This window comes from Oppia nitens, unplaced genomic scaffold (genome assembly GCF_028296485.1).
Source record: "Oppia nitens isolate AA-2021 unplaced genomic scaffold, nextdenovo-longstitch-racon4-pilon3 scaffold39_pilon_pilon_pilon, whole genome shotgun sequence".
NCBI classification, from domain to species: Eukaryota; Metazoa; Arthropoda; class Arachnida; order Sarcoptiformes; family Oppiidae; genus Oppia; species Oppia nitens.
Window position 1 is genome coordinate 365001 of NW_026533220.1, and position 57500 is coordinate 422500.

General features: G+C 26.2%; 13 protein-coding genes across 13 annotated transcripts; 12 read left to right on the forward strand and 1 right to left on the reverse strand.

The window, feature by feature from the left end:
- The first annotated feature begins 5552 nt into the window (after window positions 1–5552).
- LOC128957270 (facilitated trehalose transporter Tret1-2 homolog) lies at window positions 5553–8343 on the forward strand. The gene is made up of 6 exons (XM_054303004.1): window positions 5553–5770; window positions 5837–5971; window positions 6099–6180; window positions 6591–6661; window positions 7162–7232; window positions 7327–8343. The coding sequence occupies exons 1-6, from the start codon at window positions 5665–5667 to the stop codon at window positions 8314–8316; spliced, it is 1455 nt and encodes a 484-aa protein (XP_054158979.1). The 5' UTR covers window positions 5553–5664; the 3' UTR covers window positions 8317–8343.
- Window positions 8344–24086: 15743 nt separating this feature from the next.
- Window positions 24087–26438, forward strand: LOC128957241 (mucin-5AC-like). Its single transcript, XM_054302976.1, has 4 exons — window positions 24087–24542; window positions 25044–25500; window positions 25648–25791; window positions 26152–26438. The coding sequence occupies exons 1-4, from the start codon at window positions 24198–24200 to the stop codon at window positions 26436–26438; spliced, it is 1233 nt and encodes a 410-aa protein (XP_054158951.1). The 5' UTR covers window positions 24087–24197.
- Window positions 26439–27154: 716 nt separating this feature from the next.
- On the forward strand, window positions 27155–27907 carry LOC128957242 (uncharacterized). The gene is made up of 3 exons (XM_054302977.1): window positions 27155–27508; window positions 27612–27860; window positions 27902–27907. Exons 1-3 carry the CDS (start codon window positions 27170–27172, stop codon window positions 27905–27907), a joined length of 594 nt encoding a protein of 197 aa, XP_054158952.1. The 5' UTR covers window positions 27155–27169.
- Window positions 27908–28525: 618 nt separating this feature from the next.
- LOC128957243 (uncharacterized) lies at window positions 28526–29669 on the forward strand. Its single transcript, XM_054302978.1, has 3 exons — window positions 28526–28817; window positions 28974–29102; window positions 29458–29669. The coding sequence occupies exons 1-3, from the start codon at window positions 28526–28528 to the stop codon at window positions 29667–29669; spliced, it is 633 nt and encodes a 210-aa protein (XP_054158953.1).
- Window positions 29670–30489: 820 nt separating this feature from the next.
- On the forward strand, window positions 30490–32012 carry LOC128957272 (uncharacterized). The gene is made up of 2 exons (XM_054303008.1): window positions 30490–30774; window positions 31367–32012. The coding sequence occupies exons 1-2, from the start codon at window positions 30574–30576 to the stop codon at window positions 31985–31987; spliced, it is 822 nt and encodes a 273-aa protein (XP_054158983.1). The 5' UTR covers window positions 30490–30573; the 3' UTR covers window positions 31988–32012.
- Window positions 32013–32747: 735 nt separating this feature from the next.
- Window positions 32748–34070, forward strand: LOC128957244 (uncharacterized). The gene is made up of 2 exons (XM_054302979.1): window positions 32748–33079; window positions 33306–34070. Exons 1-2 carry the CDS (start codon window positions 32768–32770, stop codon window positions 34068–34070), a joined length of 1077 nt encoding a protein of 358 aa, XP_054158954.1. The 5' UTR covers window positions 32748–32767.
- A 1421-nt stretch (window positions 34071–35491) lies between these two features.
- LOC128957245 (uncharacterized) lies at window positions 35492–37256 on the forward strand. Its single transcript, XM_054302980.1, has 3 exons — window positions 35492–35791; window positions 36620–37067; window positions 37171–37256. Exons 1-3 carry the CDS (start codon window positions 35492–35494, stop codon window positions 37254–37256), a joined length of 834 nt encoding a protein of 277 aa, XP_054158955.1.
- Window positions 37257–37717: 461 nt separating this feature from the next.
- On the forward strand, window positions 37718–39530 carry LOC128957246 (integumentary mucin C.1-like). The gene is made up of 2 exons (XM_054302981.1): window positions 37718–38180; window positions 38823–39530. The coding sequence occupies exons 1-2, from the start codon at window positions 37878–37880 to the stop codon at window positions 39528–39530; spliced, it is 1011 nt and encodes a 336-aa protein (XP_054158956.1). The 5' UTR covers window positions 37718–37877.
- Window positions 39531–40753: 1223 nt separating this feature from the next.
- On the forward strand, window positions 40754–42389 carry LOC128957262 (uncharacterized). The gene is made up of 2 exons (XM_054302997.1): window positions 40754–41333; window positions 41969–42389. The coding sequence occupies exons 1-2, from the start codon at window positions 41028–41030 to the stop codon at window positions 42374–42376; spliced, it is 714 nt and encodes a 237-aa protein (XP_054158972.1). The 5' UTR covers window positions 40754–41027; the 3' UTR covers window positions 42377–42389.
- An 847-nt stretch (window positions 42390–43236) lies between these two features.
- LOC128957269 (uncharacterized) lies at window positions 43237–44779 on the forward strand. Its single transcript, XM_054303003.1, has 4 exons — window positions 43237–43540; window positions 43630–44122; window positions 44266–44388; window positions 44530–44779. Exons 1-4 carry the CDS (start codon window positions 43256–43258, stop codon window positions 44763–44765), a joined length of 1137 nt encoding a protein of 378 aa, XP_054158978.1. The 5' UTR covers window positions 43237–43255; the 3' UTR covers window positions 44766–44779.
- An 889-nt stretch (window positions 44780–45668) lies between these two features.
- LOC128957247 (uncharacterized) lies at window positions 45669–47240 on the forward strand. The gene is made up of 2 exons (XM_054302982.1): window positions 45669–46197; window positions 46650–47240. Exons 1-2 carry the CDS (start codon window positions 45832–45834, stop codon window positions 47238–47240), a joined length of 957 nt encoding a protein of 318 aa, XP_054158957.1. The 5' UTR covers window positions 45669–45831.
- Window positions 47241–49109: 1869 nt separating this feature from the next.
- On the reverse strand, window positions 49110–50997 carry LOC128957249 (uncharacterized). Its single transcript, XM_054302983.1, has 3 exons — window positions 50738–50997; window positions 49968–50557; window positions 49110–49601 (listed from the first exon to the last, which is right to left on the reverse strand). The coding sequence occupies exons 1-3, from the start codon at window positions 50985–50987 to the stop codon at window positions 49110–49112; spliced, it is 1332 nt and encodes a 443-aa protein (XP_054158958.1). The 5' UTR covers window positions 50988–50997.
- An 852-nt stretch (window positions 50998–51849) lies between these two features.
- Window positions 51850–54240, forward strand: LOC128957226 (mucin-5AC-like). The gene is made up of 2 exons (XM_054302960.1): window positions 51850–53343; window positions 53445–54240. The coding sequence occupies exons 1-2, from the start codon at window positions 52020–52022 to the stop codon at window positions 54101–54103; spliced, it is 1983 nt and encodes a 660-aa protein (XP_054158935.1). The 5' UTR covers window positions 51850–52019; the 3' UTR covers window positions 54104–54240.
- Window positions 54241–57500: the final 3260 nt, after the last annotated feature.

Below are 57500 nucleotides of genomic sequence, written 5' to 3' on the forward strand. Positions count from 1 at the left end.
AGTATTTATAATAATTAATTCATAAAATTGTATAATTTATTTATCTATAAATTATTTGTAATTTTTACATTTTTTTATATTAACTCACATATTATATATATATATAAAGTTTTTTTTCTATTAAATTATTTTCAAAAAAATTTGTAATACATTTTATATAACAATAATTATAAATTTATACTAAAGTTTTGTACTTTTTTTTATATTTTATTTGACAAATAAAACATTTAATAAAAAAATCTATTATTGTAAACACATTTATTAATTAGTTATTATTATTATTATTATATAGTTATTATGTATTAGTTTTAAAATTATAATTTTTTATTAGTTTAAATTTTAGTAAAAACTAATTAAATTATGTTGTTGTTGTTGTAGTACAAGTAAAAAATTTTAGTTGGAAATTTTAACTTGATAATTATTTTTATATTTAAAATTTTTTTTAACTAATATGATAAAAATTATATATATATATATATATATTTACTGTACCGTATATATCTGTATAATCTATACATACAGTAAGTTTAATTGGAAAAATTGTCTTAATAGGTGCACCAAAACTATAAATTGTTTAAGTGTAAATTATCACTTTCATTGTTCAAATTAATAATTAATTGCATAGTTTTTTTTTCAATAAAAACAATTCATATGGATTATCAGTTAGTAATAGATAATTATTTGTGTGTGTCTGTGTGTCTGTGTGTATGTGTATGTGTATGTTTATGTGTGTGTATGTATGTATAAGTGTATATATATATATATATATATATATATATATATGTATAAGTGTGTGTGTGTGTGTGTGTGTGTGTGTGTGTGTGTGTCTATGTATGTATAATTGTGTGTGTATGTATGTATAAGTGTGTGTGTGTGTGTGTATATATATATATATGTATGTATGTATAAGTGTGTGTGTATATGTATGTATAATTGTGTGTGTGTGTGTGTATGTATAAGTGTGTATATATATATATATGTGTACATTATTTATAAGTGTGTGTGTGTTCAAAAAAACCACTTAACTTTTGAGACATTATTAAAAAAAAAATTTATTTAATTTGTTTTATTATTTTTTTGCTGTTTTGTTAGTTTGCCGTCACAGATGATAAAATTGACAACTAATTATGATTATACTGTATATTATTATATAAAAAACTTAAATAAAATTTTGTGACTAATTTTTTTTAACAGATTTTGATGAAGTTTTATCTAAACTATTTGCACGCATTTCACGTGCAATCAAAAAATGTCGAAATTTTTTTTTTTGATGATGTATTACATCATCATACTTATTATACCCATTATATTTATACACACTTGTTGTATGCATTTATCACTACTAATTTTATTAATAAAAATAATTAACTAAAATTGTATTTATAAATAGTAAATTTATAAATCATAAAAGTTAAATAATAAAATTAATAGTTTATTTTTTAAAAAATATAAATATTTATCAATAAATAAATTTATATATTTATTGTATAAAAAAAACAATTAAAATATAATTAGTTAATAACATAATATTTTTTTAAAAAACATAATAAAGATAATAAGTATTTTATCAAATTTAACAAACATATTTTTAAAAAAAATAATAATATTGTATTATATTAACAATAATTTTTTGTTTTTTTTTTAAAAAATAGATTTTATTTTTATTAATAAACTTGTTTTTTATTTATTAAATTGAAAGTTACTTATAAAATATTAGATATAATTTACCAACAATTATTTTACCAATATTTACTTGATGGTATTGAACTAATAAAATTGTACTTAATAAAAAAATTTAAAAAAAAAAATTATCAATGTCAATTTTATAACTAATTGTTAAATAATTATTAGCTACCTTAGAGTACCGCTAATATATAATATATTATTGATTATTAGTTATCTAATTATTATTATTATTTTATTTGATTAATTAATTGATTCAATTTATACAACAAAATAGGCGTAAAGTGCTTAAAAAACTTATCAATATATAAAACAAACTATTAATTGATAAAAAAACATTATATATAAATGTATCAAAACTTTTTTTTGAACAAATAATTATATTTTAGTTTTTTTTAAAAAGTCAATAAAATTAAATTAATTTTTAAATAAAATCAGTGCTAAAAAAATCGACTATAAAATTACAAAAATAAATAAATATTATATTATTTCTTTTTATTGAAAATTTGTTATTTACTAATCATGTAAAGTATTGTAACAATTATTTAAACAGCTTTTTAATAATAATTAAAAAAAACATTTACTATAAAAACTAAAGTATTTTAACCAAAAAAATTATTATATTATTTGATATTTATATATCACAACTGATTAAAATTAAAGGTGAGTTAAAAAATAATTTTAAAAATAATTTTTACACAAAATTTGCTTTATTTATCAATTTATATGTATAAATAGCAAAAATAAAATTATTTGTAATAATCATAATTATATATATATATATTATTAGGTCATAAATTTTAATTTAAAATAATAATAATAATAAAATTGATGATTATTTATTTTATTTTTTCAACACAAAAAATACATATAAATTAAGATATAATTTTTAAATATATATATATATATATAAAGTTGAATGTCAGAGATATCCCAGATTTTACAAATAATAATTTTATTAAATTAGTTTATAAAATACATAATAGTTTTAATATATCTAACTTTGATATGATAGACGTGATAAATAATAAATAATTAATATATCAAAAAAAAATAAAAATATTTTTGAACACAAAATAGATAACACATATATATATATATATATAAAACACTTAAATATCTATCAGTTTTGTATAGATTTATAAATATATATATATATATATATTAATAATTTTTTTTATTGAAAACCAATGTTAAATTATTAACTACTTGTACAGTATATATATATATATATATATATATATATATATATATATATATATATATATATATATATATATATATATATATATATTGTATTTTTTATTATCATTGTTTTTTTAGTGTTAATTTGATAGATACAGTACAACACATAAAAAATTTGTTTAATCAAATATCACATAATAAATAAATTATTTATTTAATAAATAATCATAATTATTATTATATTTGAAGTTGACAATGATTTTATATAGTTGTATACATTATCTAACATAAGTATATTTATTGTAAATTGATTTATGTTTTTTTAAAAAAAAACATTTAGTTATTAAATATTTAATTTTAGTTTATATATATATATTTACAAAACATATTACAATATAATTAGTGAGAATTTTATATTATAATATCAATGAAAGCAATAATTAAAAAAAAATTTAAATTTTTTTTATTTAGTTAAATTAAACCACTTATTTAAAAATCTATAAATTTAATTTATTTGATAATTACATACTTATTAAAATTGTTTGTAATTTATTATTATTATTAATATTGTTGTTTTTTTTGATAGTATATTAAAATTGTCACAAAAACTTTTAAAAAATAATAATAATAAGTAAATTAATAATAAATTTCATTTACAAGGTTTACTATTGAAAAAAAGTTATTAAAACTTTTTAAAAAATTATTTTTAAATACCAGTGCTGTTTAATAAATCAATAATAACTTTCAGTTTTTATACAGAAAAAAACAAAAACAAAATTTAAATACATATATATATATATAATACTTGTTTTACATGTTATTTAAAATTTGTTTTTATTTAATAAATTTAATATATTTAACCAAAAATAAAACAATATTATAAAGGCTACTCTAATTTTTCAATTAACCAGTTTTTATTATTTTTATTATTATTATTATTATTAAAGTATACACAAATTTAATAATGTTTTCTTAATAATAATAATAATGTTATTTTACATATAAGTTAATCTAGTTATTGAATTTAGACATTTTGTTAATAATAATAATAATAATAAATTTAAAATTATTTAATACATTTTGTAAATATTTGAATAATATTTGTGTAATATTATTATTATTATTATTATCATTTTGTTACTCTATATTTTTTGTTAACTAATAATATTATGTTATTTTAATAATAATAATAATAATAATAATAATTTACATTATATTTATTATAATGTGTTTATGTTTCATATAATTTATTAATATATGTTTCATTATTTTTTTTGTTGATAATCAATGAAATAATGTGTTAATATTTTGTTAGATTTTAATAATAATAAATTAATTACAGTTATTATAAGTAAGTTTTAATATTTTTTATAATTAATTTAATATATTGATTGATGTATATATATATAGACTGAGTTTATTTAAATAATAACATTATTTTTTTTTTAAATATAAAATTTAATATTTATTTATAATTAGATTAATACAGTGTAGATAATCATAGTATATTAGTTTTAAAACTTTTAATATTAATATATGATATTATTTTAAATATTATTTAATTAAAATAATTATCACTAATTTATTATTTTGAAATAAATTAATTTTAATTAACTATTAGTTATTACAAACTGTAAATAGTTTATGTATTTTGAATTTTTTAGCTAAACTTATATATTTAGTTAATTTAATTATTAAGTTATTTTTTTCTAAAAAAAAATTAAATTAAATTTTATATTAATCAAAATTTATTTGATATTTTTAATTCACCATTTTATTTTTAATAAATCATAAATCTATATATATATATAAATTAAATTGATTTTTGTTAAAAAACTATTTTTAGCAAAAATGTTCAATGTTATTTTTGTTTTGTTATTTATATTTTATAAAAACAAGTATTTACTACATATAAAACTAAATAAATAATAATTGTATTTAAAATTTTCGTAAAATATTTTTAGTATTTTTTGTTTTGTTTATTTGTTTGGAATTTTATTTTTATTCTATAATAATAATAATATTATTATTATTTTTGGAAAAATAATTTTTATTTTATAAATTAAAAACAATTATATCAAAAGTATTATTTGAATAACAAAATATTTATATATTATATATATATAGATATATATATCATTTAACAATATAACAGTAGTAAAATAATAATTATTTTATTTTTTTTTAAATAAAGGTTATAACAAAAATATTTATAATATCAAAAAAATATTTTTAATATACTTTATAGTAGAGTTAAATGTTTAACATTTTTTTCATATCTCATATATATAAATATATATATATATAATCGTTATAATATTATTTTTAATAATAAGTTTTTTGTGTCTACTATAATTACATAATAATAATAATAATAACTAAATTAATCAATTCAATTAACTAAAAAATATTATCTAAAAAAAATTTTTAAGTACATATATATATATATGTTATTTGTTAAGTAAAAAATTATCAATTTCATTTTTTATTATTATGTAATATAGTTTACATAATTTTTTTTTTTTTAAAAACAGTTTATTTTTGAACAATTAATAATAAAAGTTAATAATTAATAATAACTAACACTTATGTTGTATTGAATCTATGATTAATAATTATTTATCACATATTTTTCATTTTACACACTTATAGTAAACTTATATTAGACTTCAATTTACCATAAATTATAGTACAGTAAGTATTTAGTGCAACAAAAAATACCTACAAAATAAAAGTCTACCTGTGCTGCTGAAACCAACAACACTAGTAGTTAAATAATAATAATAACTTTAAAGTATGTCCACTAACGACAATAATAATCAACGCCGGGCACCGTCACTATGGGTATGGTTGGCCGCTATTACGGCACTTATGTCGGCAATGTCTATGGGCGCTACGTTAGGTATGTCCTCTTTTAGTAGTAGTAGTAGTAATAGTTGTAATAATTTGGACAATTATCTCTAATTAGGTTGGAGTGCACCGGGACTACCATCACTGTCCAAGTCGGGCAGTGAACCGCAATTAACCGATGAAAATCTTGATACTAAAACATGGATCGGCTCATCCATGACATTGGGCGCACTGGTAGGCGGACTACTGGGAGGTAAACTGGATTTTTGTTTACTGATGAAAAAAAGTTTTAAAACTTTTTATATATACATTGTTTTATTGACTGTTTATTTTAATTATGTGCCCATTTTTTTGCTTGTTTGATTTATATCGTTATCTAGGTCCATTATTACAATGGTTGGGCGTTAAAAAAGTAATAATAGGACTGGGTGCACCATTTATTGTTGGCTGGGTGCTTATATGGTAATTGTGCTAGTTTAATTATTTTTTTTATAAGTTTAATAAGTGTTTATTATGCAAAACAATGTGTGTGTGTGTGTGTGTATGTGTGTGTATGTATGTATGTATGTATATGTATGTATGTATGTATGTATGTTTGTGTGTGTGTGTATATGTGTATGTGTGTGTATGTATGTATGTATGTGTGTGTGTATCTCATAGTAATCATATACTCATAGAAAATATTTAAATAAAAATCATAATAAATATTGTTTTTTATTATATTTATTTAAAATAATAATTTTCTTAATAAACAATTTGTTGTTTATATAACTACAATAACAACAACAAAATATATATATTATTTATTTATAAATGTATTAATAAATTGATATTTTATTTTATTTTTTTAATTTTTATTATAATTTATTCAGCGCTGCAAAAGGTTTTGCTCTAATAATAATCGGCAGAGTATTGACTGGTTTTGCTGCGGGAATATCTTGCGGTAATTATATACATATTTTTATTATTTATTTTTAATTATAATTTATTATTTAATTAAAAAAATTATATAATTATTTTTACTTATTATTAATGTATGTTTATATCAGTTTTTTGTTGTTTTATTATTATTATTGTTTATTATTCAGTAATTTTAATTATTATATTAAAAAACACGCGTATAAATCATATTTTTTATTTATTTTTTTAGTTTATTTATTTATTTTAGTAAACATTTTTTGAGGAATATATACAGAAATATATTTTAAATAATAATATAAATAATAAATATAAATAAAATATTAACAATTAAAAAAAACATATATTACATATACTATTAAATAATATTAATGTAATAATAATAATAATATTTATGATCATTTAAATATATATATATATATATATTATAAGCAATTAATTTGTTACTCTATTATTATTATTATATAATTTTTGTTAAAATTAACATAAATAAATATATATATATGTATGTATATTAATTACTAGGTGTGGCACCTACCTACTGTGTACACATATCGACACCAAAAATACGTGGCCTATTGGGCACCGGGTTTCAGGTTAGACAACAACACCAACAAAAAATTCAATCAATAATTAATTTTTTATATATATATATATATATAAAATATTATTATTTTTTTTTTAATTCAGGCATTCGTTAACATCGGTATACTGTATATGAGTTTACTTGGACTGGCAGTCAGCTGGCGATGGCTGGCCATTATCGGTCTAATACCGTCGGTATTGATGTCTATCGGTATGATATTTATGCCCGATTCGCCTAACTGGCTAATGGTCAAACATGGCCGCCACGGTTCGCAAGTAGCCGACGCCTTGAGGCGACTACGATCGGCGGACAGCGATATCGATACCGAACTAAAAGAACTGGAAGATATGGCCGATAAGGCCGGACAGTCGGGTAGCTTTTCAATTGGCCAACTAAAACGCCCGGATATTTATATGCCATTTATTATATGTAATTTTCTAATGTTTTTCCAACAATTTTCGGGTATCAATGCCGTCCTATTCTACCTGAACGACATTTTCAAAGATGCCGGTTCGGCAATGGATCCGATGGTCAGCACCTGTATTGTCAATGCATCGATGGTCGCAGCCGTCATAGGCGGCGCTTTGATTATCGATCGCCTGGGCCGTCGGGTACTACTACTGGCATCGGGTGCCGGCCATACGGTTACGTTGGCCATAATGGGCTACTATTACTATAGCGATAATAAATCGCTGAGTTGGCTACCGATAGTATGTCTGATATTTTTTGTCGTATCCTTTAATATCGGTTACGGACCGATACCGTGGATGATTGTTGCCGAGATTACCCCGAGTTATGCTATGGGACCGGTCAGTGCATGCGGTACGGCATTCAACTGGTTGTGCGCATTCATTGTGACCAAACAGTTTGACGCCATACAGGAGGCGATGCAACGATACGGTGCTTTCTGGCTGTTTGCCGGCATATCGGCGGCCAGTATAGTGTTTGTTGTCATGTTTGTACCCGAAACTAAAGGCAAAAGTGTGGATGAAATGCAACGTATATTTTTGAAGACCAAATCACCGGCCGATCACCAATCGGACAGTCCTAACAAATATAGTGTCAATAATAATAAAGATGTCATCAATATTTAGTCGGGTGTGTGTGTGTSGGGATGGGTGGGTGTGTCGGGTATATATATATAGTAAGCATATATATATATATATATACCTGTATATTGTACAATATATGTATAATGTATTGGATAATACAGTATTTAATTATTTTTTCATAAAATTGTTTTTTTTAAATATTTTTGAGTGGACAGGTAGTTAGTGGACTGTAAAAAAACATTCATAATAAAAAAATATTAATAATATTATTATTATTATTATGACTGTCCTGTATGACTTTTACATTAAAAACATGACATACATAAGCTTATCTATAATTTATATATATATATATATAAATATAATATTAAAAATTATTAAAAATTAAATATATATACAGTATATATTGATATTTATTTTTTTTTTTAAAATAGAAATAAATATCTAATATGAAAATTTTAAAAACTTAAGTAATTTTTAAGTATTAAGACATAGAGTATATATCAATATACAGTATAATATAACAATAAAATCAATATATCATGACATTAGTTTAAATATAATATTAAAAATTTTTTATATATAGTATATCATTATAATTATTACACAAACACAAAACTTATCAATAATAATAATTAATTATAATAATTATTAGTATTATTRTTTATTTTTAGCAAATTTATTAAATACTAAATTATTGTATATTTACTATATATCTGTAAAAAAAATCATAATATTTTATTTTTAAATATAATTTATAATAATTTAATTATTTTTTAAGTAAATTATATCATATATTACAATATCAATATATATATTTTTTTTAAAAAAAACAATATTGTTTGTTTTTTTAGTAATTAATTTTAATATATTTTATTTGGTTAAAATTATTTGTATAATTAAATCATATTATATATTATAAATAAATGTTATTAAAAATCACCAAAAAAAAAAAAACAAATTAAGCTCTAATTGTATTTCAAACAAAATAAAAAAAAATTAAATAATAATTATTACAATATATTTTATATTTAATAAAATAAAATTATTTTTAAAAAAAAACTTTTTTAGTTTTAAGTATTTAATAATATTATTAAACATTTTTTTTAGATAATATTTAATATATTTATATATATTTTTTGTTTGATTATTATTAATAAACTTTAGATTTTTTATTATTCAAAATCTTTGCTTAAACTTTTTAATCGACGGATCGTCCGATGATACTAACAACTGGTCGTCCGTTTTGATGGTAAYACCAGTCTTGTAGACCAAACACTTTTGAAACGCCAGTTCCTGTTGTTCTCGGCGTTCAATCTCCTGTTTGATCAGTTGTTTCAGATACTCATAGGACATGTTGTTGTTGTTGTTGTTGTTATCGGTGGTGGTGTTGGTGTTGTTTCCACCTACCAGTCCCTGATGTTGTTGATGATGGTACTGATGATGATGATGATGATGGCCACCAATCATATTATTAATGGTAATATTATTATTATTATTATTATTATTAATGATTAATAGTTGTTCACAATAATTATTATTATTATTATCCATTTATTTGAAAAAAATATTATAATTATTATTATTTAAAAAAAATTGAAATATTATATCTAAAATCATGTGATATATAAACTAAAAAAAAATTCAAAGTTATTTTGTTTGTGTTTTAATTTGAATTGTTTTTTTTGTTGTTGAACTTTGATTATAAAAAATATAATATACTGTATATATATATATATACTATTTCTATTAGGTAATCATGACGTATTTATAACAAAAATTTAATTTCATTTTATAAAAAAGTTAATTTTATTTAATTAATTATATAATCGCCATCCAAGTCAATCACTTCTCTCCATTTGTTTGGCAATTTATTAATGCCTTCGGCATACCACTCTTTTGATTGGGAGGCGAAAAACTCTTCGACTGCCATTTTGACCTCTTCCCGATTTTTGAATTTTTTGCCATCAAGGAAGTGTTGCATTGATCGGAACAAATGGTAATCCGAAGGGGCAATATCTGGAGAATATGGTGGGTGATCAATGATATTCCAGCCAAACTCTTTCAGCAAATCTTTGGTCACTTTTGCGGTGTGTGATGGGGCGTTGTCCTGGTGGAACTTTACACCCCAATGTCCAACCATAGATTTGCGTTTTTCTTTGAGTTTTTCCCGAAGTCTTGTCAATTGTTGACAATAAACTTCCGCTGAAATAGTGGCACCAACCTCTAACAATTCCCAGTGAATAATTCCGTCTTTATCCCACCAAACTGATAACATGACTTTTTGTTGCCGAAAATCTGGCCGTGGCGTTCCAACCGGTCGTTGACCAGTACTTCTCCATTCATAACTTTTATTAGCATTGACATAGTAAATCAACTTTTCATCCCCGGTTACCATCCATCTAATGAATCCTTCAGAATTTTGACGTAAAAGCAACTCTTGACATGTCTTTAAGCGGTTAGCTTTTTGCTGTTCAGTGAGATTATGAGGTACCCATTTTGATGCGACATATCTTTTGCCCATAGCGATCAAATGATTTCTTATTGTTGAGTAACTAACGCCCAACATTTCTGCCATGTTATGACACGAAAACTTTGGGTTCATCTCAACTAATTCCTTCAATTCATCGTCGTTTACTTTTGTCGGCTGTCCAGATCTTTCTTTGTCCTCCACATCCACGCCTTCTTCCGACCATCTTTTATCTGGCAATCACACTTATGGCTTCAGGATAAACCTCATTAATATTTTTGGCCGCCATCGTTGCGTTTGTTCCACGACGATATTCGTATTCCATGGCATATCTGACTCGGAGGTCGTGTGATGTTAAGCCGTGTAACAGATCCATAAGAAGAATTATCACAAATGTTTTATAACACAAATAAAGACTAGTAATGGATGTATCAAAATGTCAACAAAACGATTTGTAAATAACACGTTGGGTCATACAAAAACATAGTTACTTTTTAGTATTATAAAATGCGTCATGATTACATAATATTAGTAGTATATATATATATATATATATATATTTAATATATAAACAGATAATGAAAATATTATTATTATTAAAACATATATAAAACAATTTTTTTCGTCTCTCTTTCTCTCTCTCTCTCTCTCTAAATGTTTGTTAAAATATATTCAATATTATTATTATTATTATTATTATTATTAATGTTTTAAATTATCACTATGTATAGTACAGTAGATCCAATTATAGTATTAAATTTCATATACCCAACATTTTTACAATAAAATATAATTTATTACATTTATATCATATATATCCAAATGTGTATATACTATGACAATCACATATACGGCACATATACTGTACATACCAGTGCTCTATACAAGTCTAATGTAAAAATAAAAGTTTTTAATTTTAATAATAATAATAATAATAATAATACATTAGATTAGTACTGTACTATTTTACTGTATATATATATATACTGTATTTTAATCAGGGGGGGATTAAACTATACTTAATAGTCTACTGTACCCAATAGTGTATTATTATTATTATTATTATTATTATTATTATTATTATTATTATTATTATTATTATTATTATTATTATTATTATTATTATTATTATTATTATTATTATTATTATTATTATTATTATTATTATTATTATTATTATTATTATTATTATTATTATTATTATTATTATTATTATTATTATTATTATTATTATTATTATTATTATTATTATTATTATTATTATTATTATTATTATTATTATTATTATTATTATTATTATTATTATTATTATTATTATTATTATTATTATTATTATTATTATTATTATTATTATTATTATTATTATTATTATTATTATTATTATTATTATTATTATTATTATTATTATTATTATTATTATTATTATTATTATTATTATTATTATTATTATTATTATTATTGAAAATAATTGACCAAGTTAAACAGGAATTTCCTCAAGCAACATTTTTATTTTTGTTGAGGAAATTGGATATTTTAGTTTCAATATATATACTGTATATGTATATAATAAATTTTTGTTTCATTATTAATATATAGTTATTAATTTTTATACATTACAGTAGTAGTAGTAGTAATATATATATATATATATATATATATATATAGTGTTTATATTAATTTGTTGTTAAATATGTTTTATTAGATGAAAGTTCATTAAACACATACACACATTGAAAGTTTGAAATTATAAATAATTATAATAATTATTTTACACTATTTTCTATAATATTTTTTTTAAACATTTAAATCACTAGTTTATGATTAACACAAAATCAACTGTGAATTTCAAAATTAATTAATTAAATTTATTTTTAAGTATTTATTTATTTTTAAAATTAATTAGCATTTAACATTTTTAAAAAAAACTTTATCAGTTTATTGATAAAAACTAATATATTTTTTTTGATAATATATATATTATAATTTTCCTGTATTTGAAAAAAAATATTTATAACTTTAATATCAATTTGATATATATATTTATATTTTGAATTAAAACATGTGATTCAATATATTTATTATTATGAAAAAAATATCATATGTCATAATTATTTTTTATATATATATATATATACTGTATAATTTTTATGTTATGTATATATATATATGATAGTATAACAAGTTATTGATTACAAATAGTGATAAGTTATTATGGTGTTATTATTTTTGTTTGTTTTTTGATTTATTATTAAATTAAAATAGTATAAATGTTTTTTTTCAAAATTTTTATTTAATGTTTTATTTAAATTAAATTTTATTAATTAATTAATTAATTAAAAATCACATTTGATTAGCAAGCATATTTACTGATTATATATATATATATATACTATTTAATTAATATCTAATCGATATTTTAATTAATCATTTTTTAAAAAATAAATAAGTAGCTTAGTAAAGCATTTTAAATTATTATAAATATTTATATTGGTAACTATTAATTATAAATTAAATAAATAACATTTATTTTTTTACAATATATATTAATCATATATATATATATATATATATTAGTCTAACAATATTGGCTAATATATTGATAAATAAACTTTTTTTTTTAAAAAAAAGTTTAATATTTTAATAAACAAAAATTACATTTTTTTGTGATTTTAAATTATTATTATTTTTTTAAAATATTAATAATATATATATTTTTTGTTACTTATTTTATATGAACACTCTGTATAAATAATATAGTGTATGAAATTGAAACTCCGATAACCTTTAAAAAAATTAATAAAATAGGAAATTAATTAATTATAAATACATAAAAAATAACTATATATATATGTAATCATTATGTAATAATAATAATAATATGAAAACAATTAACAGGAAATTAAATTTATATATTTGTTTACTAATAATAATAATAATTATTATTATTTATAATGATATCTTACCGATAAAAATAGCGATTTATTGATATTGAAAAAATTTGATGCATTAAATGTTTGCTGATTGTGCTGTATGTTCATTATAAATAGTATCTAGATAARTTTTTAATTTTAACAAAAAAAAATTATTTACATAAATCATTAATTAATTTTTTTTAATAAAAACTAGTAATTAATTTTAATTTTTTATTTATTTTACAACAAAAAATAATTCATACTTTTAGACGATCCTCAATATTAGTTGTATTGATTGAACTGATATTTTCAAATACTTCAATATTCTATAATAATTAAAAATAAAAAAGTTAAAAATTAATTAAATATTTTTAATTATTTACGATTAAAATAAAATGATAATTGTACATGTACAATTTTCAGCAAACAGTTTTTATCATGTCAATTTTTTTTAATTAAGATATTAATAAATTAAGATATGTTATTTTTTGTGTGTTTAGAAATAAAYAATGATAACTATTTTTTTCAAACATTAAATACATAAACTAAAAGATAAAACTAATTTTTTTTTAATTAAAAAAAACTAAAGTTTATGTTGATAATTTAAWWAAAAAATATTTTTTAAATATCGATATTTTKTTTATAGAAAATATAATAATTTSGAAACAAAAAATATATTATTTAATTATATAATTAATAAGTTGATGGAAAAGTTTGAGAGGGAATTATAAAAACTAATTTTTTTAAAAATTATTAATCATAATAATGTTATTCATAATTAAATTTATATACAGTTTATTATATATATACAAACAAATAGTATTTAACTATTTTTATTAAAAAATACGGATTCTTATATATAYATGTACTGTATATATATATATATATGTAATAAAATAAATTAATTTTATTAATAACATTTATATATATATATAAGACTTATATATATTTTAATTTAAAAAATAAGTAATTATTAATTAAAATAAATATTAACTAAAAATAATTATATATTGTATATTTATATGATATTCATATATTAATATATCAAATTTAAATTGTAATCAAATAAAATTAATTATATTAATAATAACATACTGTACATGTACATGTATATAAATTAATTATTAAAAAACAAATTWTTAAAATTTAATTAAAAACAAATAATTAAATTAATTTACCATTTGATTCATTTGGTCGACAAAGTAGGACCAGATAAACATACGTACAATACATATGACAAGCCATGGCCAGACTTTTTGGGTGGAAAACTGTGATTCAAAACTAACGAGATTTTGGGCCACAAATGCAAATATAATCAATAAAAACATATTCAATGAGAAAACCATTAGCAGACAAGGGCTGAGCAATTGGTTAGCCRTTTTGATTARGGACTGTATTTTCAATATCTTGTCGGTAATGTCGTCCAAATTGATTGGACCGATATTTGTCGGTTGGGATGGTCGGCGTCGGCGACTGTTTGCCGATGAGAAGGAGGACTGGGAGGTTGCCGACTGTTTCGCTGTTACGATAATCGATGGTAACTAGTATTGGTTGGGAAAAAAAGAGAGAAATTTATTTATTTTAACAAAAAAATAATATAAGAAAGTTTCTTAAACAAAAAAATTTTTATTCTATGGGATCACCATGGTTAATTTTAAAATTAATAATAAATAAAATAAAAATTAAATTAAATTAATTTTATTCTATATATATATATATATATATATTTGTTGTTATCATTGATTTAACTAATACATTGATTTTATAAATTATAATAATTATAATTTAGAAAATTATTATTTTTTAATCAAGTATTTTAATTATTAATATTATTAATTAATATAATAAATAATTAATTAATTAATTAAAATTATAATAAACTATTTATTATATATATATATAATAAAAAGATGAATCAAATTTTATAAAAAAAACTGATTATTTTAATTTTAATTATTTTATAAATATATTTTATATAGGTATCCTATTTATGATAGTAGTCTACTATATATATATATATATATATATATATATATATATATATATATATATATAGTATAATATTATATATGGGGTGGGGAGGCTGGAGGGGTGGGTGGGTGGGTCCCATAATATCGACAGTAAAAAGTTAATAAATTTCTATAAATATTACTTTCTAACCATTGTTTGTTTACTTTGTAGTATATGTTTGTTCAACTCCTGGAGTATCAGCGAGATATAGATGGACAGGTAGACCATCAGAAACCCGGTACTATCCGAATAGACTTCCGATACGGAATCTTCAAAAATTTTGATAACATGATAGACACTAAACTCCGGACCTTTCAATCCAAACGTAAAGTTAAACGATGTTATCTTACGTACAATCAAACCTACAGTCAATACTATATACAAATAGACGGTTAGCCTGAGTTTGAATAGCGATCGGTTAGCTACAGGTAGTTCCTGTAGACTGTGGATTAGCCTATGAAATCCTCGTCCCCGGAGACTGTAGGTAACAGCGGTAAACAGATTGCATAGATTGAACACAATCAATAGGGCATTGAATGTATAGAAACCGTATACATTGGTAAACTCGGATTTGGTTAGAAAACAATTGAATATACAGGGAGTGTTGGTCAGGCCTACAATCGACCATACGATTAGGCCGTAGAGGAATAGTAGGCCACGGCGTATAGGGGTTTCGGTTTTCCAATAGGTCAGATACAATATGCCGGCCATACGATGAAATACTAGTAGAATCGGGAAACCGTTACCCGATTTTAGTTGTGAAAATCTGGTCATTTTTTTGTTGTTGGATGTATTAATATATATATATATATATATTCAATATATTGTATTATTATTATATATTTTATTACTATTAATTAATTAATTAATTAATTAATATTATTAATTATTATATTAATTATTATTAKTATTACTATATTAGTTTTATTATTATTAGTTAATAATTATTATAGTTTGTTGTCACACACATAATATATATATATATATATATATAATATTTTTTTAAAATTATTTATTTAATAGATTTAATTATAATTAAAAATTTCAACTATTAAATTATTATTATTTATTTTAATTAAATATTTGAAATTTTTCTTTAAAATTATTTTTTGGCAAATATTATTATATTAAAATATAACATTTAACTATTTATATTAAATAATATCTGATTTTCTATTTTATTCAATTATTTATATAATATTTTTTCAATGCATAGGTTTTTTTTTATTGTCGCACATAATAAAATAGTAACAAAAAATTTAAGTAAAAATACTATTATATAATAGACTGAAGTTTATATATATATATATATAAATTATTTATAAATGCATTAAATAATGAAAATATAAAATATTATATATATATATATATATATTTATATAAATATATAGTAAAAGTCAAATAATAATATAAAAATAAAATAATAAATATCAATAATAATAAATATTATGTAAAAAAAAATTTTTTTTACTGAGAATAACAATAATTATTTTCTTATTAATATATATTTTTCTATTGTATATGTATTGATAAACACTGTTTTGTGTGTTACACAAATGTTACAAAACTGTCTAGCTAACTTTACTGTATTTTATTTTTTACATTATTATTATTATTTTCATATGAATTTTATGAAATATTACTGTAACTGTGTGTGTGTGTGTGTGTGTGTGTGTATGTGTGTATGTGTGTGTGTTTATGTATGTATGTATGTGTGTGTATTTATGTAAGTAAGTATGTTTGTGTATGTGTGTGTGTTTATGTATGTATATATGTGTGTGTATTTATGTAAGTAAGTATGTTTGTGTATTTGTGTGTGTTTATGTATGTGTGTATGTGTGTTTATGTATGTATGTRTGTGTGTGTATTTATGTAAGTAAGTATGTTTGTGTATGTGTGTGTGTGTTTATGTATGTATGTGTGTGTCTGTGTATTTAATACTTAATATATGTAATTAATTTTTTTATGTGTATTTTATTTTATTTTTTTTGTTGTTTAAGTTTTTATTATGTCAACAGTGAATTGGGAGACCATTAATCAACTATTATAAATGAGTCTATATATACTGTATATATATATATATATATATAYAWAWAATAAACAATAAAATAAATATTATTTTTCCTATATATACAGTATATAATAAGTAAATTAATGATATATATATATATATATATAATATATAATACATTGACAATACACTATTTTTTCCAATGAAATTAATTAATATAATTTTTATACACAATTTACTCTATAATAAACATATAGTTATGTATAAAATACTGTATACTGTTATTAATTTTTTTTTGATAATGTTATTAACTTGAATTTATATATATTAATATAAAACTATTAATAATTATGTTATACTAAATATTTATATTAATAATAAAATATATAAAAATTTATAATTTCATTTATTTTTAAATTATTACAACAAAAATGATTTATTCACAATTCAAGATTCATAAATTGATTTACATATTAGTATTATTATTAAAATTGCTAAAAATTAATAATAATTTTATATTATTATTATTATTAAATACACTCAAAATGACATTTAAAATAATAATTTATATTAATTTACATAATATATTATTCAAAAATAATATTTGCATATAATATTAATGTAACTATTAATAAATTAGCATTAAATATAATACATATAAATCAATATTACTGTATAAATAAATAAATGTTTTTTAATTTAGAAAAAAATTAAATAAAATAAAATAATTTTCAATGATTTAAATTTTGCATAAATAGCAATGAGTACGATATTGATATACCAATAACCTGTTAAATAAAAATAATAATAATAGTTAAAAATTTTAATTAATTAAACTTAAAATTAATAATTAAAGAATAATTACCGATAAAAATAGCGGTTTTGATATATTGAAAAAATTTGATGCATTAAATGTCGGCTGATTTGGCTGTAAGGCTAATATTGACTGAATCTGTTAGTTATATAATAATAATTAAAAAAAATTATATATTATTTAACAAATTTAAATATGAATTTAATTTTGCTATTATATGTGTAGTAATTTATATTATTAAATACTATACAAACAAACAAATTATTTATTTATTTGAAATTTAATTTTGAATTATATATGAATTTTATTTTCTATTATACTGTATATATGTGTGTATATATTAATAGTATATAAATAGACAATTTATTTATTTTTTAAAAAATATATATAATTTAATAATACAATACTTTTATTTGGTCATCATTGTTGTTGTTGCCGATACTAAAACTAGCTATTAGTCGATAGGTTTTTTTAATCTTGAAATATAATTTAATTAAAATTTTAAATAAATAAATAAATAAGTAATAAATATTAAAATATAAATTATAATTTAAAATTAAAATAAGGCGTGGTTCACATATTACGTTCGCACTTGAGGGGAGGGGGGTTGGCCAAAGCGAACTTTTGCGAACAAGGGGGAGGGGAGGGGTATAGTCTTTAAGAACGTTCGCATTTAGATAATATTTTATTTCTTGTGGTGGGGGGGGGTAGCGGTTAGGGACATGCGAACGTAATTTTTTTAAATGACTACATGCGAACAATTGCGAACATAGGGGAGGGAGGGGGTCTTGATTTCTTAAAAAGTGCGAACGTAATATGTGAACGACGCCTAATAAATATTACTATCAATAAATAAATAATTTAAATAAGTCTTTATATAGTTTTTTTTTTTAATTATGTGTATAACCTTTTCATTCATACTGTCCACAGACCAGCACCAGATAAATATACGGAAAATTATAATAACATAGAAATACCAGACCCTTTCCATTGAGAACCGGGAGTCATATCTGACCAGACTTTTCATTATTGAACTGAACGTAATCGTAAAGAATATGTTAAACGAAAAGATAAATAGTAGTAACGGATTCAGTAGACGATTGGCCTCTTTGATCAGCACCTGTAGTCTACTAATTGAACAAAACAGTTGATCATAATTAACAGGTGATGGTGATGGTGTCAGCAAACCATCGGTAGATTTTAGTAGTAGTCGGCGCTTGAGTTGGCCATTGATTTCGGCAAATATATCCCCAAAATATATAGTATAATACATCAATAGATAGCCAGTAGAAGCGGCAATTGTTAGACTACTAAATATGTTTAACAATCGGAAAATAGTTTCGACGGTCAACTGTTGTTCAAAGAAAAATAGCCGATCACCGGTCGTAATGACTATTTCAAGGACATGTAAGGCCATCAGTGACCACAGTTTGATCGATGTTCGGCCGTTCCGTACGGGAAACTCGTGTAGACTATGGTCTAGTCGTGCAAAACTCGGGCCACGAAATGTGTATATAATAGCAGCCAAAACCGTAAATAAGGTAAACGTTGTGAATATCGATTGAAATACATAGTATGAGAACCGGTCGTCAAAGTTATGTATGTTAACATAACAGTCCATTAGACAGGGAATGGAGTACAGTATGACAACTGTCCATACAATGAATGAATAGACCAGCAGTAGTCGGTCTCGCCATTTGTTTTTATTGTGGGAACTGGTAGTAAGTGATGGTGACATTGTTGATGATGATGACTGTCCTCTACTATCATTATAGCCCAGGTAGCCAATACCGGCTAGCCTATGAAATAGGACTAACCATTTAAATACGGTAACATGTTTGTAATTATTATTATTATTAGTCTCACTAAATAATATAACTAATGGTTTTGTTGATAACATAATTATGTATTCAATAACTAATTGAATTAATTATTATTTTTCATTATTAATGAAAAGTTTAAAGTAATAAAATAATATTATTAGTTATTTATTTATTTTATTATTTTTTATATTAAATGATTATTAATTTTATATTAATAAAAAATAAATTATTTAGTAAATTATTTAGTCATCTATGATACTAATAATAACAACAATAATATTAAATAATAAATTATAGTTTACGATACTATACTATAAATTAGTATTACTAATACATTATATATATATATGAAATTATTATCAAAAAAATTTGAACAAAAAAAATATATAAAAATTAAGTATTAAACAAACAAACAGTTTATTATATATGCTTTTATATACTGTTGTATATTAAAAACACAATTTGTTTATTTTATAATTATTATTATATTTGGTTGATATTTATCTACAAAACTATTTGTTTGTTTGTTAAGTTAAGTTTAACACAAAAAATAAGTACAATTAATAATTTGATATACAGTATATATATATATATATATAATATTTTAATTTATTAAGATAAAAATAATTTACATATTATTAAAATTATTAATAATAATTTTTACAAAACATTTACATTTAATATACAGTACACATTAGATACATATTTAATATTATAACAAAAATATGTTTTTTCAATCAATGATTTAGATTTTGCATTAATAACAATGAGTACGATATTGATAAACCAATAACCTGTTAAATAATAATAATAATTTTTTTAATAAATAGTTAAAAATTTAATTTTTCAAACATATACATATATATATACTATTGATTAAATACCGATAAAAATAGTGGTTTTGATATATTGAAAAAGTTTGACGCATTAAATGTCGGCTGATTTGGCTGTAAGGCTAATATTGACTGAATCTGTTGTTAATTAAGTAATAATTTTTATATTATTTAATAATTTATATATTATTTAATAATTTATATATTATTTAATAATTTATATATTATTTAATAATTTATATATTATTTAATAATTTATATATTATTTAATAATTTATATATTATTTAATAATTTATATATTATTTAATATTATTTAATAATTTATATACAGTAATGTATATATCAAATAATTTATTTTATTTTAAATATAATACTTTAATTTGGTCACCATTGTTGTTGTTGCCGATATTAAATCTAGTTATTAGTTGATAGGTTTGTTTAATCTATGAAATATAATAATTTAATTAATTAATTTAATTTAATTTAATTAATTAATTAAATTTAATTAAAAATTGACAGAAAAAAATTTAATTCCTAATAAATATATAGTTTTTTTAAATAAATAATTTTTTTTTAAATTAGCCCACCTTTTCATCCATACTGTCCACAGACCAGCACCAGATAAATATCCGTACAATGCATACAATATAGAAAGGCCATACCCTATCCATTGAGAACCGGGAGTCATATTTGACTAGACTTTTCATTATATAGCTGAACGTAATCGTAAAGAATATGTTAAACGAAAAGATAAACAGTAGTAACGGATTCAGTAGACGATTGGCCTCTTTGATCAGCGCCTGTAGTCTACTAATTGAACGAAACAGTTGGTCATAATTAACAGGTGGTGCCAGCAAACCATCGGTAGATTTTAGTAGTAGTCGCCGCCTGAGTTGGCCATTGATTTCGGCAAATATATCGCCTAAATATATACTATAATACATCAATAGATAGCCGGTAGAAGCGGCCACTGTTTGGCCGCTAAATATGTTCAACAATCGGACAATAGTTCCTGCGGTCAACCGATAATTGTAAAACAATAACCGATTGCCACTAGAAATCAGTACTTCAATGATATGGATGGCTATCAGTGATCACAGTTTGATGGCTGTTCGGCCGTTCCGTACGGGAAACTCCTGTAGACTATGGTCTAGTCGTGCAAAACTCGGGCCACGAAATGTGTATATAATAGCAGCCAAAACCGTAAATAAAGTAAACGTTGTGAATATCGATTGAAATACATAGTATGAGAACCGGTCCTCAAAGTTATGTTGGTTAATATGACAGTCCATTAGACAGGGAATGGAGTACAGTATGATAACTGTCCATACAATCAATGAATAGACCAGTAGTAGTCGGTTACGCCATTTGTTGCTTTTTCGGTTGTATGAGCTAGTAGTAAGTGATGGTGATGTGGATGATGATGATGACTGTCCTCTACTATCATCATAGCCCAGGTAGCCAATACCAGCTAGCCTATGAAATAGGACTAACCATTTAAATACGTTTACATGTTTGTAATTATTATTATTATTATTATTATTATTATTATTATTATTATTATTATTATTATTATTATTATTATTATTATTATTATTATTATTATTATTATTATTATTATTATTATTATTATTATTATTATTATTATTATTATTATTATTATTATTAGTCTGAGTAAATAATCTTAATGGTTTTGTTGATAACATAATTATATACTAATATATATAGTTATTAATTAATTAAAGTGTCATGGACAATTTTTATATTTTTCATAATTTTATTATAATGTAATAAAATAATATATCATTAGTTATTATTTTTTTTAATTAATTTTATAAATTAAAAAAAAAATATTTTAATAAATTAATTGTTTGTTATGTATGATACTAATAATAAAAGTAATAATAATAATAATATTAAATAACAAATAGATTTTATCGATTAAATTATTGTTTACTATAGTCTATAAATTATATACTAATATAAAAAAATTATTATCAATAATTTAAGCACAAAAAAAATATTCAATTAATTAAGTATTAAACAAACAAACAGTTTATTATATATATTATTATTATAAAAACACAATTTGTTTATATTATAATTATTATTTTGTTGATATTTATCTACTAAACTATTTTTTGTATATATGTTAAGTTTAACACAAATAATTCAATTTATATTATTATTATAATAATATAGAGATATTAATTTTTAGTACAATATTAATTAAAAATTAATTAAATAAATATTAAATTTGTATTTAAAAATATATATAATAGTAAACAGCATTAACATAAAATTAATTAATTTATTAATTATTATTAAAAAATTTAATATTTTCAAAAAAACAATAATAATAAAAGTTAAATTTAGTGTTAATTATTGAAATAAAAAATGATTTTACAATTACTATATAAATGAAAAAAAAACACTAAATTTTTTAAAAAATATTATCACATTTTTCATATATTAAAATAGTTAATTTAGTATTAAAATACAGTATAATTACATATTAGTTAACACGTATAAAAAATAGCGATAAAAATTATTTTTAGTAAATACATGTATTTATTTTTTTTACTTAAGTTAGTTAAGTATATCATTAAAAAATATTATGTATTTATATGTTATATTAACTTTTTTTAATTTTATTATATAATTTAATTAAACATATATTATTATTATTATTATTTATAATATATATATATATATAAATGTATTAATTTTTTTATTGATTTATTATTAAGTAAATTACATGGAAATATTCATATAAGTTAATTGTATCGATAATATTATTATATATTGTTATACTATCACGAGATAATAATTAAAAAAAAAAATTTTTTGTTTAAAAAAACCAAATAATAATTCAAACTTTTTTTTAATTTAATATCTCATTAAACAACAAAAAAATTGTTGTTTTATTTTTATAGACAATTGTCTGCATATAATTCAATTCAATTGAATTTATATATATCTATAAACAACTGGTTAAAAGCCATACCAATAATACTGCTAATAATAATAATAATACCCCACAGTATTGATGATCAGTAAATCTAATAACATTTGCGGGACAGTAGTAGTAGTAGTGGCGATGGTTTGGCCATCGGTGGTACTGATACTACTGTTACTAGTGTTAAGTGATGACCACCATATCGGCGGCGGCGGCGGCGGCGGCAGCGGACAGGTATCGGCAGCGCCAGCCAAGGGTATCATGTGTCCGACCGAAGCCGGTAATGATAAGACCGAACAAAACATTATATGGGAAGCGTTAAGCTGTACCCGTAGTAAATGGGAAACGCCTACTACTACCGGATCCGATCAACAAACCCGTGCCCTTAGACTATGTTGTAGTCGTGTCGATGAAATCCAAATGAGATATCAATTGGTAATTATATAATATTATAAATATATTGGCTTAAATGTATATTATAGACAGCCAGCAAAAAAAACAGTATTGTTTTTAATGTAGTTATACATACAGTATATAAAATGTTAGTTTTATTAGTTAATTATCATTTAGTTACGGTTAGTTTGAGGGCTGAGTGTAGGGTTAGGTTAGTTTGGAGGTAAGTGTGAGTTTAGGTTAGTTTGGATGTTAGGCTAGTTTGGAGGTTAGGTTAGTTTGGAGGTTAGGTTAGTTTGGATGTTAGGTTAGTTTGGAGGTTAGGTTAGTTTCGAGGTTAGGTAAGTTTCGAGGTTAGGTAAAGTGGTTGATTTGGTGGTTTGGTGGGTGGGATGATTTTTTTGGGGAGGGGGGCAAATAATTTTCTACTGGCTGTCTATAATCTACATTTGTTCCTAAATATTAATTAATAAAACTAATTGATTGGGTTATGTTGTTGTTGATGATGATGCTAATGGTGGTGGTGGTGGGGCTCATATATAGTTTTACAAACTGTGCAAAATTATATCACCAAACGATGCCAACCAAACCTATTATATCAATCTATTAGATCGTCAAAAACAATGCAAAGATGATGAACATATAGACTATGATAAGTTACAGTGCGATAAACAACCGGTCGATTTGGACAGCGATGGCTGTCTGTATTATAGACAATATATTATGAATGAAACGATAGCGACAACAACGACACCGATTACTACCGTTCCCGTTGATACCACTGATAGCAGCAGCAGCACTGGTAGTGGTGGTGGTAGTGGTACCAGTATTGACAATACAATAACAACAACAGTAGTGCCACACAATACCACCGGTGTTGATACTGACACCAACACTACCATCATTACCATCACCACAACCACTACTACTAGTGATAATACTATGACATACAGTGACAACAAAACCATACAGTCATCTACTGCTGGTGGAGGAGGAACTGGTATGTTGTTGTCATCTAAAAACTATATCATCCTATTTAATCACTGATCATTTGATCACTTAATTATGGTTTAAATTAGTTATTAATTGATTAATTTTTTGTGTTTTGCTTTGTTTTGTTGGTTTGATTACACATATATATATAAAGACAAACCAATGACTACAACAACAACGACAACAACAACAACGATGACCACTAAAGACAAGTCGTCGTGGAGTATAACATGGATTTTGTTAATCATTTTCCTGATACCTGTTGTAATCGCATTGATAGCCGCAATCGGCATATACTGTAAGCCCCCTTCACCTCTCACACACACACCCTCCCAATCCCACTACTACCTAACCTTCCCAACCTAACCTAACCCCCATCCATACAATCAAATACCGTTTGTCTCTGTATTGTTGCCATTAAAACCAAAAACAAAAAAAACATTATTATTATTATATTAGATATGAAACGGACGGCCGATAAAAATGAGCATATACTGTAAGCCCCCCCCCACACACACCCTATCCCCCACTACTACTACCCTAATCACTACTAACCCAACCCTAACACCTAACCCCCATCCATACAATCAAATACCGTTTGTCTCTGTATTGTTGCCATTAAAACAAAAAAAAAACATTATTATTATTATTATATTAGATATGAAACGATCGGCCAAACGTAGTGACAAACAGTTGTCGTCTAAAAAACCGCCGCCGAAGCCGACTACGGCTACTGGCCAGAGACCGACACCGGTTGCGGCTACACCACAGTCGGTAGCGGCACAACCGGTAGCGGCTCCACCACAGTCGGTAGCGGCACCTGTAACATCTAAAACAACTGTCCCCTCTAGCAATGTTAATACGGCTACCAGTGCTGTCGCCAACAAGTCTAGCGATTCCGCTGTCGATATCCTTAGCAAAACAGATTCCGATCAATCAATTTGATGGTCAGATCAGGTCGTTGTCATGTCGTGTTGTTGTCAATAAGTTTTTTTTAAAGTAATTAATTAATTGATTTTTTATAGTAATTGTTTGTTTGTTTAGATGTTTTCAACAAAACAAAAAAGTTTTTTTTTTATACTTTCTACGCGTATATCTACTGTAAAATTATATTTATTTTTTATAATTATTATAAACTTTACATAACTTTAGGTTTTTTTTATTACTTTACTTATACTCAATATTTGTTATTTATATTAAATTTTATTTACTACATAAAAAAAATTTGAATTATAATTTTTCTAATTTTTTTGTAAATTTTTTTTAGACAATAATTGTTTTATATTATTATTATTAAACACATATATATAAATGTTATTAATTAATAATTAAATAATATATAATTATTATACTGATAAATGTTAGCTAATTTTATTGAATTATTATTTGAAAACAATTACAATTAAATATATATATATATATATATATTTATAAATAGATTATAACTATAGATTTGTATAAATATTTAACATAAAATTTAAATTAATATACTCTCGCACTAATCAATACAATAAACAAAACAAAAATATTGAAATTAATTTTTTTTTTTTAAAAAACAAAACAAATAATAACTATTTTTTTTAGTTAATAATTGTCTGTAATAGTTGTCTGTAATAATAATCATTAATAATATACTAACCTATAAAAGCCTCAAAAGCCATACCAATTAATAATATATGATCAGTAAATCAAATAACATTTGTGGGACAGTAGTAGTAGTAGTAGTAGTGGTGATGGTTTGGCCAACGGTATTGATACTACTGTTACTAGTGTTAAGTGATGACCACCATATTGGCGGCGGCGGTGGCGGCAGCAGCGGACAAGTGTTGGCCGCATCGGTAATCAAGGGTATCGATTGTCCGACCGAATACGGTAATGATAATACCCAACTAAACATTGAATGGGAAGCGTTAGACTGTGCCCGTAGTAAATGGTTTACGCCTATTACCGGATCCGATCCTGAACTTAGACATTGTTGTAGTCGTGTCGATGAAATCCAAATGAGATATCAATTGGTAATTATATAAAATTATTAAATATTAATTAATAAAACTAATTGATTGGGTTATGTTGTTGATGATGATGATGGTGGTGGTGGTGGTGGTTGGGCTCATGTAGTTTTATAAACTGTGCACAATTAGCTCACCAAATGATGCCAACCTAACCTATTACGTGGATCTATTAGATCGTCAAAAACTATGCAAATCGGATAATCATATAGACTATGATAAGTTACGGTGCGATAAACAACCGGTCGATTTAGATAACGATGATTGTCTGTATTATAGACAAAAAATTTTGAATGAAACCACTGGTGGTATCGATTGTACGACTGAACCATATAATGATAAAACCCGACAAAACATTGTTCAGAAAGCATTTGACTGTGCCTTTGATAAATGGTTTAGGTTTAGTATGGGAACCGATACACAAACCATTAATCTTCGACAATGTTGTCGTCATGTCGATGAAATCCAAATGAGATATCAATTGGTAATTATAAACAATAAAAAAAATATATATATATGATATATAATTATTGTTTAAATCTATATTATAAACAGCCAGCAAAAAAAATGTATTGTTTTTCTATGCAGTTATACATATATAAAAAAAAGTTAGTTAGTTTTATTACTGTAATTATTATTTAGTTAGGGTTTACTTTGGGTGTGAGTATGAGGGGTTAGGTAATGGTTGGGTGGGTGGGTGGGTGGGGGTGCAAATAATTTTCCGTCTAGCTGTCTATAATCTAGATTTAAGCCTTGATTTAATTGACCAAAAAAAACTAATTGATTGGGTTATGTTGTTGTTGATGATGATGATGCTGATGGTGATGGTGTGGGCTCATGTAGTTTTACAAACTGTGCACAATTAGCTCACCAAATGATGCTAACCGAACCTATTATAACAATCTATTAGTTCGGAAAAATCTATGCAAATCGGATAATCGCGTAGACTATGATAAGTTACGGTGCGATAAACAACCGGTCGATTTGGACAACCATGGCTGTCTGTATTATAGAAAACATATTATGAATGAAACGATAACTACCGTTCCCAGCAATGAGGCCACTAGTGATAGCGTTGATACCACTGATAGCAGCAACCCTGGTGGTGGTGGTGGTGGTGATGGTGGTACCAGTGTTGAGGACATAACAACAACAGTAGTAGTAGTAGTAGTGCCATACAATATCACTGATGTTGAGACTGACACCAACACTACCATCATTACCACCACCACTACTACTACTACTAGTGATAATACTATGACATACAGTGACAACAAAACCATACAGTCATCTACTGTTGGTGGAGGAGGAACTGGTATGTTATTGTTAGTGTTGGTGTTGTTGTCTAAAACTATAACATCCTATTTAATCACTTGATTGAATCACTTTAATATATGGTCTAAATTAGTTATAAATTCATATTTTTTTGTATTGTTTTGTTTGGTTTGATTACATATATATATATATAAAGACAAACCAATGATAACAACAACAACGATGACCACTAAAGACAAGTCGTCGTGGAGTATGACATGGATTTTGTTAATCATTTTCTTGATACCTGTTGTAATGGCATTGATAGCCGCAGTCGGCATATACTGTAAGTCCCGCACCCACCCGCTCCCACACTACTACCTAATCTTCTAACCCAACCCTAACCTAACCCATCCATACAATCAAATACCGTTTGTCTCTGTATTGTTGCCATTAAAACCACAAAATAAAAAAAAAACATTATTATTATATTAGATATGAAACGGACGGCCGATAAAAATGAGCATATACTGTAAGCCCCCCACACACACACCCTATCCCCCACTACTACTACCCTAATCACTACTAACCCAACCCTAACACCTAACCCCCATCCATACAATCAAATACCGTTTGTCTCTGTATTGTTGCCATTAAAACCACACACACAAAAAAAAACATTATTATTATTATTATATTAGATATGAAACGGACGGCCAATCGAAATGACAAACAGATGTCTAAAAAACCGCCGCCGAAGCCGACTGCTGGTGAAAGACCGGCACCGGTAGCTGCTGTAGCGGCACCTGTATCTCAAACTAACAATGTTATGGCTGCCGATGCTGTCCGTCTCAAGTCTAGCGATTCCTTAGACGATATTCTAAGCAAAACAGATTCCGATCCATCAATTTGATGGTCAGGTCATGTCATGTCATGTCGTGTTGTTGTCAATCAGTTTATTATTTAATTAATTAATTAATTAATTAAATTAAATGATTTATTGATTTGAATTTTTTAAATTAGTTAAAAAAAACTATTTGTTTTTTTTATAGTAATTGTTTGTTTGGATGTTTACAACAACAACAAAAAAAAAACAAAAAAAAGTTTTAAATACTTTCTATATATATATATCTACTGTATATTTATTATTATTATAAACTTTACATTATTTTAGTATTAATTAACTTTTACTCAATATTTGTTACTTATTTTAAATTTTATTTACTACATAAAAAAATTGAATATTATTTAAATTATATCTATTCTAATGTTTTTGTAATTTTTTTTAGCCAATAATTGTTTTATATTAGTTTTGTATTATTAAACACTTGTATATAAATTTTATTAATTAATATATAATTATTATACTGATAAATATTAGCTAATTTTATTGAATTATTATTTGAAAACAATTACAATTATATATACAGTATATATATATATATATATAGATTATAACTATAGATTTGTATAAATATTTAACATAAAATTTATAAATAATATACTCTCGCACTAATCAATAAAATAAAAAAAAATTAAAAATTTATTTTTAAAAAACAAATAATAACTTTATTTTTTTTAGTTAATAATTGTCTGTAATAGTTGTCTGTAATAATAATCATTAATAATATACTAACCTATAAAAAGCCTCAAAAGTAATTAATATTACACCCCATACTCCCCCACCCACCCAACCACCCCCCCCAGTGATGATGAACAGTCAGTCTACTATTGGTAGGACAGTAGTGGTTTGGCCGGTGATACTCATACTAGTGCTAGTATTGACTGACCACCACTACTACCATCAGCACCAGCACATGGTTGGACACTCAGTATCGGCAACAGATGGTGTCGAGTGTCCACCGAAACCCGACCCCAATTACGAAGGACAGATTATATGGGAAGCTAACGGTTGCGGTCACTGTAAATGGATAACAGCTACCGGTGCTTACGAGGATACCGTTAGGCTACGATTATGTTGCGGACGTATAGATGAAATTCAAATGAGATTTCAATTGGTAATTAAATAATTATTATATAATTCAGGGTTACTACAGGGTTTCATCGATTTCAATGGGGGGGTATAGGGGTGGGGGTAAAATGGCAACAAAAAAAACTCGATAAAGTTTGAGGGGGGGGGGGTTTAGGGAGAGGGGTGAACATTTTTGTGATGCATTTTTAAACGACATTTTTTTGTCAAATTTGAGTTAATTCCCACTAAATTCCCAATAAATACCCAATAAATTCCCTATAAATTCCCACTAAAATACCCACTAAAATACCCATTAAAATACCCACTAAAATACCCACTAAAATACCCACTAAAATACCCACTAAAATACCCACTAAAATACCCACTAAAATACCCACTAAAATACCCACTAAAATACCCACTAAAATACCCACTAAAATACCCACTAAAATACCCACTAAAATTCCCACTAAAATTCCCACTAAAATTCCCACTAAAATTCCCATAAAAATTTATTAATTATTAATTAGTCAACAACAAAAAAAACTAACTGATTGCTTATGTATGTGTTTATGTTGGTATTGTTGTTGTTGTTGATGGTGATGATGGTTATGGTGGTGATGGTGGGGCTCATGTAGTATTACAAACTGTGTACCATTACATCCAAAGATAGTTTGGATCAATCGTATAATACATTAGTTTTTGAACGTAAAAATCAATGCAAAAACGAGGATCACGTCGACTATGATAAGCCATTGTGCGACAAACAACCGGTCGATTTGGATTGCAATGACTGTCTGTATTATAGACAACATATGATGACGGCTAATGAGACTACCGTTCCCAACACTATGGCTAGTAGTAGTAGTAGTAGTAGTGATACCTCCGTAAGTGATACTGTAGTAGTCACCACTGATGATGATGTTGGCAGCAATGGTAGTCCCAATGGTATTGACGATACACAGACAACAGTTATCGCTGGCACCGGTAGTACAATGTTGACCAATAATGATATCCTACCTGTTACCAGTAGTAGTGGTGGTGGTGGTAGTGATAGACCTGATACGGGCAACAGTACTACTACAACACCGTCGATGTCCTATAATATCACTGAAAAGCCAACTATTGGTGGTATTGGTACTACTGTTGCGGGTAGTCTATCGATGGCTGCAAACATAGGGTTGGATCTAATATTGTTGATAATTATGATGATAATGATGGCCAACATGTGGACTACTACTGTCCCACTAATCAATTGATTGTATTATAATCTAAAACACAATTATATCATTTTTTAAAGAGTATATTACTATTTATTTGTAATTGTCTATATAATTATTAGCACAGAAAAAAAAAATTATCACAAAATTTTTCATATTATTATTCAATTGTATTTAATCTTATTTTTTTGTTGTTAAAAAACAATAGTTTTTTTTTATTATACACTGTTATTATTGGACTTTTTTTTCAACAACAAAAATAAATACTATATAAATGTTTACTACTAATTCATAATTAAATAATTTATTAACAAATTATTAATTACTAATTAATAAATAATATTAATATTTTTTTTAAGTACAAATAGTGTCTAAATTTTATTTAATATATGATAACAAATATCCATACAATGTATTAATATTTTTCATTATAAATATAGATTATATAACTATTGATTTGTAGTACATATTGAACATTATATATATAAATTTACTTTCGCGCTATCAATCAATACAATAATAATAATTTTAAAAAATTGATTAGAAATTGAATTTTGATTTTAAAAAAAAAACACATAAATAATAATCAACTTTTTCAGTTAATAATAATCACATTTACACACACACACACACACACACACACACACACACACACACACACACACACACACACACACACACATACAGTACAAACACATACATATCACAACAACAACAAAAAATCATAAATTTCTATATTATACTAACCTATAAAAGCCCTTAAAACCCGTACCAATTAATAATACACACCCCAACCCACCCCACCCTCATATACCAGTGATGATAAACAGTAAATCTACTATTGGTGATACAGTATCGGTTTGGCCGGCAACGGTACTCATACTATTAGTAGTAATGGTGTTTACTGACCATCATATCGGCGGCGGCGGAGGAGGAGTAGGACAAGTGTCAGCATTACAGGGTGTCCAGTGTCCGCCGAAACCCGACGATAATTGCGAATCAAATATAACAATACATTCATTTAGGTGTCGGTTAAATAAATGGTACGAAAAGGACGACGACAGTAACCAAACCAGACATCTTAGACGGTGCTGCTCTGCAATCGATGAACTACTAATGAGATTTCAATTGGTAATTATCATTAACTTTAAGATATATATATGTTTATAGTTGTTGTTGTTGTCTTTATTGATGCTTATGTATGATAAGCTTATGTATAATATGCTTATGTATGATATGCTTATGTATGATATGCTCTTATGTATGATATTCTTATGTATAATATGCTTATGTAATGATATGCTTATGTATGATATGCTTATGTAATGATATGCTTATGTATGATATGCTTATGTAGTTTTACCAGTTGTGTACAATTACATCGGAAACTGGTATAAACGGTTCGTTTAATAGTATACTATCCGTACGGCTAAACAATTGCAAAACTAGTCATCAGATAGACTATGATAAGTCTGTATGCGATAGACAACCAGTCTATTTGGATAGCGATAGTTGTCGTTATGTTACAGAAAAATTGGCCGATAAATCATCGACGACAACCACCTCCACGACTACCGTTCCCTCCAGTACTGTATGGACAATCACTACAGTCGATGATACAGTCACTGCCTCCCCCTCCTCCTCCTCTGCCACTGAAAGCAGCGATGGCAGTAGTGATGACACAACAACAACAACAACAACACCAATAGCTGCCAACACTGTGGATACGGGAAGCGATGGCACAGTTAGTACAGTAGCAGTAGTAGTGTTGACCAGTGAGGAGACAACTGGTGTTAATAGCAGCACTAGTAGTAGTAGTAGTAGTAGTGATGGTAGACCTGATACGGGCAACGGTACTACTATTTCTGGGACGACGACATCGATGGCATCGACGACAACAACCACCAGCAAACCATCCGATAGTAAACTATCATTAGTTTTGATAGTATTGATAGTAATCGTAGTACTACTGGTTGTATGTGTTGTTGTCATTGTATTGATTTGCAAATATAGGAGAAGTCGACGACAACAACATTATTCAGTGGCCAAACAAATGAGGACAGTTGGGTCATCATCACCAGTAAATGCCAATCCAGAAACTATACGTTCAATCAATACTTGATTGATAATGTGTCCCTGGGCTGGTACTTGATATTAAATTATATATATATATATATATTAATATAATATGATATGAAATATTTGATAAATTTTTACACAAAATAAAAACAAAATTTTTACCTTAAATTAATTTGAATTATTTGCTACTATTTTCAATATTATTTATTTTTATTGTATTTAGTAATTAATTAATTAATTACAATTAATTACAATTATATAGGATATATAAAGTATATATAATATGATATGAAATATATGATAAATTTTTACACAAAATAAAATCAAAATTTTTACCATAAATTAATTTGAATTATTTGCTACTATTTTCAATATTTTATTTATTTATGTTTATTGTATTTAGTAATTAATTAATTAATTACAATTAATTACAATTATATAGGATATATAAAGTATATATAATATGATATGAAATATATGATAAATTTTTACACAAAATAAAATCAAAATTTTTACCATAAATTAATTTGAATTATTTGCTACTATTTTCAATATTTTATTTATTTATGTTTATTGTATTTAGTAATTAATTAATTAATTACAATTAATTACAATTATATAGGATATATAAAGTATATATAATATGATATGAAATATTTGATAAATTTTTACACAAAATAAAAACAAAATTTTTACCTTAAATTAATTTCAATTATTTGCTACTATTTTCAATATTATTTATTTTTATTGTATTAAGTAATTAATTACAATTAATTACAATTATATAGGATATATAAAGTATATATAATATGATATGAAATATTTGATAAATTTTTACACAAAATAAAAACAAAATTTTTAGCTTAAATTAATTTCAATTATTTGCTACTATTTTCAATATTTTATTTATTTATGTTTATTGTATTTAGTAATTAATTACAATTAATAATAAACACACGTGCAATACTAATATAATTTTTTAAATAATACACTAATAATAATAATAATTAATTCAAATATTTAAAAAAAACAAACAAAAAAATCAAACAAACATTTTTGTTAATTGATTTTTTTTTCTCTTAATAACTGCAATTCATATTATAACCAGTAATTAATTTTATCAATTGGTTTAGTTGTAGACATACATACATACACACAAACATACATATATATATATACATACACACACACACATACATACTGTACTTACATACATACACACATACACACACACTACACATACATACATACACACATATATATATATATATATATACATACACACACACACATACATACTGTACTTACATACATACATACATACATACATACACACACACACATACATACTGTACTTACATACATACACACACACACACACACATATTTTATACTAACCAAACTATAAAAACCGTACCAACAATAATACCCCCGATCTCCCAGCCCTCCCGCCCCCCAGTGATGATGAACAGTAAATCTACTATTGGTGGTACAGTATTAGTTTGGCCGGCGGCGGTAATCATACTATTAGTAATAGTATTTACTGACCATCATATCGGCGGAGGAGGAGGAGGACAAGTGGCCGCATTACAGGGTGTCCAGTGTCCGCCGAAACCCGACGATAATTGCGAATCAAATATAACAATATATTCATATAGGTGTCGGTTAAACAAATGGGACGAAATGGACGGCGACAGTGACCAAACCAAACGTCTTAGAGAGTGCTGCTCTGGTATCGATGAACTACTAATGAGATATCAATTGGTAATTATTATCATTAACTTTATATTGATATATATATGTTTATAGTTGTTGTTGTCTTTATTGATGCTTATGTATGATATGCTTATGTATGCTATTCTTATTTATAATATGCTTATGTATGATATGCTGTTATGTATGATATGCTTATGTATGATATGATTATATATAATATGCTTATGTATGATATGATTGTATATAATATGCTTATGTATAATATGATTATATATAATATGCTTATGTATGATATGCTTCTGTAGTTTTACCAATTGTGTACAATTAAATCGATGAACTACTAATGAGATATCAATTGGTAATTATTATCATTAACTTTATATATATATATATATATTTATTTATATGTTTATAGTTGGTAACAATTGTAGATTATAGACAGTTAGTAGCCCCAAAATTATTTGCCCCCCAAAACAATCCCAAACACTAACCTAACCCCCCCAAACTAACCTAACCACACACTAACTTAACCTAACACTAACCTAACCTCCAATCAAACCTAACCCCCACCCCAAACTACCCTAACTAAGCAATAATTAAGTTATAAAACTATTAACATTTTATATATAGGCATATAATTGCATAAAAAGATAATACCTGTTTGTTTGTTTGTTTGTTTTTTGTTGCTGGCTGACTATCTATATAATATATACATTTAAGCCTATAAGTTATTGTTTTTTTTATGCTTATGTATGTATGATACGATTGCTTATGTAGTTTTATCGATTGTGTACAATAACATCGGAAACTGGTATAAACAGTTCATTTAATAGTTTGAAAACCGTGCGACTAAAAAATTGCAAAGTTAACTATCAGATAGACTATGATAAGTCAGTATGCGATAGACAACCAGTCTATTTGAATAGCGATAGTTGTCGGTATGTTACAGAAAAATTGGCCCAAAAATTATCGACAACAACCACCACCACCACGACTACCGTTCCCTCCAGTACTGTACGGACAATCACTACAGTCGATGATACAGTCACTGCCTCCTCCTCGTCCTCCTCCTCTGCCACTGATGGCAGTAGTGATGACACAACAACAACAACAACACCAATAGCTGCCAACACTGTGGAGCCGACGGGAAACGATGGCACAGTTAGTACAGTAGCAGTAGTAGTAGTGTTGACCAGTGAGGAGATAACTGGTATTAATAGTATCACTAGTAGTAGTAGTGATGGTAGACCTGATCATGCGGTCAACGGTACTACTATTTCTGGGACGACGACATCGATGAGAACAACCAGCAAACCATCCGATAGTAAACTATCATTAGTTTTGATATTATTGATAGTAATCGTAGTACTACTGGTTGTATGTATTGGTGTTGTTGTTGTTGTCATTGTATTAATTTGCAAATATAGGCGAAGTCGACGACAACAACGTCGGCAAAAAAGATGAGGACAGTTGGGTGACCAGTTGTATGTCAATCCAGAAACTATACGTTTAAAATAAATACTTTTATCGGATAATGTGTTGTTTAATTAATATTATTGTTGTTTTTGTTTGACTGTCCCTGGACAGTTACTTGAAAATCAATTATACTGTATTTATATATATATATATATATAGGATATATAAAGTATATAACTTTATTATATATATAATATGATATGAAATATTTGATAAATTTTAAACAAAATAAAAAAATATTTTTACTTTGAATTATTTGCTACTATTTTCAATATTATTTTTTTTAATGTTTTTTGTATTTAGTAATTAATTACAATTAGTTACAATTAGTTACAATTAATTATAATTAATTAAAAAACACGTGCAATACTAATATAATTAGAATAATATACTACTACTACTACTAATAATAATAATAATAATAATTAATTCAAATATTCAAAAAACAAAAATTAAAAAAAAACATTTTTGTTAATTGATTTTTTTCTCTTTATAACTGCAATTCATATTATAACCAGTAATTAATTTTATCAATTGGTTTAGTTGTAGACATACATACATACATACATACATACATATATTTTATACTAACCAAACTACAAAAAAACCGTACCAACAATAATACCCCCAATCACCCACCCATCCCACCCCCCAAGTGATGATGAACAGTAAATCTACTATTGGCGGTACAGTATTGGTTTGGCCGTCAGCGGTACTCATACTGTTAGTAGTAATGTTTAGTGACCATCATATCGGCGGCGGCGGCGGAGGACAAGTGGCAGCATTACAGGGTGTCCAGTGTCCGCCAAAACCCGACGATAATAGCGAATCAACGATTACAATAAATTCATATAAGTGTAGATTAGAAAAATGGGACGAAAAGGACGTCGACAGTGACCAAACCAAACGTCTTAGACGGTGCTGCTCTGGTATCGATGAACTACTAATGAGATATCAATTGGTAATTTATTATCATTAACTTTTATATATATATATATATATATATGTTTATAGTTGGGAACAATTGTAGATTATAGACAGCCAGTAGAAAATTATTTGCCCCCAAAACAATCCCAAACTAACCTAACATCCAAACTAACCTAACATCCAAACTAACCTAACATCCAAACTAACCTAACATCCAAACTAACCTAACATCCAAACTAACCTAACCTCCAAACTAACCTAACATCAAAACTAACCTAATATCCAAACTAACTTAACATCCAAACTAACCTAACATCCAAACTAACCTAACATCCAAACTAACCTAACATCCAAACTAACCTAACATCCAAACTAACCTAACATCCAAACTAACCTAACATCCAAACTAACCTAACATCCAAACTAACCTAACATCCAAACTAACCTAACCTCCAAACTAACCTAACATCCAAACTTACCTAATCTCCAAACTAACCTAACATCTAAACTAACCTAACCTCCAAACTAACCTAACTAAGCAATAATTATATAGGCATATAATTGCATAAAAAGATAATACCTGTTTGTTGCTGGCTGACTATCTATATAATATACATTTAAGCCTTTAAGTTATTGTTGTTGATGCTTATGTATGTATGATACGATGCTTATGTAGATTTATCGATTGTGTACAATAACATCGGAAAGTGCTATAAACGGTTCGTTTAATAGTTTGATTAAAGTAAGACTAACCAATTGCAAAGATAACTATCAGATAGACTATGATAAGTCAGTATGCGATAGACAACCAGTCTATTTGGATAGCGATAGTTGTCGGTATGTTATAGAAAAATTGGCCGATAAATCATCGACGACAACCACCACCACCACCACGACTACCGTTCCCACTACTGTTGTCAATACAGTCACTACCTCCTCATCCTCCCCCTCCTCTGCCACTGATAGCAGCGATGGCAGTATTGATGACACAACAACAACAACAGCGCCAATAACTACCAACACTGTGGATACGGTAGGCGATGGCACAGTTAGTACAGTAGTAGTAGTAGTAGAGTTGACCAGTGAGGAGATAACTGGTTTTAATATGAGCACTAGTAGTAGTAGTAGTGATGGTAGACCTGATACGATCAACGGTACTACTATTTTGGCGACCAAACTAACAACAACAACACCTATGACATCGTCGACAAGTAAACTATCATTACTTTGGATATTATTGATACCAATCGTAATACTTGTTGTATGTATTGTTGGTTTTATTGTCATCGTATGGATAGTCAACAATAGGATCCGTCGACAACAACATTATTCAGTGGGAAGACAGACGAGGACAGTTGGGTCGCCAGTAGATGCCAATCGATAGACTATATGTTCAATAAATACTTAATGATATTATTTTTTTTTTTTGGCTATACTTGACATTCAATTATATATATATATGATATACAGGTATCAAATATTTGATAAATTTTAACAAAATTTTATTAATATATTTTTTTTAGTTGACTTAAATTGATTTGAATTGATTTGTTACTATTATTTATTTATGTTATTTAATATATATATATATATATATTTTTTTTTAAATAAATAAATTTGTTGTTTTAATTTTATAGTTTATTTTTTTTTATTGTTTTTGACAATTTAGTACATGTCTAACCAAATTGAAAAAAATAAAAACATTATTTAAATTATTAATCAAATATACAGTATATCAGTGAATCAAAAAAAATATGCATTCAATTACATTATTTATTTTTTTTAATATTTTATTTTATTAAATAAATTATTATTGTTTATTTTTAATCAATAATTTTTTGTTTAATTGGTTTTATATATTCATATATATATATATATATATATATATATATATATATATATTAATTGGTTATATATTTTACATCAAACATAAGGTAAATTAATTTTTACAACTTTATTGATTTGAATATTTTTTACAGTATTTTATAATTACAGTTATTATTAGACTTTTTTTAAAAAAAAAACAAACAAACAAAAATACTGTATAAATGTTACAAATTATATAAATTTAAATTTAAATACAATACTATAATACTAATTTGACAAATATTGATAATAAAAATTTATTAAATTATTATTATTGAAAACAAAAAATAAATTGATAATAAATTTTTATTATACTGTAATAATATGTGTTCAATTATAATGGTTTATCCAAATTGTTGTTTTTTTAATTAATTAATAATTATTAATTATAATCAACAACAATAAAAACAAAAAACTTAATAAATACAAAAAAAAAAAAATAAATACAATTAATTTTCTTTAATATATAAATTTATTGATAAAACTGTTTTTTTTATATATAAATATTTTTGTTAAATAACTTATTACATTACATACCAGTGTATGAAACTGTAAAAAAAAACTTTAAACAACTCGTGTAAACTGTAAAGTGTGTGTGAAATGCACGCGCGTTGTGCAAAAATTAATTAATTAATTAAATAATTACAATTAATTAAAACACACGTGCATTACTAATAATACTAATAATAATTAATTTATTCAAATATTCAAAAAATCAAACAAACATTTTTTGTTAATTGATTTTTTTTTTGATTTATAACTGCAATTATAACTCTAATTAATAACCAGTAATTAATCTATCAATTGGTTTAGTTAGACACACAAACTAACTGTCCTTTAATATAGTTTTTAATTTGTTTGTTTGTTTGTTTGGTAACTCATATTGTTATAATACAATATACCGTAGATATACACTGTAGTAGTTAGTTTATCTAACTAACTAACTAACTAACTATCTGTCCATCGATTGATTGATTGATATCCCAGACAAACACACAGTCAAACAAACACATTGATGATCAGCGCCGGCAACAAACAAAAGTCATCGATGATGATCGTCATCATCGGTGGTAAGCAGCCATCATCATCAGTGTTGGTGGTGGTGTCCACTGTATTGTTGGTATTGTTGTGCACCAGCAAAGTTGTTGATGCCGCCGTCGATAGTACACCCCTAGGAGTCAACTGTCCGGCCGGGGATAGCGATCCGGTCAATATCTACAACAGGGTTTCCACGTGCTCGAGAAGCAAATGGGGGGGCAATGACAGCGGTCACCGAAAGTGCTGCCAGAATGTCGATATGGTTGAGATGAGGTTTCAATTGGTAAGAGAGAGAGAGAGAGAGAGAGAGAGAGAGAGAGAGAGAGAGAGAGAGAGAGAGAGAGAGACCGATAGACAGATAGTTAGATAGTTAGATAGTTAGATAGTTAGATAGTTAGATAGTTAGATAGTTAGATAGTTAGATAGTTAGATAGTTAGATAGTTAGATAGTTAGATAGTTAGATAGTTAGATAGTTAGATAGTTAGATAGTTAGATAGTTAGATAGTTAGATAGTTAGATAGTTAGATAGTTAGATAGTTAGATAGTTAGATAGTTAGATAGTTAGATAGTTAGATAGTTAGATAGTTAGATAGTTAGATAGTTAGATAGTTAGATAGTTAGATAGTTAGATAGTTAGATAGTTAGATAGTTAGATAGTTAGATAGTTAGATAGTTAGATAGTTAGATAGTTAGATAGTTAGTTAGACAGTTAGTTAGACAGTTAGTTAGACAGTTAGTTAGACAGTTAGTTAGACAGTTAGTTAGACAGTTAGTTAGACAGTTAGTTAGACAGATAGTTAGACAGATAGTTAGACAGATAGTTAGACAGATAGTTAGACAGTTAGCCAATCAGTCGGCCATATCTACCAATATATTTGTTTGTACTGTATCTGTCTATCTATCTATCCTAAAAATAGACCCGCAAACTGTGTACCATTACATCGGAAACGGATCTGACCGCATCGCAAGAAAAATCATTGGCTAACATGAAAAACGATTGTCCAACTGATGCCAAAGTTACCTACGATAAGGCTGCATGCGATGCCGAAGTGGTCAAATTGGATGGCCCGGACTGTGTTTTTATTAATCAGACTGTCGGCGGCGGCGGCGGTGAGAGTACTGGCGTACCTCCAACTGGCGGTGGCGGCAATGCTGCGACCAACGCCGATAGTACAACCGCTGCCACTAGTTCTGCTGGTCAAATGGTTGCAAGCATCGGCCGTATCGTTACCGTCGGTATCGTGATTGGTGGTGGCCAGTTATTGTTGTTGTCGCTGATGATGATGATGATGGTTACCACACCCATCCATGAAGTTTCTAATTAGTATTTATTGTACCCCCCCCCCCCCAAAAAAATGCAGTTAAAAAATCAATTGTCATATTTTATTAGTATTATTATTATTATTACAACAAAATTGTTAATTAATTAATTAGTTATTTTTTTTTTTGGTTAATATTCTGTATTATTATTATTATTACAACAAAATTGTTAATTAATTAATTAGTTATTATTTTTGGTTAATATTCTGTATTATTATTATTATTACAACAAAATTGTTAATTAATTAATTAGTTATTATTTTTGGTTAATATTCTGTATTATTATTATTATTACAACAAAATTGTTAGTTAATTAATTAGTTTTATTATTATTTATTTTTTTTGTTAATATTCTGTATTATTATTATTATTACAACAAAATTGTTAATTAATTAATTAGTTTTATTTATTATTATTTGTTATTATTTTTTTGGTTAATATTCTGTATTATTATTATTATTACCCATTAATATCAACTGTTGTATCAATTTTTTGTATTTATTTATTTTTTGGGACACTATTTATTCAATTTTAATTAATATTATTTTTTTATACAAAAATATATTATAAATATCTATTTTTTTTGTTTATTTCTAAATAAATTATTAGTAAATTACTACTGTATTTATTTTTTTTAAAAAATTTGATCGCTATTTAACTACAATTATTTATATTAAATTACAATTATATTATAGAGTATACAGTATATACCTGTTTGCACGTTATGTAATGATTTAATTTGAAATATATATATTTTTTTTTTGTGTGTTAATAATCTGTAAATCAAAAAATATTGATTAAATTTGAATTATATATATATATTTTTTTTGTTTGGACAGTTAGATAGTGACACACACACACCCCTCCCATCCCCTGCTATAGAAATGTATTCACTATTTATGGGCAATATTGTAATATTGGCCAGTCTGCTGCTGCTGGCACTGGTAGACAGAGTACTGGTAGCTGGCAAAAAACAGGTACTACTAGTACCCGGTATTGAATGTGGTCCGGCCTACCTGATCATACATACCAGTGCTCAACAGTGCGCTACCGACAAATGGCTGTCCAATAGTAGTATTAGTAGTAGCGATGATGATAATCACGAACCCGTACAACGGCTTCGGGATTGTTGCCGAATAATGGACATCATTGTCATGAGAGACCAATTGGTTAGTCATAAAAATCAAATTGAAAGTATCGGTAAAACTTTATTGATAGCACCGTTTGTTTTTTGTTTGTTTTGGTTGATTATATACAGTATAGCAAACTATGTAACCTAACCAACCAGTTATCCTATAAGTTGTGGCTACAGAAAACAACTAAAACAACTGAATCCCAGTGCAAAATATTGAATAGTATAGACTATGCTAAGTCCCGGTGCAATGGCCAGTCAGTATATAAAGATAGCAAACGTTGCGCTTACTATAATCAACATATTAGCGGTGATGGTATGGGTGGTAGTGGTAGTGGGCGTATGGGTATTATTAGTAGAAACAGGTTGACCAGTAATGATACCCATATTGATGATGATGTAGGAACTGGTGGTAATAGTACTGTTGATGACACTAACACCACCACTACTACTACTATGTTGAGTGATAATAGTATCAATAGTACTGTTAGTATTGATAACACTAATGATAGTGTTTTAGTGACCATCGGTACCGTCGCCGCCGCCGCCGCCAACTTAACGGATATTACAGACAGTGACAACAAAACTATACAGTCATCTACTGGTGGAGGAGGAACTGGTATGTTGTTGTTGGTGTTGGTGTTGTTGTCTCTAAAACTATATCATCCTATTTAAATCACTGATCACTGATCACTAACTTTATATAGACTTAATCAATAATTATTTGATTTATTTTTTTTGTATGATTATAATTATATAAAGAAAAATCAATGACAACGACAATAATGACCACTAAAAACAATTTATTGAATATGACATGGATTTGGCTAATCATTATCAGTGTGTTTGTTATGCTGGCAATCATAGCAGCAATCGGCATATACTGTAAGTACACCCCCACCACCAAACACAAACACCCTCTCCCCTCCCACTACTACCTAACCCAACCTAACCCCCACCCATACAATCAAATACCGTATTGTCTCTTAAATTGTTATCATTAAAACAAAAACATTATTATATTAGGTATGAAACGGACGGCCGATAAAAATGACAAACAGTTGTCTACTAAAACACCGCCGCCTAAGCTGGCGCCGCCGACTGGCGTTGTTGGGCAGCAGACACCGGCACCGGTAGCTGTACTGACGGCACCTGTAGTGTCTCAAACTGTCGACGACAATGATTTGGCTGCCGATTCTGTCAGGTCTAGCGATTCCGATGAAGATATTATTAGCAAAATAGATTCCGATCCATCAGTTTGATGGTCAGGTCAGGTCAGGTCATGTTGTCGTCAATAAGTTTTTTTTCAAAAAATAGTAATTAATTAATTAAATTAATTATTTGTATTTATTTTCAATTATTTAATGCAAGAAAAATTGATTTAATTTTTTTGTTGTTAATATTTTTTTTTTAAATTAATCTTTCGACAAATATCTGTATATTTATTATTATTATACAGTGTATAGTCTATGAATATTAATGGCATTTAAAAAAAAAATAATAATAAATAATTTTATAGTATATTACTATTAATTTGTAATTTTTTTAATAAAAAAAATATTTATTACTAAATATTAGTTTATAATTTTTTAAAAATAAAAAAAAGTTTAATAAATACTACAATTAATATTATAATTAATTTATATATATATATACAGTAGTTTATATTATAATTATTTTTTTGATAATAAAGTTAATTTCAATTGAAATGAAATATATGTTTTTGAAAAACACGAAACTAACAACTCGTGTCGTGTTTTAGTGTAAATGCACGCGCGTTGATTAAAATACAAAAATTATTATTATTTTCACCTAATATTAGTGTAATAATCATTAAACTAAACAAAATTCAAAAAAATAATAAATATTATTAAAAAACTAACAAAAAACACGTTCAAAAAAATAATAATACTAACAATAATATGAATAATTCAAACATTTTTTTTAGTGATTGATTGATTGATTTATTTAATTTTTTTTCTAAACTAAATAATCATATTATAAGTAGTAATTTAAATACACGCGCACACAAACACACAAAAAACACGTGCAATACTACTACTACCAATAATAATACTAATAATTTATTTACTAATTATATAATTAATTTAAATATTTTTTTTAAAAAACCGGTAATTAATCTAATCATTTGGTTTACTGTAGTTGTTTGACAATAACTAACTGTCATTTAATATACAGTTTTTTGTTTGAAAAAAAAAGTTTATATATATTTGTTTGTATTATATAAGTTGTTATCCCAACTATCCATCCATACATCCATTGATTGATTGATTTGATATACATTGACAAACAAAACACACACCAGTGATGTCGTCAATGATGGTCATCGGTGGTGGTGGTGGTGGTGGTGGTGTTGATAAGCAGCCATCATCATCGGTGGTAGTAGTAGTAGTAGTAGTCGGCACTACTAGATTGCCGGCACTGGTAGTGTTGTTGTTGGTATTGTTGTACGGCATCATCAGCATCGGTAATGCCGAGGATACCCTACCGGCCAGTACACCACAGGGTGTCAACTGTCCAATAAGAGACAACAATGATAACGTTAGCAGTATCTATATATATTTAACTACCACCGACTGCGCTCAGGCTAAATGGGCATTGGTGGTGATTGATGACTACAAGTTGGGAAAGTGCTGTCAGAATGTCGATATGGTTATCATGAGGTTTCAATTGGTAAGACAGACAGTTAGACAGACAGACAGACAGAGAGACAGTTAGATAGAGAGACAGTTGGATAGATAGACAGTTAGATAGATAGACAGTTAGATAGACAGTTAGATAGACAGACAGTTAGACAGACAGACAGAGAGACAGTTAGAAAGATAGACAGTTAGATAGATAGACAGTTAGATAGATAGACAGTTAGATAGATAGACAGTTAGACAGACAAACAGAGAGACAGTTAGATAGAGAGACAGTTAGATAGATAGACAGTTAGATAGATAGACAGTTAGATAGATAGACAGTTAGATAGATAGACAGTTAGACAGACAGACAGAGAGACAGTTAGATAGAGAGACAGTTAGACAGTTAGACAATACTTAATCTGTATATAACTTATAATTGCATACAATAATTATACGGTATATCTAACTTTAATATATACTGTATATATATATATATAGTCCCGTAAACTGTGTCCCATTACTTCCGAAACCGATTTAGTCGTATCGTACAATAAATCCCTGAATGCAATGATGAATAATTGTGCCAAAGAATACAAAGTCGACTACAATAAGGCCGCATGCGATGGCCAGACAGTCAATTGGGATGACCAACGTTGCGACTATTATAAGCAAAAAATGGAGATCCAGGGCCACCCGAGTCATGATGGCCAGCCAACTGCTGGTCCGCCAACTGATGGTCAACCAACTGATGGCCAACCAACTGATGGCCAACCAACTGATGGTCCACCAACTGCTGGCCAACCAACTGCTGGTCCACCAACTGATGGTCCGCCAACTGCTGGTCCGCCAACTGCTGGTCCGCCAACTGCTGGTCATCAAACTGGTCCTCCAAGTGGTGGCGGCGGCGGCGTCCAAACAAGTGCTGCTCCGATCCAGACAACTACCGCTAAAAATTCCGGTCAAATGCTTGGCTTTGGCGGCGGCGGCGGCGTCGGCGGTACTTTAGTCGGTATATTGATGACCAACCACTTGTTGTCATTGTTGTTGTCGATGATGACGCTGATGATGATGGGTTACCATCACTCATGAAGTCATTATCATCTCATAAAGTTTTTTCTTCAAAAAAAAAAACAATTATTATTATTATTAGTGTAGAAAAAAGCCAAAAACCAATTGTCATATTTTATTTTATTTATTATTAGTATTTGATTTTAATTTGATTTTTAATTTATTTGATTTTTAATTTATTTGATTTTTTTTTATTGAAATCTATTATTAACAGAAAATTATTAATTAATTAGTTTTTTTTGTATTATAATTATTAATTACTGTATTATTATTACCCATTAATATCTATTTGTTGTTTTATTATTATTATTATTATTTTGTTTGTTTGTCACTATTTATTGAATATTTTTTTGGGGGTATTTTTCTATACAAAAAAAAAATAACAAATCAATTAATAAATATCTAACTATTTTGTTGTTGTTGTTGTTGTTGTAAATTATTGGTTAAATTAATTAATTTCAATATAAACAAAAAAAAAAATATTACTATCAATAAATTAAATTAAATATTAATTAAATAAATAATATAAATTAATTAATAAAATTAAATATATATATAGTAAAAAAAATATTGCTATTTAACCACAAAGATATTTATTAATATTTTTATTAATAAATACAACCATTTATATATTGATAGAAAATAATTTTTATTTAAAAAAAATGTTTTATATTTTAGTAATTTACAAAAATTGTATTATTGTAAGATACAATTAATTATTTTAATTTTTTGTATCATTATTAATCATATAAAGAGCCAGTCAATTGATCTTGCGCCACGTAATTTTTGAATAACTTTTAAACGGTTATAGATAATTTAATTCTGTAAAATACATTTAAGAATATCATATCGACCACACTTAATATACACACAAACGCAAAACTAGGATGACCAGATATACATAATATCGGGACCATCGAAAGACACTATGCTACAGGTCAAACCACAACTGATAAATTTATTATGATAAATTTGTAGTCAAGAAATAATAGTTTAATATAAAAAAAGAATCATCAAAATCGAATTGGTAGTTTAGTTTTTATGCCTTGTTAAGTTTGTCATAAATCATATTATATAATATGGTCTAAAATAAAAATGACGTTATTTATGATTATTATATATTTATAAGATAAAATTTTCAATTATTATACTAATTGTAAAAACGAAATTTTAATATATCGACTAGTTTTCAAAATAATCGAATTTGAATATAAATCACACTATTGTAATTTTATAATATAATTTATATTAAAATTCGATTATTTTGAAAACTAGTTGATATATTAAAATTTCGTTTTTAGAAATATTAATATAATTTAAAATTAAATCTAATAAATATATAATATTCATAAATAACGTCATTTTTAATTTAGACCATATTATATAATATGATTTATGACAAACTTAACAAGCCATAAAAACTAAACTACCAATTCGATTTTGATGATTCTTTTTTTATATTAAACTATTATTTCTTGACTACAAAGTTTCATTGTCATAATAAATTTATCAGTTGTGGTTTGACCTGTAGCATAGTGTCTTTCGATGGTCCCGATATTATGTATATCTGGTCATCCTAGTTTTGCGTTTGTGTGTATATTAAGTGTGGTCGATATGATATTTTTAAATGTATTTTACAGAATTAAATTATCTATAACCGTTTAAAAGTTATTCAAAAATTACGTGGCGCAAGATCAATTGACTGGCTCTTTATATTGTAAAAAACTATTTATATTATAAGTTTTTTATTTAAATATTAAAAACTAATTTATGAATTTTTTATGAATTTATTTATATTTTATGAATTTATTTATATTTTATGAATTTATTTATTTTTTTATGAATTTATTTATTTTTTATTATTTTATTTTTTTTTTTTAAAAATTATTATTATTTTTTAGTCGATTGAGAGCTCGTTAATAGTTTTGAACTACTTGTAGCTGAACTCTGTTTATCGGAAACGGTTGTCATATTATCGGACGAGTCGTCCAAACCGACTGCACGACTGGGACCCAGACTATTATTAACCGACCGTATCGTTTGTTGACCACTTTTCTGACTATTCATATCCGCTGTTGTTGTTGTTGTTGTGTTGATATCCCTGAGCCGAATAACAGTACCTTTTTGTCTAATATATACACAGCTAATAATCGTAAACAATAGGATCAGTAGACCGGAAACTACGGCAACAACAATAATTATTATTATCAATGTTATGGATCCATGTGCTGCTGCTGCTGCTGGTGTATGATCAACATTAGCCGCCACCTGACCGGGACCTGGACCACCACCTCCTGGTGCTGATGATGATGTTATATGTATTGTTGTTGCTGTTGTGGTAGTGTCTGGTTTGCATCGGAAAAACTCGGTAACCGTTTTTGTCTATTTGTGTATATGATATATATATATATGAAAAAATTAAATAAAATATTTATTATACATTTAGTCGGGGAATGGGATGATATGGGATGGGATGGGATGGGATGGGATGGGATGGGATGGGATGGGATGGGATGGGATGGGATGGGATGGGATGGGATGGGATGGGATGGGATGGGATGGGATGGGATGGGATGGGATGGGATGGGATGGGATGGGATGGGATGGGATGGGATGGGATGGGATGGGATGGGATGGGATGGGATGGGATGGGATGGGATGGGATGGGATGGGATGGGATGGGATGGGATGGGATGGGATGTTAGGGAATAACAACAACAAAATAATCAGTATATGTGCAGTTAATACCGTATTGATAAGCTCTCTACGATCACCATAGCGGGTGTCCGCCGCCACATTTAGCCGAAAAACATAACTGGTCAGATCGTTATCGAGTGGCCGATCGCCGACAGCGTAGACTTGGCCGCCGTACCAAAACATACCCGCAAAACGTACATTTGTATTGAGTTTGGAGGTCAACATCATTGTCGACTCGTACCAGTTCGGCACATGTATGTCCGACCAGATTAGTGCCGACATATGTTCGTTGGCATTATAGACGATAAACATTACTTCAAATTTGCCGCCGGCGGCGGGCCTGAAGACACTGTTACGGGCTTTATTGCGATCATTGTTCCAGTTTTGTGGCCATATTTTGTCGATATCCGTATCGCTGGTCAAACCCCACGGATAGTCCTGAGGCGAGACAACAATGTCGTCGGCGCCGTTGTTGTTGTCCATAACTTTACGGACAATTGTCCGTTCAATACCCGATCGGTCGCTGTATTCGCGAGTAAAATACATTTTGTATGCTTTTCGTTGTTGACGGCAATCACTGTCGGCACCGACACCACAGTAGGCAATGTCTGATACGTAGAAACTGGTCATCAGTGACCAGTCTATATAAATATACGGTAGATAACCGGTAGTTATAGGTTAACCCCCGACAATGGCAATCAATCAAACAATCAATTTATTATATAAGTTATTAAAACTTTTTTTAAAAAAAATTGTTTGTATAACTGACTGACTGTCCAGTACTGTCCAGTACTGTCCAGTACTGTACTGTACAAACATACCGTCGCCATCGGTCGACTCGCGGACCGGTGGCTCCGAAAATGACTGGTTCGGTATACTGTAAGTCCATAGCCAGCGATCACTGTTAGTTAGTTTCGATTTGATCATCAATTTCGGGCCGTAATTGAAGATCGAGTCAAAGTGTTTGGTCAGACAAAAAACGGGCGATAAGTTTGCCGGACCGGTACCGACACCGACAGCGACAACAACAACACCAGTAATGTATAGTAAAAACCAATTAAAATCAAACATTATTAATACAGTATATATAATAATTAATAATAATTATTATTAATTTATAGCAGTTTTTTAAAAATAAATTAATTTAATTTAATTTAAATTCAATGATTATCACGTTATAAACAATTGAAACTTTTTTTTTATTTATTACAATTAAATTTTTTACATTAATTTGTTATTTAGTATTAATTTTATTAGTAAATTGTGATTTTTGCAATTTAACTATTATTAATATGCTATTATTAATTAATTAATTAATTAGCAATAATTTACTTGTATAATAATTTATAATCAGTATATATATATATATATATTTCTAAGAGATTTAAATTAATTTTTTCTATATATATAAAAAAATCTGATAAATATAATACTAATTGAATGTCAAATAAAGTTTTACAATAAGTATTTAAAAAGGATTAAAAACTATTTTTTTTTTAATTTGTATAATAAAATTGAATTAAATTTCATGATCTGGTATTGGCTTTTAATTTTCAAATATATATTTATTGATTAAATAATTAGATATTTTTTTTAATTAGTTAATTAGTTTACAATAATTTATTACTAGTTTTTAATTAGCAAAATATTACGAAAAATTATTTTTTTGAATTAAATTTATTTATATTTAAATATATATATAACTAATAATTAAAATAATTAAACCATTAATTTGATTAGTAATTTAACTGTAATTAAACTGTTAATTAAAACCAAACAAAAAACAACAAAATTAATTAAAAAAAAAACTTTTTTAAAAACCAAAAAAATTAAATTATTATAAATAAAATCAAATCATATTTTTTGTTTGTTTGTTACATAACGTTGTTTATGAACGACACACACAATACATATTAATGCAAACACACAAAACAAATACAAAAAAAAAAATAAAATAATAAATAAATTTAAAAAAAATAAATATTTATTATTCAAAACAAAAAAAAATTGTTATGTTTTTCGGTAAACAACTAATTGATAGTAAATTTATAGTTAGTTTTATTGCAATCATTGTAATCACACAAACACACAGACAGACAGCTAATGTCGTCGACAATCACTTCAGAGTCCAAGACATCATCGCCGCCGCCGACGCCGTTGTTGTCGACCTCAACAACAACACCAACAACAATAGCGGCCAAACCGTCTGCGGACACTTTACCGGCAACAACAACAACAATGGTGGCCAAAGTATCGACATCGGCGGCGGCACCGGTTGTTGTTAGTAGTAGTAGTAGTAGTAGTAGTGGACAGTCCTCGTCGCCAAAGCCGACAACGCCGTCGGCGACAGTTATCACCGATACGACGACCGGAAAGTCGTCGGCGACGGCGGCGGACAAAAGCACAGTGAAAGCCACGGCTGGCAATACAGCAACGATGACGACGACGACCGAAAAGGCGGCGCCGAAGACAACAAGATATACAATACCGAAGATATCTTCAACACCGAAGACAACCACAACACCGAAGACTACAACAACAACCACAACACCGAAGACTACAACAACAACACCGAAGACAACAACAACACCGAAAACTACACCAACAATACTGAAGACTACAACAACAATACTGAAGACTACAACGACAACTCCTAAGACTACAACAACTCCTAAGACTACAACAACTCCTAAGACTACAACAACTCCTAAGACTACAACAACACCGAAAACTACTACAACAACACCGAAGACAACAACTTCAAAGACAACAACAACTCCTAAGACAACTCCGATTACTACCACCACTACTACAGCGTCCTCTAGCTCTTCGTCTTCGTTATCCACAACAAAATCCACACAACGAAAGTCGGCGACGGCGGCGAAAAATGCCATCAAAGCCGCCGCCGCTGCTGCAGCTACGGCCGAGTTGGTGGACAACAATAACTCCACCCCTACGACCCCGGCCTCCACCACCACCGGCAGTGATGAAAACGAAAACGTTTCGCTCTACAAGTTTACGGTTAACGAAAAGGTACTCTGTCTGGAACAGAGACAGGAACCGCTCATCTATGAGGCCAAGTGTCTGAAACGTCGTCAAGTGGACGGCCAGTGCCAGTATTTTATCCATTATAACGGCTGGAACAAAAAATGGGACGAATGGGTGGCCGATCAGCGAGTGTACAAAATTACTGATGAAAATCGTCGCCGACAACAGGAACTAAAGGCCGAACATTTGGCCAAAGAAGCGGCCAATAAACGCAAGAACACGGCCGCCGCCGCCAACGCAGCAACAGTTGTTGCCGATACCAATGGCAACCAAAAAGAGTCGACACCGACGGCTGCCAAACGGGCCAAGACATCTACGACAACGACAGCGACGTCGGCGACTAATGGCAAAAGTGCGGCCAAAGATCGTAATTATAGTTGTAAGCTATTTGAATGGACAACAGATATTATAGTGTTTTCGGGTGATTACCGATATTTACCGATTGTTTTTATTTATTTATTTTGTTTTATTTGATAATAGCCAATAGCAGCGAAAGTTCGGTAACAACGACGGCCAACAACAACAAAGTCACTGATAATAATAATAACAATAATAAGAACCGAAAAGGTAGTCACAAATCGGTTCCGGCGTTTGTCGAAACAGAGGACGCTTTCGCTACTAAACCCGAAATACGTATCAAAATACCCGACGAACTTAAGCCGTGTCTGGTGGACGACTGGGATCTGATAACCAGACAATCGCAACTGTTTGAATTGCCCGCTAAGATAACCATCGATTTTATACTGGACAACTATATCAAGCAGCGGGTGGCCACCAAATTGACAACCGTCAAGGAAAGTCAGGTACGGGAAGTGGTTACCGGTATTCGCGACTATTTCAATTCGATGATCGGCTGTCAACTCCTCTATCGATTCGAGCGACACCAGTATCAGGAACTGTTGGCCAACAAACTACCCGATCAGTCGATGTCCCAGATATACGGTGCCATACATTTGTTGCGATTGTTCACGAAATTTGGCCACTTTCTGGCCTTTACATCGTTGGACGAAAAAACTATACAGTTATTGTTGTTGCATATACACGACTTTTTGAGATACCTGTCCAACAATGGCGAACTGTTCAGTGCCAAAGACTATCAGACAGCATCGCCCGAGTATTTAAGGAAAACTATGAGCTAATAGAGCTGAGAGAGAGAGAGAGAGAGAGAGAGGACAGGGAGTCTATATATATTAGACTATAGACTTATCGGTAATAATAAAAAAACCCAATAATAACAAATCGATAGCCACTAGTAGTAGTAGTAGTAGTTGTAGTAATAATTGAATTATTATTTTTTGAAGTCATAAACAAATGTGTGGTTTTTTTTATTACTAAAAAAATGTATTTTATTTTTTTTTAAAATATTTGAGAAAACAAATTGTGTTTTTTTTGTGTGTTTGTGTGTTTTTTTTTTAATTATTATTATTATTTTTTTATAATAGCATAGTTAGGTATAAATCATTTATGATGTTGTTGTTGTTGTATATAATTATTGTATTTTTTTTTATTTATATATTTATAACTTATATATATATTTTACTAATTGATTGAAACATTGAAATTTATACAAACATTACATTAATCGCACTTTTAATTTCATAATTGAAATATATATATATATTTTTAAAAATTTTGTTTTTTTTATTTTAGTTAATATTTTTTTAAAAAAGTTATTTTTTCCCCTCATTTATAACATTATATTGATAGCATTTTTTTAWAAAAAAAAATTATCTCATTTTGTATAATCATTATTAGTTTTAACCAACAATAATAATAAAATTTATTTGTATTATATAATATTCACACAAAATTTTGACAATAATAAAAATATTTAATTTTTATAATTACTGTATAATTTTGTTTTTTTTACTTTTATTTTTTAAATTTTTTTTAGTAATGTTATTATTATTAAAATATTTTTTATCTGTATATTTCAACAACAACAAAAAATTGTAGTTTAAAACAAGTAAGCAATTGAACACAAATTTTTTTATATATATATAWAAAACTACAGGTATTTGAATATATATAATGATTTATATATAAATTCATAAATAAATTTTTTATTTTTTAAGTTAGATTTTTGTTTATCAAGGTCAACATAGGTTTCACCAAGATTAATTTTGTTATGTGACATATATATATATATATATTATATTAAATTGTTTATAACCAAAAATGTACTGGCTGTCTAGGACCTAGACTCTAGTTTATTATTATTATTATTATTACTTATAAAAAATAAGTTATCATTAATTAAGCTAGCTGAAATGATTTATAGTAACTTTAGTTATTTTTTATTAAAAAAAATAATTTACCTGTATCTATGGTTAGATATACTATACTAGTCAATAGTATTAACTTTATATATTTTTAAATATTAAATAAAATAAAGTCTAAATTATTTAAAAAAAACAATTTTTTAAATAATTACAATTTTTGTTATAAAAAAACTATTTATCATAATTGACTGTTATGTGAAAAAACAGTTAATTATTATAATTTATTTTTGGCAAACATTACCTAATTAAATAAAAATTTATATATACTGTATTAAATGCCAATTAAATTATATACACTATTAGATTATAGATATCGTATATATATATATATATATATATATATATATATTTATAAAAAAAACTATTCAATTGATTAAAGTATATCTAAATCAWTTCAACTAATTTATAACTATGTGTTTGAAATTTTTAATTACAATAATCATATTTCATTTGAAACTATTATACAAATATATATAAATTTATAAATATATATATATATATATATATCTATATATATGATACATATATATTAATGATTGCTAATTAAGATACTGCTAAATGGGGTAAAAAGTTAATATATTTTTACTTATTATTATTATTATTACATATTTAATTTTTTTAAAAAAATAATAATTAATTTGATAAGCTTGTAAATGTAAAAATTATGATTAATTGTAAAGTTTTATATTTGGACAAAAAAAATARTTATTTAAATAAATTTTATAATCAAACAATTCAAACAAACAAAAAATAAATATAAAATAAAAACTTAATAATACATTCAACAACAAAAAATTATAACTTATTTTTTTTATTCAACCGTTTAAACCCTCGGGACATACCTATACTATATATATATATAAAATACCACATAAAGTGTACTCTCCYTTAMACTTATATATTTTTTCCCAACATACCTGTCCCCTGAATATTGAGCGGGAAAAAATATATATATATATATATATATATATATATATATATATATATATATATATATATATATATATATATATATTGGTTATGTATTGTTAAATATAAGTTAAACTAACAAATAAAAAAAATCAAATTTAATACTAACAYACAAAAAAACAAATTATACGTTTGTATTATTTAGTGATTGCAACCAATGAATACAATTTTAATGTTTTTAAATTTAAATGATTTAAATGATGATACATACAGTAAGTATTACCTACATATACACACACATACATACACATAATACATTGACACACATACACACACATATACACACACATACACACACATACACACATATACACACATATATACACATATACACACATATACACACAAACATACATATACACACACATATACACACACATATACACACACATACACACACATACACACACATATATATATACACACACATACACACATATTCACACATATACACACATATACACACACATATACACACACATATACACACACATACACACACATATATATATACACACACATACACACACATACACAMACATACACACATACATACGTAAAAAATATATTTATTACATTAGACATCCAATTGTCAGGTAAATATTTCAAGGTTATAACATTTATAAATTATACTAGACACATTGAGCTTAAAAATTAAAAAATATAATAAAATAAAATAAAAACTTCATTGGTAACTAAACTAAAGTATATAATTAAATTTATATACTATTTTTTATATAAATTATTTTTTTTATCTCAATAGTTTCAATTGGCAATGTAAAATAAAGTTTATATATATATTGATATATAAATTTTAAAATGTTTAAACTAATTTTTTTTTGTTATAAAATATGTTAAATAAAAATTAAATTTTAAGGCAATATGTATAATAATTTTACAAAATAATATAATAATAATAATTTTTTTTATTAATTTATAAATACTTTATTGTGTGCATAAGTTTATTAAATTATTATTATTATATAAATTTTGTTAAAAATAATTTTATTATTATTATTATTATTATGTAAAATCAATTTGTCATTTGATTAGTTCAATTAGATTTTATATATCTATTAATATAATTGATTTTATTAAAAAATTATAATTAAAATAAAATACTAAATTTATATAATAATAATTATAATAAATGTACAAAAATATTAATGTTTTTTTTAATCAAACATAGTTGTAGTGCAATATTAATATTATTAAAATAAATTATTAAAAATAATTTTCTAATCATAGATCCATTATTTATGTTGTGTTATAATATTTTTCAGTT

Coding starts and splice junctions, on each gene's coding strand:
- LOC128957243 (XM_054302978.1), top strand. CDS start 28,526: ATGAATGAAACGATAACTACCGTTCCCAGCAATGAGGCCACTAGTGAT. Junction 28,818..28,973: donor TGTTGGTGGAGGAGGAACTG/GTATGTTATTGT, acceptor ATATATATAAAG/ACAAACCAATGATAACAACA. Junction 29,103..29,457: donor AGCCGCAGTCGGCATATACT/GTAAGTCCCGCA, acceptor TTATTATATTAG/ATATGAAACGGACGGCCAAT.
- LOC128957226 (XM_054302960.1), top strand. CDS start 52,020: ATGTCGTCGACAATCACTTCAGAGTCCAAGACATCATCGCCGCCGCCG. Junction 53,344..53,444: donor CAAAGATCGTAATTATAGTT/GTAAGCTATTTG, acceptor ATTTGATAATAG/CCAATAGCAGCGAAAGTTCG.
- LOC128957249 (XM_054302983.1), bottom strand. CDS start 50,987: ATGTTTGATTTTAATTGGTTTTTACTATACATTACTGGTGTTGTTGTT. Junction 50,558..50,737: donor CGAGTCGACCGATGGCGACG/GTATGTTTGTAC, acceptor ATATTTATATAG/ACTGGTCACTGATGACCAGT. Junction 49,602..49,967: donor GTAGAGAGCTTATCAATACG/GTATTAACTGCA, acceptor ATACACAAATAG/ACAAAAACGGTTACCGAGTT.
- LOC128957242 (XM_054302977.1), top strand. CDS start 27,170: ATGATCAGTAAATCAAATAACATTTGTGGGACAGTAGTAGTAGTAGTA. Junction 27,509..27,611: donor TCCAAATGAGATATCAATTG/GTAATTATATAA, acceptor GGGCTCATGTAG/TTTTATAAACTGTGCACAAT.
- LOC128957246 (XM_054302981.1), top strand. CDS start 37,878: ATGATGAACAGTAAATCTACTATTGGCGGTACAGTATTGGTTTGGCCG. Junction 38,181..38,822: donor TACTAATGAGATATCAATTG/GTAATTTATTAT, acceptor ATGCTTATGTAG/ATTTATCGATTGTGTACAAT.
- LOC128957245 (XM_054302980.1), top strand. CDS start 35,492: ATGAACAGTAAATCTACTATTGGTGGTACAGTATTAGTTTGGCCGGCG. Junction 35,792..36,619: donor TACTAATGAGATATCAATTG/GTAATTATTATC, acceptor GTTAACTATCAG/ATAGACTATGATAAGTCAGT. Junction 37,068..37,170: donor AACCAGCAAACCATCCGATA/GTAAACTATCAT, acceptor TTGCAAATATAG/GCGAAGTCGACGACAACAAC.
- LOC128957244 (XM_054302979.1), top strand. CDS start 32,768: ATGATAAACAGTAAATCTACTATTGGTGATACAGTATCGGTTTGGCCG. Junction 33,080..33,305: donor TACTAATGAGATTTCAATTG/GTAATTATCATT, acceptor ATGCTTATGTAG/TTTTACCAGTTGTGTACAAT.
- LOC128957247 (XM_054302982.1), top strand. CDS start 45,832: ATGTCGTCAATGATGGTCATCGGTGGTGGTGGTGGTGGTGGTGGTGTT. Junction 46,198..46,649: donor TTATCATGAGGTTTCAATTG/GTAAGACAGACA, acceptor ATATATATATAG/TCCCGTAAACTGTGTCCCAT.
- LOC128957272 (XM_054303008.1), top strand. CDS start 30,574: ATGGTTGGACACTCAGTATCGGCAACAGATGGTGTCGAGTGTCCACCG. Junction 30,775..31,366: donor TTCAAATGAGATTTCAATTG/GTAATTAAATAA, acceptor GGGCTCATGTAG/TATTACAAACTGTGTACCAT.
- LOC128957269 (XM_054303003.1), top strand. CDS start 43,256: ATGTATTCACTATTTATGGGCAATATTGTAATATTGGCCAGTCTGCTG. Junction 44,123..44,265: donor TACTGGTGGAGGAGGAACTG/GTATGTTGTTGT, acceptor AATTATATAAAG/AAAAATCAATGACAACGACA. Junction 44,389..44,529: donor AGCAGCAATCGGCATATACT/GTAAGTACACCC, acceptor TTATTATATTAG/GTATGAAACGGACGGCCGAT.
- LOC128957270 (XM_054303004.1), top strand. CDS start 5,665: ATGTCCACTAACGACAATAATAATCAACGCCGGGCACCGTCACTATGG. Junction 5,972..6,098: donor GGTAGGCGGACTACTGGGAG/GTAAACTGGATT, acceptor ATCGTTATCTAG/GTCCATTATTACAATGGTTG. Junction 6,181..6,590: donor GTTGGCTGGGTGCTTATATG/GTAATTGTGCTA, acceptor TAATTTATTCAG/CGCTGCAAAAGGTTTTGCTC.
- LOC128957241 (XM_054302976.1), top strand. CDS start 24,198: ATGATCAGTAAATCTAATAACATTTGCGGGACAGTAGTAGTAGTAGTG. Junction 24,543..25,043: donor TCCAAATGAGATATCAATTG/GTAATTATATAA, acceptor GCTCATATATAG/TTTTACAAACTGTGCAAAAT. Junction 25,501..25,647: donor TGCTGGTGGAGGAGGAACTG/GTATGTTGTTGT, acceptor ATATATATAAAG/ACAAACCAATGACTACAACA.
- LOC128957262 (XM_054302997.1), top strand. CDS start 41,028: ATGATCAGCGCCGGCAACAAACAAAAGTCATCGATGATGATCGTCATC. Junction 41,334..41,968: donor TTGAGATGAGGTTTCAATTG/GTAAGAGAGAGA, acceptor TCCTAAAAATAG/ACCCGCAAACTGTGTACCAT.